The sequence below is a fragment of the Pseudopipra pipra genome, chromosome 2 (assembly GCF_036250125.1).
Source record: "Pseudopipra pipra isolate bDixPip1 chromosome 2, bDixPip1.hap1, whole genome shotgun sequence".
In the NCBI taxonomy this organism is placed as follows: domain Eukaryota; kingdom Metazoa; phylum Chordata; class Aves; order Passeriformes; family Pipridae; genus Pseudopipra; species Pseudopipra pipra.
Genome location: NC_087550.1, coordinates 114,365,871 through 114,436,512, shown reverse-complemented (window position 1 = coordinate 114,436,512; position 70,642 = coordinate 114,365,871). Strand labels below are relative to the sequence as shown.

General features: G+C 43.8%; 3 protein-coding genes across 8 annotated transcripts in view; 2 read left to right on the top strand and 1 right to left on the bottom strand.

The window, feature by feature from the left end:
* PDE9A (phosphodiesterase 9A) overlaps positions 1-21,979 on the top strand; it is a 50,725-nt gene extending 28,746 nt beyond the window's left edge. For 3 of the 5 annotated variants that reach the window (XM_064647009.1, XM_064647011.1, XM_064647010.1), the window contains 12 exons: positions 293-377; positions 4,688-4,769; positions 7,051-7,125; positions 10,143-10,229; positions 13,353-13,457; positions 14,499-14,581; positions 15,469-15,625; positions 16,783-16,896; positions 17,526-17,630; positions 19,186-19,314; positions 19,520-19,615; positions 21,053-21,979. In XM_064647009.1, the coding sequence (XP_064503079.1) occupies positions 293-377; positions 4,688-4,769; positions 7,051-7,125; positions 10,143-10,229; positions 13,353-13,457; positions 14,499-14,581; positions 15,469-15,625; positions 16,783-16,896; positions 17,526-17,630; positions 19,186-19,314; positions 19,520-19,615; positions 21,053-21,103 (1,169 nt within the window). In that variant the 3' untranslated portion in view covers positions 21,104-21,979. Of the gene's footprint in view, positions 185-292; positions 378-4,687; positions 4,770-7,050; positions 7,126-10,142; positions 10,230-13,352; positions 13,458-14,498; positions 14,582-15,468; positions 15,626-16,782; positions 16,897-17,525; positions 17,631-19,185; positions 19,315-19,519; positions 19,616-21,052 lie in introns of those variants that run through there. The other 2 variants (XM_064647012.1, XM_064647013.1) reach the window with 2 other exon arrangements.
* Positions 21,980-39,090: 17,111 nt separating this feature from the next.
* Positions 39,091-59,759, bottom strand: WDR4 (WD repeat domain 4). The gene is made up of 11 exons (XM_064646999.1): positions 59,551-59,759; positions 58,199-58,258; positions 57,165-57,311; positions 54,741-54,897; positions 54,043-54,155; positions 51,299-51,359; positions 49,913-50,011; positions 44,678-44,742; positions 43,038-43,221; positions 42,093-42,162; positions 39,091-40,217 (listed from the first exon to the last, which is right to left on the bottom strand). The coding sequence occupies exons 1-11, from the start codon at positions 59,721-59,723 to the stop codon at positions 40,036-40,038; spliced, it is 1,311 nt and encodes a 436-aa protein (XP_064503069.1). The 5' UTR covers positions 59,724-59,759; the 3' UTR covers positions 39,091-40,035.
* On the top strand, positions 59,756-69,416 carry NDUFV3 (NADH:ubiquinone oxidoreductase subunit V3). 2 transcript variants are annotated; one of them, XM_064647000.1, is made up of 5 exons: positions 59,756-59,890; positions 60,003-60,072; positions 62,139-62,268; positions 63,993-64,864; positions 69,130-69,416. In XM_064647000.1, exons 1-5 carry the CDS (start codon positions 59,840-59,842, stop codon positions 69,294-69,296), a joined length of 1,290 nt encoding a protein of 429 aa, XP_064503070.1. In that variant the 5' UTR covers positions 59,756-59,839; the 3' UTR covers positions 69,297-69,416. The 2 variants fall into 2 exon arrangements, with proteins under 2 accessions (XP_064503070.1, XP_064503071.1); XM_064647001.1 differs by lacking the exon at positions 62,139-62,268 and having other exon boundaries at positions 63,914-64,864.
* Positions 69,417-70,642: the final 1,226 nt, after the last annotated feature.

Here is a 70,642-nt window from a genome sequence, read left to right as displayed (position 1 = left end):
AGAGAAGTGAAGGCACCAGAACAGCCGACCGCTGCTAACAATCCTGGAAAAGCTGAGACGTTGTAGCCATTCTGTGAATTAAAAATACTGTGGCTATTAACTAAATTGGCAGCAGAGAATTCCTGTGGGTTTCCAAGATATATCGCTTTGGCAGCACCTGCATGTGTGAGAACCAAGGCAGTCTGTAAGGGCTTGCTGGCTCACTGGATAACCCCACTGTTTAAAGCTCTTTGAAAAGAGATCCCGCGACTTTTGCCATGGTAACACCCCTGTTGTTTTCCTTTGTTGACAGTGGAAGGCCTGAAAGTGGTGGAGATTGAGAAATGCAAGCGCGACATTAAAAAGATGAGGGAGGAAATGGCAGCAAGAAGCAGCAGGTAAGTTCTGCTTTGGGCTTGACCACAGAAATAAGGATCTGGTTTCAAACCCGAATGCAACGTTTCCGCAGAATTGAGTTACCTTCTGGGCTTAGAAGTAAAAGAGCGAGGAAACTGATAATCATTAAGGACAGTGGCTTTAATTTAACATTTGAAGATCCATAGCCATTCATCAGTTAAATTAGCTTGGGCCATGGGAATAGAGAGAAAGGTTTTGCAACAGTTATTTTTCACCATACAGAGTGGGAATTCTTCATCCAGATTTACTGGGAGAGAGGGAATGGGAAAAGAACTTCTGTTCAGTGCAGCGTTTGGTTGAGAACCAGCTAACACTCCAATACGTTCTGGGAAAATACCAAATAAATATGTAGCAGCTCTTCTAATTATGATCTCATGCTATTATAAATCATCCATTTCAAATTCAACAAGAAATTGGGAATTTGCTTTCTTATTCAGGGGCTCACTGTGATTGGGAAGCTTGGTTTCGCTGTAATTAAAACACCAGCAGAAAAAAATTGCATTTTGTACAGTACGTGTTCTCTGCTGGAAAGTGCCCCCCTGTGTCACTGAAATATCCCATTAGGACAAACAAATCATCACTGTGAGATTAGGAGTACTTCTGGGAAGGTTGTGAGGAGGGGTACACCATGTTCCTCAAAATGTGGCTGAGGAGGATTTTTCTCAGCAAATGTAAATATGCTGTCTTGACAGCCTCTCTTATTTTCTTCATCTGGGGTCAAACTCTCTGACCTTTAATCAAAACTGTTTCCTATTGAGGGCAGTGGGAGACTCACTAAAAGATTCAGACTTTATAATCACTCGCTTTTATAAATGTTGTTATCCAGACATGTCAGGAGGCACAACAATAATACATTCCCATTAAGTCTGAGGCCAAATTCAGCTGTCATATTAGCATAAACGCAGAGTAACATTATTAACCTCAGGTCTGCCCCGGATTTATACCAGTAGGGCGGATTGCAGCTCGCCCTGTGACTTGCACCATCCCTTGTTGAGGTGTGTGAGGAAATCTCGTCAGAAAACTCAGAGCTCGGGTTGGCAGCAGACGCGAAACACATGTGCTGATTTGTGCTGGCAGTGATGGGAATAATGCATGTGTCCACTTGTCTTTCCTTCAGCTGTTGTAGGGAGCTGGGAGAGCTGCACTTAGGAGCACAGTGATGCACAGGTGGATAGAAAATTAAGACCAAAACCAGAAGTAATGGCAACTTTGTGTTCGCTGAGTTGCCACCACACACTTCGGGAAGTACGAGACTGTCTCAGCAGCCATGATTCATTCGTTTTTCAGGTCTTGTCACCTTGCAGTCTGTGTTTTGTAGTATAAACAGTAATCTGTTACCAAGAAAAGGCAGAATGGGGAGTGCTACGTGTTCCCAGTGCAGCTGGCTCCAGCTGGGGTGTGGTCTTCACCGAGGGCTCATAGTGAGATATGACAAAAGCCAGACCAGCATGGGGCGTGAGGCTGGGAAGCTGTGGTAAAAATGGGTGTGGAGCTCATCAGCAGGTATTTCTGGGCACAGACACCCACACTGGCTTGCTCTGAGCTCACACTGCACAGCTGGTTTTGCTGAAGCAGGAGCCCAGCTCGCTCGGCTCTGAGTCACTCTGTGTCACATCATTATGGCAGCTGCCTGTCACAGCTCCTCTTGGTTACCTGGAGCTGGGTCTTCCTCCTCCCAGCTGCACAGAAGCTTCTCCTCCTTGCCCAGAATTCTGTCCAGGATTACCTGTGCCCTAAGGGTTTGAGTCTCCAGGCAGCAGCAGGATGGGAATGAGCTGTGGATCCCTATTCCCAAGCTACCTTAACTCCACAGGAGCCATGCCACTGGCCTAAAGTGACACCAGCCTAGGGATGCTTCACATCAGAGAAAGCTGAGCAAGCTCTCTCCCCTTGGCATGAGATAAGTAGGGGAACAGAGGCGTCCCAGGGCAAGTGGAAATATATTTGCTCCTATTTAGACCTGTCATCCCCTGTGCAGTGTCATTTACTAGATAACGCACTGCAGCTGCAATCAGGGATCACATCCAAATTTAATTAATGTTCATCAATATGTGTGAGTGCATCTATTCCTTCAGTGACATCAGGGTGGACCCAGCTGTATTCCTGTATGTTTACCTGTTCTTATATTTGCTGTTACCAAATGACAGAGTAAGGTTGAACAGCCGGGTTTATAAAAGTCATCGTGCACAGTGAGTTGTGCATCTCTCCTCTTCGGAAGAGCAGAGCAGCCCCGTTTGCATCCCCTCAAATTGCTTTCTTTCTGCTTGTCTGCCTTTTGCACTCTCCACTGGCAGATGCTAATAGCATTATAGTGTCATTTAAAATCATGATCATTTGCAGATACAGTTTTACATTTGTAAAGGTCTGATGCATCCTGGCTCTGGTGTGTTCCCCAGTGTGCTGGGATGAAGGCTCCAATATCTCACTACAGCTGGGAATTAGAGATATTTGGCTGACCCTCAGCTAACCCTGGTAGTCAGCTCCAATTAGGGCAAGGAATGCCCCAATTTCAATATTTTTATCCAACTAATACCCCACACAGTGGAGTTTTGAGGAAACAGCTTTAGAAACGATTAAGACAGCTTTTCACCAACTGAGAATCTCCTTAAACAGGGCAGGAAAAGGCAGCTGGTTGAAGTCAGCTGACCACCATGAACTGTAAGATGACACAACTTTCACAGAATTCAGACACTGCCACCAGAAATTACAGCAGACATCAATGTTAAGAAGAGAAAAGACACATGGACCAACTCCCAACAGAGGAGAGAAGCACTAAAAAGAGGTGCAATACAGAATATATGAAATAGTCATAAAAGGGACAAATAAAGTTAGCGGAATGCTTTGCTTGGCTTCTTTTGGGGGGTTTCTTTTTGCTTCCTTTGGCAGGAGGCTTGAAAAATGAGAAAGGATAATCCAAATGTTAGAACTACGGGGATAGATCTCTGGAACTGTCTGAGGCTGGGTTGGATGTGGCCCTGAGCAACCTGATCTAGTAAATGGCATCCCCGCCCATGGCAGGGAATTTGGAAGTAGATGATCTTTAAGGTCCCTTCCAACCCAAACCATTCCATGATTCTATAAATGCAAAAGGCAAGCAGATTGGCCTCACAGGAGAGTTAATAAAGCCCATGTGAACAAATACCTGGGAAACACATGTTATGTTAAAGTATTGTGGCTGTAAGGAGAGAAACTGCTCTCCTACTGCAGCGCAGCACCTCAATGTTCTTGAAGGCTCTAAGGATGTTGGGCGTCTCCCACCACCAGTTACAGAATCACGGAATCATTTAGGTTGGAAAAGACCCCCAAGATCATCAAGTCCAACCTTTGACCAATCACCACCTTGTCAACTAGACCAGAGCACTGAGTGCCACACCCAGTCGTTCCTTGAACACCTCCAAGGATGGGGACTCCATTACCTCCCTGGGCAACCTCTTCCAATGCTTGACAATCCTTTTGATGAAAAAATTCTTCCTGATGCCCAACCTGAACCACCCCTGTTGCAGCTTGAGGCCATTTCCTCCTGTGGCTTGTTACCTGTGAGAAGAGCCCGACTCCCACCTGGCTACAACCTCCTTTCAGGGAGTTGTAGAGTGATGAGGTCTCCCCTGATCCTCTGCTCAGCTTGGCTTTTCAATATGCAGAGGAAGGAAGAAAAGCTAACTGACAGTGGGTGCTGGTGTTAATAACCAGGCAAGTGTTAATTACCTGTAATTTCTGGCAGTGACTCCTTTCCTCCAGGACTGGGGAGCCAAGCAGGCGTGTCTGCCAAGTCTGTGCCTCATTGCTGTTGTCCCACATGAAGGGCAGCAGGCAAGATGGTCATTCCATCAAAATGGATGGTGTTACCCAAGCTTTTACAAGTCCTGGAGCTGGGTTGCAATAAGGCTCAGTGGGTGCCTGCACTAGTAAATAAGCACAGGTGAGCCAGTGTCCATACCCAGCATGGTCCCTGGCAGGGCTCTGCCAGCCTTGGAGAAGGATGCCTGCCATGGACAGCACTGAAAGTTACTTGGTTTAAATAGAAGTGATTGAGTATCCATGGATACACAGACCCTCCTCCCTTGAATGCAAATAGATGGAGAGGGGACAACAGAGGTGTTGCACAAGGGAAGAAAATTCTAAAGAGGATCACACTTTTAAAGCATTTGAGCAGCACCACATTAGAAAGGGAGAGGTTGGGGAGTGGGGTAATTCTCCGAGATGCCTACTGAGAGACTAGAGTACTTCCAGCATTTTTCAAGGCACTGTGTTTCTGTTCCCAAAATGAGAAGAGATGAATATTTCATTTCAGGACTAACTGTCCCTGCAAGTACAGCTTTTTGGATGAAAACAAGAGACCGGCTCCCCGAAGGGATGTACCATCCTACCCAAAGGTACCACTCACTGCTTCCTCTTCCCAAAATCCTACTACATGGTTGCCATCCTGACAAGCTCTGCTTTTCAGTGCATAACTCCCTAGCCATTATCTCCTAGTTACTCTAAATCCAAAGCCTGATCCAAAACCCCTGTGAGCTGTTGTTGCCTGCAGTGACTTAAAGTTCAATCCTCAGTAGTCTTTAATACTTGAAGGCTCATTAGTGTTTGAAATGTTAATGAACATTTTGCATTCGTCAACATTTAACGCTCCTTTGTCTGGTTTATATTTGTTTATTCTCCACGCTCATAGCAACAATCAAAAATACCCTACAATGTTGTGCTCTAATTGAAAGTAGTGCTCCTTCCTGTTCTCTCCTAATGGATTATTTTTTAATTTAAAAAGTAATTTATGGGGATGCTTCACCCAGGGAAACAAAGAGAAAATGCGACATTGGATTCTCTCCGGAATGATTCATTGTCCCTGTGAAAATGAGTTAGTGTATTTGCTGGAGAAAACAGTAACACTGGAAGAAAAATGTCTCCTGGGCAAGTACAAGTACAAATCCAGAGTGATGAATGAGGCTGAAACCATGAAGAACACAGGATTTTTGGTCCTAGCACCAGCAGCCTTTGCCCCCAGGAGTTATTAAAAGCTGCCAGGTTGTGTCTGCTCAGTGCCCAGGTCACAGCTTGACAAAACACCAGCTCACACGTGTCCAAATCATAGTTGAACCATGGGCTTGCACACATCAAAGCTGGCTCAGCCACTCTGAAATCCTCGTGTGATGCAGGTGTGTGACATGGACATGAATCCTTGCATATTTGCCTTCAGAGCCTTACAGAGCAACGAGCTGTAAATTCTGCTGTTTATTCTGCTCTGCCTGGCAAAAGTGACCTCCGGGTCTCTGAAGCAAAGACTATGGGACTTATATTTCTTTTAATTAACTTTTGCCCGAGAGGCTTGTGCTCCTGACACTAACACACGATTTCACAAAACATATCAGTTCTAAATCAGATTTTTTTATTCCCCTGGATAAGTATATATATCAGGTCAAACCTTGATGTACTGCTCTGATATTAGGATCTTGAACTGATAACAGGTGCTAGGAAGAGTTGCACTATTGACTGCAGAGTAAACTGTTAGTTTGTATTTTTGTATTACCCCTAGACCAAAACTCACGGGAATTTTGGGTTTAGAAGTTTGGGTTCTGTTTGGAGAGATTTGCAAAATTTGTCATCAGTTGTCAGGTGCTGGATTTGTCCCGTGCCAGTGAGTCTGGGGAGCAGTGAGTACACTGAAGGGAGATGTCACTATGACACTGTTACATCTTGTACACAGCAACAAATCTGTACTGCTAATTTGCAGTTTTCTTGCAGAACGTCACAATGGATGCACATTATATAGGCAAAAGCAAGACTTGCCTTCTCAAGAAGGAAAACTGATCTTCAGAGTTGTTCCTCCTAGGATTAAGCACCAAAAAATTTGTTGGCTCAGAAAACGTCATTCACCCTCTCGGGACAATAATCCCAGACTAGGGGCAGCCATGGTAAATGGCACAATCAAAGCCACAAGGTTTTTGAGTCCCAGAACGACTCTGATGAATGGAGTCTTGGAAAGATGAATTGTAGAGCCCTGATCTCCCCATGTCTTTTAACCCTCCATGTTCCTTGTTTTCGTTTTGTATGCAATTGTAACTGGTGAATGAGCTTGACTTTGTTTTAAGCTTCTGAGCGTAATGATAAAAAATCACTCGAATCTTTCAGGCTGACAACCAATTTGAAACTGTGGGCGTTCTCGAAAAAACACTCAAAACAAGAGCATAAATCATCTGAAAATAAATATATCATACCCACCAGCTAATTTAACACTGTAAGCAGAGACACTTCACACCATCCAGCCATAACTGGATGCAGGCAGCAGAACCAGACGTGCTCTGCAGGCAGCAGAACCAGTGCAGACAGGGATGGATCTGTGTCTTTTATATTACCATGCTGGATTTACTCACTTCCCTGTCCATAACACCTCTCTGCTCTCCTCCCTTTTTTCCCAAACCCTGTACCTCTCTGCTCTAGAAGGATCTCCATCCATCAGGCATGGACATCCTGGCGTGGCCATGAGCAGCTGGTGGGAAGGGTGGGGAGGTTTGGATGGGAAGAGGGGAGACAGTTGGGAGACATCCTTGGGAAATATGGGCTAAACCCCTCGTAAAAGGAACTCCATGAGTCCCAGAGACATTCCAAGAGCAGGTCCCATGCCAGTGACACCCCTACTTATGCCAAGTGCCTTTTTGTCTGCAGTACATGCTGTCCCAAGAGACCATCGAAGCACTTCGGAAACCAACCTTTGACGTCTGGCTGTGGGAGCCCAACGAGGTAGGGATGCCACGTTAGCTGGCTTAGCTAACTTTCTGGGAATCAACAAGGCCAGAAGAGAGACAGTCTGCAGTGCTTTCCCCCTTTTCTGCTGCCTACTCTCTATACTTCTTTTATTTTCATGTCACACAAACTATGTACAGTAGTTTTTCCTAACAGATGCCAGGCAGATTATACTGATTATCATATCCTGATTCCTCTTTATTTTTAATTTAGTCCCTTCCTAGTGATGTCCCACAACTGATGCACTATTATTACTGACACATGAGTTCCCTCATACCATTTCATCTGAACAAATCAATCCCTAGCGAAGTGTGTGCTTAAGCACATCATCAATAACTCCACTCAAATCAATAAGGCAGCAGGCAGAGGTTCACGCATTGATTCACACCCCTTCAGCCAAGGGCTGTGAATCACACTGAAGTGTGTTCTGAAGAGGTTGCAAAGCTGTCTGCACAGCCAATTAGTATTTTCTTTTTGCTTCATTTTCTTCTTTTTGTTACCGCTACTGGTATTATTCATGGTCCATCACTTGTGTTGCAGAACGTTCTGTGCAAACCTCTGTAGACACATGAAGGAGAAGGATACTAAGAAGGGACAGCTTATAATACAATGTAAATTTGGGTTCAGCAAATACAATCAAATCTCCCTCAGGAAAAACTCAGTGCTGGGTTTTTCCTGAGGGAAGGCTTGGGTAGTTCCAGCAGCAATCCCAGCACCAGTCTCCTCAATCACCTTCTCAACTGGATGTTGTGCATACAAGAGTCACTCTGGCTCAGCACCTGTAGTCCGACATGACAAGGAAAAAAACACCCATACTGCATCCACAGGAATATCATAGTCCCTTCAGGATATTTCCTCTGTCTGGTAGAACAAGAGAAGGACTCTCTGGTGGCTTGAGGTCCATCTCCCATTTGCAGAGGCTGGCAGAGCTTCCCTCGTGTGGTCAGAGGTGCTCTGCAGCCCCTGCCCCCTCTCCAGCCCCTTTTCTCTGTACCAAGGCCATCCATCTGCCTTCCCCCCAGCTTTTAAACTCCTGTCAGGTCGTTGCAGCAAGAAGGAATTACACTCTGACAGGTGGACCATAACACTGTTGGCTTATTGTCCTGACTATTAAGAAAGAATAAGGGGAAACAAAAACCATTATCCATGGATTCTTGAGTGCTAAGGGATAATATTTTAGCACAGTAACTCATTCAGAGTACTAGGAAACACTATATGGAGGCATGAAGGAGGCTAACAAGAGGGCATGGGGATTAGGCATGCCCTGCAAGGAGGAGTGCTGCTCAAAAATAAGACTCCACACAAGCTCTGCTGAGCTGGGGACCATATGGGTTTATCTCACCCTTTTAGCTCTGGTTTGTATTTACAGAGAATATTTCAATTCTGTTAATATTTCAATTGCTTGTTTAGCAATGAGCATTTGCCTACGTGTGGGACAGGCAGGTCATAAACCATAATCATCTGTAAGCAAATGAATAATGTGCTCTGCAGCATCTCAGTAAACAGAGCTATGCAGCAAAACCCTGTGTTCTCTTTCTCAAATGCCCTCTCACTTTCAAGCCTTAAAAAAGTCCCTTATTCAAGCTTTTGCTGCTCATCATAAAGCTAAAAATGAAAACTGAGATTCTCACGTGTTCAGGGGCAAGAGCTTTGGGACTTAGAGTCACCTTGTCACTCACCCAAAGCTCTCTTGGCAACAGCTGGGGGGATATAGGTGTTTCTGAGGATAATTCAGCCCTTCTGGATCAAGTTTATTGTCTCAGAAAGTCTTTTATGAAACTATTGCAAAACATATATTCTACCTAGGAATAGGACAAGAGGATCTTCAGCAAAATGCTGTCCATGTGATCTGAGCAAAATTCAGTTCGTGACACTGTCCCTCAGGTCTTGCAGGAAAGTCTCTTCCTGTTTGGATGACTCAAAGTCATCCCACTTGTAACCTCATGAATTATGTTTATTCCCTGGATAAATATAAAGTTTCATTAGATTAAATCATTTTTCTGGTGAGTTTTTAAGAGCCCAAATAACGGGAAACTAACTCAAAAAATATCTCCAAGGCTGTATTTGTGACATTATATTCATCATGTTGGAAACTCCTGGATGGCTTTACAGCCTAAGAACCGCATTTTCTAATACAATGGCTACATTTCATCCCCTGCAGATTTAGCCTTTGGAAATGGAAATGCAGATACACAAGCTCCTGAATTCCTGGAAGCCTGTTCGTTTCTGACTGGTGGCTGCTGTTAAATGCTCAAACACTTGGGATTGTCAATATCTTTTTTTCCAATACGTTCAAGCCCAGATGATTAAACAGGAATGGTGGTGCTAAATTGCCTGCGTCCCCTTTTCTCCTGCAGAACAGATGTTGTCTCAAAAGAGCTGCCTGCCTGTGCATTTCAACTACTGGGATTCCTAGTTACAGACTAGGGGGAATGGTCACAAAACTGCTGCAATTTTATAGGGTTATAACGGGAGATCTTTCGTTAAATAAGAGATCTGAGCTAAGATAGTGGAATTAGGACAAGAAGTCATAAAGAAAGATGGTATTGTCACATGCCTAGAATAAATGTTTCTTTAAGGATCTCTTATTTTCTGCTGTCATTTTTCTATCTAGCTGGGGCTTGATCCATTTCTGTACAGCCAAAGCCTTTGGAGTCAGTGGAAAAGCTCCCACTGATTTCACTGAGCTTTAGAGCATATCCCAGCTGAGTTAGAAAAATGGCAACGCTTTTTCCTGAGCGGGAATTGCTAAATTACTGAAGAGTGCTGGTGTGATTCAAAGCCCTGCACAAAATCTACCAAGTCAACAGCAATATGCCTGCTTCAAAAAGCTTTCAGGCCCTCTCTGTCTCCCCTCTTGCTCTGTCTTTCATCATGAAACCTTTGAACATCCTTCTTTCATCGTAACGAGAGGGCTCTGCAATTATTCGATGCTGGCAAGGAGGAAATTCACTTTGCAGTGTATCATAAAGGGATATTTACCAAGGCCATAACCTGTCTGTTCCTGGCTGCAGATGCTGAGCTGTTTGGAACACATGTACCACGACCTCGGGCTGGTAAAAGACTTCAACATCAATCCTATCACGTTAAAGAGGTGGTTGGTAAGTATTTTGAATTATATATGCAATTTTTCATGTTCAAAAATCAATAAATGAGACATTTGGCCATGGAATTACCTTCACTCACACGAGTAATTCCACTGATAGCAGTCAGTCTACACAAATTCTTAACATTTAAGTACTTCAGAAAATGTTTGCATTCTTGTGGTCACAGATGACTTTTTTTTTTTTAAATTGTTTTGCATTTGTTTGCTGAGTTTTTATTTACTGACAGCAACTAATTCCTGCTGAATGCTCTTGGTACCTCCTGTAAATGGAAGCAAGACAAGTGTCATCAGATACGGGCAAAAAAAGCCAATAATCATTAGATGTACTAAATCACAGGGAGTAAAAGAGCAGGCCAGGAAGGAAAGGAATTGCTGAGAAGCTAAATAACTTCCTTTGCTTCAGCCTTTAATGTTGAGAATGTTGCAGAGACGCAAGATGTCATAAAGATGAGATCATACCAAAAGTGAGATGTCTAAGGAAGAAACACTGGAATATTTAAAAATCAATAAGTTTTCAGGTACAAGGAAGAGCATAAGAAAGCATTTGCTAAAAAGATGAACAATATATTGTTTTTCTTAGAAAATAAAAATCACGTTCCTATAGAACTGTAGAACAGGAAATATTTTATCCGTTAATCCATTGTTTAAAAAGGATCCAGGGATAGCCTGAAGAATTATATCTACTGAAACTTACCCCTCTGTCTGACAAATTGATTGAGATAATAATTAAAAACATCACGGTGGGAAGTTCATTACACAGATGTTTCATACCAGTCCTGTAGTGAAGACCTACATCTCGTTAATCTCTTCTAATTACCCGGAGAGTTTGCACAGAATAGAGGGCACTGTTTTACATGATGGATGTAGACTCCCAGAAAGGCCTGAAGAAATTCCACAAATTCAGAGAGTGGCTAGAAAACACAAAGGAAACACTGGGTTCATCATATGTTGAAGCACAGCAGGAGCAGGAAGCACCAGTGGCTCTCACTGCTTGGTGTCCTGCTGCAGAGTGAAGCCAACCAGCCACAAGGCTGAGCAGGGTCTGGAATAAGGGATAAAATATCACCATAGAAGGCATAAGGCTCACCTGACATTTATGCCTAGCACTGGGGAAGCCTTTTTAGAGAAAAAGTATGACTACCTCAGAGGAGACACACAAAAAAAATGATCAAGAGGTAGGAAATCTCTCCCCAGAGAAGGACAAATGGAAAGCTCGGTGTTGTTGGTCTTAGAAAGCAGCTCAACAGAAGGGGTGGGATGAAACCAAATACAAACAAGGCTGGCACAGAGTAGATAAAACAGAAAATCTCCTCCTCCTGTTTCACAGCCTGAAAACATGGGAAACAAGGTGATATGTCAACACACATCAACACGCCACCCACGCGCATTACTGCAGGCAGCTCCCTTTAGCTTGTGTCTCCAAGTAATTTGTTACCACCAGCATTTAAGACAGCTTCTTTCTGAACAACAAGGGGGGTTTATTGTGTATTTTCTACAAAGGTAGGACGGGATGAGGTTCCCTTTCTTAAACACTAGCTTTGCAGAAAGAAAGATGATTAAAAAAAGCCCCAAGGACTCTTCTTCCAACTATGATACTTCCCCAGGCACACTATGGGCATCAATGCCTTGATTTTAGGCAACAGCATCAGTGTGAACTTAAGTGGGTTGGAAAAAGCCACCTTGTGCCTACACTTGCTTTCTTGCTCTCACATCCACTGGCTACAGAAATGTGCCAGAAAGAGGAGGAAAGGATGACTAATACAGCCCAGTCACTCCATCCCTTCAGTGCTCTGAGTCAGGAGTCCCCTGGGATGCCCTGGGCTCCAGTGCTGGATGTGTACATTACACCCATGCAGTGTTGTGCAGTGCCTGAGCACAGCCAGGGTGTCCATATGGAGGCTGTGAGATATTGCCCACCACCTGTGAGCCTGGCTGCCAACCATCCTGTGCCATTAGTTATTCATATTAAAATAAATTTCTAAAAACCTTGCTGCAGGATAATCTGAACAGCATTTGCAACGAAGCCCCCAAATATTAAATAAGCAGTGAAAACACACAGTTTTCTTGATCTAATCCAGAGCTTTGAGGCTTGCTAGAAGGCAGATCCCAGGTTAAAGGGTTTGATGCTGGTGGGGCATGAGGACTCTTGAAGTAAATTCAGTATTAACTGGAGAAGGGTCAGGAATTCTGCCCATGACATTAAGTCAGGCTCAGTACCTGCATAAGGGCTCTCTAGGGTCCAGGCTACAGAGGATTCAGCAGCAGGGTCCAGCAGTCCTGCCAGTGCTTGTCTTTTTTGTGTGGAACAGGATACCAAAGGCTATCCAGAGCATTGGAATAGTGACTGTGCCATGTGTTAACCCAGCTGTGCCAGCTTCACTCAGCCAGCCTGGCTGACAGTAGCGAGGACAGAGGGAAAGACAGGCTTCACCTTGCCTGTGGAATGAGGGCACAGAGCCAGGATCTGTAGAAAGTTAAACCACACAACAATCAGCCCTATGAGCCCATAAAAGCTAAATCTCTCCTGTGCTGCCTGGCTTAGGAAATCCACACAGGTGTAGGGGTGCTACAGTGAGTGCATTCACATCTTTGCCAAGCAACACGTCCTCAAAGTGCCACCTCTGAGCATTTGCAGATGAAGTAACAACCCCATTTCAGCCTTCAGGATTTCAGAGCTGCAATTTGCACTCAGCAAAAGAGGGGAATGGGGATGTGCTCTGAGTTCTTCACACTCCCCAAAGTTGCCATTTAACCACTGCAGGGTTTGAAATACAAATTCAGCACGAGAGCACAGAGTCCTGTCTGAGAACTGAGATGCCATTACAGCTGTGCTGGGATGTTTACCCATTGCTGGATGGTATGAGAGAGAATTTGCTGTGAGCTTTACCTGCTGAATAATTCTGGAAACACAGAAATCTCTCCCCCTCCCCCCAAGGAAGGCAGAGTGTGTCAGAGGGACACACTGCTAGGACAGTGTCTGCTAGGACAGTGCTGTCACTCTGTCCTAGCAGAAAAGACTACTGGGCTCCACAGGGCTCCTCTAGGGATATACAGTGATTCCAGGGTGGCTGGGAAACAGCTCTCCTGTCCCTGACTGCTTCGTTCCCTCTCTCTGCAGCTGTGTATTCATGACAATTACAGAAACAACCCCTTCCACAATTTCCGGCACTGCTTCTGCGTGACCCAGATGATGTACAGCATGATCTCGCTCTGCAGACTCCAGGTATGACCCCACCTCAAAAGCATCACCCCATTTCCATTGTGGGGCCCACTCATCCATCCCATTCCAGACCCCAAGCACCTACACAGCTTTCTGAGACTGCTGGGAAGCTAAGTTCACCTCCTGGATATCCCCAATTTGTACACTGAAGCTCTTTTGACTCTCTGATAGCATGAAACATCCAGGAATCAGATCCCAAAGCCTAATGAATTATGGCCTGTGGGTATGGTCTTCATCTGGGACACAGAATGTTCTCCACATGTGTGCTTGCACCTGGATGAGCTCCTGCAAATCATTCCTGGCATGCACTGTATGCAGAATTCACATTCAGCCCGTACTTTGTCCCAGACTATAGGCATCAATTAATTTCATTGTCTGGATAACCTACGTTCATATATTAATTTAATAAAATAAAATAATAAAATTTAAAAAATTAAAAAATAAACTAATAAAATTTAATATAATAAAAGCAGTACAAAACTGCTTTTATTCAGTTATATTCCCCCTTTTCTTCTCCGCAGTTAAACACCTCAGTTACTGGGTTAAATCTGTTTTCTTGCCAGTAGGAATATGAAGAAAATCTTGCTTTAGTGGAAGTTCATCCTATTCAGAAGCTGCGGGAACACAACATTTAATTTTTCTCACTCTTCTCCTGACTTTAATTAATGCAGAACACAATGGCAACTGAGCCACCCTCCAGCCCTCCCTTAACTAATCAGGGTGCTCAAATAACTTGTAAGAGACTGTTCTAATATCTCAGTGCTTTCATATGATCTCTGCAGTAACAGCAAGTTTCAAGAAAATTGCCTCCTCTGAGCTGCTTTTATTTAATGCAACAAAGGCAAATCTGAGTCATTTTTACTGGAAGGGAAGACAGAATTCTCTTTCTTGGCTGAAGTAAATTCATCTATGGAAAAATACTTCTCTTTGCTCACATTTGCATTTCTCTAAAGAGTAAATAAAGGGGATTTTATACTTCTTTTCATTTATTATGATAGGGGAAGTAGAAATCATAGTATTACATTAATGTTTCGTACTTCACAGGAGAAATTTTCCCAGATTGACATTTTGATTCTCATGACTGCAGCAGTATGCCATGACTTGGACCATCCAGGCTATAACAACACGTAAGTCTGTCTCTTGCTTTCTCTCCCCTTAAAATTTATTGGGAAGGTAATACCAGTTGGCATTTTTTGGCAGATCAGGTTTTCCCTTCTCACAGCTTCAGCTGGCCGTGACCTTTCCCCAAGGCCCTCCTGTTCACTCACACGTGGGCCAAGGCAGAGCTTCGTGCAGCAAGCTCGGGTCTGGGTTGGGGTTGCCAGCTGCCCTTGGCTCTGTAAGGAAAATGATTTTTCAGATTTCTTCCAGCACTTTCCCCCTTGTTTTCCTGAGAAAACAAATGAAAAAAATACTTTACAGATGTTTAGAGAGATATAAATCATTATAACGGAATAATGACACTAAAACGCAAAGGGGAATTTAACTTACGCGTTATTTCATGATTATAAATCATGAAGTCATATTATTCTATTTATTATCATGTGAGGAAATTATTGTTGTCGCCACACACACACACTTTTGTGTGCGTGTATGTGTGTGTGAAAAAGAGAGGGAGAATCTAATTTATTTGTAACGACTCATTAAATAAAGGCAGAACCCAATTCTGACTGGGATCAGTGGGAATCTCTCAATTTGATATTAGTGGGGGTTGAATGGAGCCCAGACAGCTCCTTCTGGATTTTTTTTCCATGTCATTTTAAACTACAGAGATTTGGTAAAATTTAAAGAAGAAAAAAAAAAAAAACCACAACCCTGTGGGGGAATTAGTGCCTGAGATGATATTAAAGTAATATCTATTTTCTCTAAAAATCTGATTTAGCACCAACAGTCAAAAAACCAAACTGCAGCTAGTTGAATAAGCATTGAAAAGGATGTAAATAAAAGAAAGCAGCGTGGTTTAGAGCAGCTGGTGTGTGTCTGCAGGAGTCCTCACTGTTTCTCTCCACGTCAGCTACCAGATAAACGCGCGGACCGAGCTCGCCGTGCGCTACAACGACATCTCCCCGCTGGAGAACCACCACTGTGCCGTGGCTTTCCAGATCTTTTCCCAGCCAGAATACAACATTTTCTCCAATGTCGACCAGGACCAATTCAAACAGATAAGACAGGTAGGAATTCTGCTCCCGTCTGCGCTGTGCAAACTGTCCCTGAAGGTGCAAACGCGCACCGACTTCCCCGCGAGTGAATCGCTCTCCCCACGGGGTAGGACGGAAAAAAGCCCCTCACACTGGAAGGATCCAAGAGGGGTTCTTGGAAAATTTCTGCAGCAGCGCTCCCTGGGATGTCTTGCTGAGAAATAATGAGTACATCCTGACTATTAAAGCCTATGACATTTTGGGGGGAGATATTTATATTATTGAAGGAGCCAATTAGCTCTGGCTGGGGAATGATTAAGCTGTCATGGTAGAAGTTTATGCTTCAAGGGAACATTTTATTGATGGCTACAAAGTGGGCAAAGCAGAGCACTTGTACTGTTGGAAGAGGGTCTGGTGGACTGGGAGTCATCACAGTTAGCTCTGAGACAGTGAACAATGCTACAATTCCCATTACGGCTTGAAGGGCCAAAATTCGGTCTTAATTTCCACATTACACCTTCCTTACACACCAAATGGAAAAGCAGACTAATATAAGGGCTTGGATACTGGTCTGGTTGGAGTTACTGATTCTGCCAGGGCATGGGAAGCAGGCTTGGGCCCAGATCAATCTGTACGAAACTCCACAGCTTTAAATTAACCACATGTTTTCACACCATAAACTCTGCCTAGCAGGGGGATGCAGAGCTCCTAACACATTGACTGCATCTGAGTATTTCAAAGCCCATAGTGCAAAGAGGATGACCACAGACAACATCCACATCTCATGATTTTTATCTCTTATTCGGACCACTAAGAGTCAGCAGCAAAACCCACAGTGCCTTCCAAGGAGCCAAAAATGGATCTTGGCAATCAGAGTGTGGCTTTTAACATCCTGTTGTACAGTTTGCTTTTCTACAATTAGTCAATCAGAAAGGAAAAACCTCAATGTGTCTCTGGAATATCACAGCAGTGTTACAGATCAATCCAACCATCATTTTCATACACCATAAACTCTTTATAACCCTCTTCTAAGTTTTCTTGACGGTTTCAAGTCAGAAATTTCCCCTTTCATTATGAACAATGTAATGTATCTGAGGCATTCCGTGTGTAAGAAAGACCCTGCTTAGCTCTGGAATAGTAGACTTTGTAAAGAATGTCAAGTTAATATGTGAACATGTTTTCTTTGCTAGGGGATAATTACATTAATCCTGGCTACAGACATGGCGAGACACGCAGAAATACTGGACTCTTTCAAGGAAAAAATGGAAAATTTTGATTACTCAAACGAAGAACACATGACCTGTGTAAGGAAGTTTTGTGGATTGTTATTTTTCCGTGTATAAGTGTGAAAGCTTTTAGATTAATATTTGTTTGTTTAAAAACCAAGATTCAATATATAATATCAAAAAAAAAGAATCCTTCCTACATTCTCTGCCCCACCAGAGAAATAATTACAATTTGGAAGTGCTCTACATAAAACAGATTATTCTGGCTTTAGAAATCCTGCAGTCCCATCAGGTCCATTACTGTGGGATAAAAAATATCCACAAGAGCACAAATTCTAGACTCCTTTACTTCCCAATCCCGTTGTCTTTGACTTCTGGGGAAATCTCTCCCCAGCTGCCTCTGAGTGCTACACAAAAAGCTTAATGGTCATTTGTGCCTCAATATCTTCAGGCAGCAGATAAGTGCACATCCCCCTGTGACACATCCCAGTGCTACAGGCAGGGAAACCAAGCCAGAGGGGGGAAAAGTGATTTACACAGAGTAGCTGAGAGAGGGGAAAAGAGCCCAGATCATTTAAGACCTCCGATTTAATCCTGAAACTGTCCTTTCTGGTTGAAAGCATTGCCTCCCACTGCCTTGTAAGCTGTGGATAGGGGCAAAAGGGCAGGCATCAAGATTGCAGTATTAAAGTATTATCCTCTTCCAGCTGAAGATGGTGCTGATAAAATGCTGTGATATCTCCAACGAAGTCCGCCCAATGGAAGTAGCGGAGCCCTGGGTGGATTGTTTACTAGAGGAGTATTTTATGCAGGTAAGAAGGAGGGAGAGATGCAATTGCACAGTTTTCTGCTTTTCCTGATGCCCAACCTCAGCTACAGGTGCTCCCTTGTCTGACAGCCCAGTCCAGCTCTAGCTCTGAACAACCTGGACTAGTGGAAGGTGTCCCTGCCCATGGCAGGGGGTTGGAATGAGGTGATCCTTAAGGTCCTTTACAACCCAAACCATTCTATGGTTCCATGGAAGGGCTTCTATTATAGAAAGTCAGAGAAGGAAACCAGAAAGAGAACCTGCTCAGAGGCCAAGTGGAGGCAACTGATTGCAAATTTCAGAAGAAAGACAAAAGCAACCCAGAAATCCTAATGCCAGCAGGCTGAAGCTTGTCCTCTGTAAAGCAGCTGCCTCTCATGGTTTTTTGACAAATATATTATTTTTGAGCCAAAAGGACAAGAGTAGTGGCAAGACAAAGTTGTCAAGTAAATTATATCAAATATCACACAGTAACTAGTTTATTTTCACTACATGTGAACATCCCCCTAAAGAGGAAACAGAAGACTTGTCGAGGCATGGAGAGTCAGACTTAAAGCTTCACAAACATTGCTCCTCACTGGATTCCCAGCTGAACACAGTTTCTGGTGTCTTACAAAAGGATCCCTGGGTGAGCAGCCCTGGGCTGCCTCTGGCACATGGGCTCCTGAGGAGCATGTCCGAGCTGCAGTGGGATCCCAGCCCACACACAGCTGCAGTGCTCTGGGGAGCAGATGCCACCGCTTTCCTGGGTGTTTTGTCTGTACTTTGGTCGGCTGCATGACAAGGAGGGCTTCTCACAAGAGACAGACATTTCGGGTGGTGTGTCAGAAACATTTCTAGCTCACTGCATGTCCAGTTTTTCACTCAAAATTACAGTATTTCCATGCCTTACTGTTTTGGCCACCCAGCAAAGGCACCATGTGCTGAATGATGCAATAACTGGGAGATAAAATCTGCTACAGAGTGTCCTTCTTGCACACACAGTCCATGACCTCCTTGCACATAAACCCACTTAGAAATAGTGAGTTATGTGGTTAAGTAGGTAGCTTGGCAAACCCTTTGCACTCAGTGGAACTACTCTGCATTGACCTGGCTAGCCAGAACTACTTCTAATCATTAGTAAAGAAGGAGATGTAATTTCTGGTTGAATAGCTGAAAATAATCACTCTCTGGAGAATTATGAGGAAATTACAGACCTATTCCTTCTCTTTCAGAGCAACGAGAGCCATTACCACCTTTCTGGATGCTCTGAAATATTTCATCTCACAAATTCAGTGGGCTTGCAAAGGGAATTAGATGCCCTGTAAGCCTAGAGGTGAACACTTTCATGCTAGTGCTGAGCAGAAGTAACTGAGCAGAGTTGTCTTTATCCAGATGTTGCTCTCAACAAAGCAGATACATTGGCCTGAGGGAAGCACGTTGCTATTCTGTGCTACCTTCAAACACCTCTGTGATCTGTGTCTGAAAGCTACTGCTCTTTAGCTTGTGATCAGCAGTACTTTATTCTCCTCACAGGCTTCTAGCCAAGATTTTTATTTTTAATTTCGGATTCGTTCCAGAGCGACCGAGAAAAATCCGAGGGGCTTCCAGTGGCGCCGTTCATGGACCGCGACAAAGTGACCAAGCCCACGGCACAGATCGGCTTCCTGAAGTTCATCCTCATCCCCATGTTTGAAACAGTAACAAAGGTAAGACACCCAGGGCCAGAAGCAGAAGGGGGGGAATGCAGAACTCCAGCGTTTTCTCCATCAGGTGTTCACATAGCCAGGGAAATGCGGATGCACCGTTCACACCCTGCCTTCCTCCCTGTTTTTAGCATGTACAGTGAAAGGATGTAGGAAGTTCATGAATACAACAGGAAATGTTGATGTTCTTTCTCTTGTTTTCACCCAGCTATTCCCAGAAGTGGAGGAGGTGATGCTCCAGCCCCTGTGGGAATCCAGGGACCACTACGAGGGATTAAAACAGATAGATGATGCTATGAAAGAGGTAAACTCTACATATCTCTCTGATATAGTAAATATTATGACTGAATATGCCAAACGTTGTAATTAAACTGCAGCTTAACTCCCAAACAGCAGGAATGCTTATGGCATAATCATTATCATGAGAATCACATCCAGTACACCTGGCTGGGGAGAGGTGTGTGCTACAAACAGTAAGAACATGTCCTTGCAGAGTCCACCAGGTACCACACGAGTGTGGCCAAGGGAAGGGAGCCGCTTGCAGGAGACAAAACCCAGGGATAACTGCCTGAGGGGAGCACGTTAGCAGACACCTCCTCCTGAAGGGATCTGCCTTCCACTGGGAAGGAGTTAGGCTGGCCTAGACTGCAGCAAAATGTCCTGGGGCTGGGCAGTTCAAGGCATTGCACCACCAATGCGTGAGTTTATTTTCTGGCAAGGAACTTCCAGTCACGTGTCTGCCATCAAGGGTGTGCTTGAAATTTTATGAGGAATTACTCTGTCATGCACAGCACCCAGGAGGATTAAACACACAACCAGTGAGGCCATTTTAAGGCTCAGTGGGGACCTCCATTTACAGAGCATTTCTCATTTTGACGTGTAGGGCACAGGGGAGGGACACTTCTCCCTGCTGAGGTCTACGACAAAACCTCCCCAAGTGGAATCACAGAGTAGGGGTTTTATGGCATGAAAACATTTATGTAGGCAGGATGCTATCAGCCACTCTGTCATTAAAATAAATTGAGAAGTGCCCTGGAGCACAAGTTGTGCTGATATTGTTTGTTATGTGGGAAATTAAGGTTCATTCACTTGATCATCCATGAGTGGAATAGCAGCTTTCTGGTGTAGGTCTCATCCCCTCCCAAGTGCTTTGGAGGAAAAACCCCTCAGGAGCACAGATACTAAGGCTGGTTAATCAAAGAGCACATGCTTTGAGGGCACTGAGTTTTAAAGAAGAACAAAGTCTTTCAGACATACTTCAGTTTGGAGAGGAGCATTTCTCAAATGAGGGAAAAAGAACTCAAATATGACTGTCAGACGGTCTGAGTCTCATTCATCTTTCAATTTGAGCTGAGATTTTTACTTCTGGTTTACAGAAGCCGTCAAAACAGCGTTTTTATACAAACTGATGGAGTTTAATTGCACTATATTGGTACAAAAGGTCTTAGGAAAATAGGAGCTGCTTGAATTCAGAAATACCCCGAAACAAGAGGATCTAATGAATAATCTGCGAGCCTAGTGCAGTAGATGACGAGAAAGACTGAGTTCTGTTTACTCAGGACATGCATCCAAGAGATGTTTGGATGAAACAGTGCCTGTGATGTTCCAAGCTGCCGGCTATTGCTTCCCAAGAAATGTGGCACATGCCTTGTGGGGAGCTGGGCGTGTGACTCACAGCAGCAGAGGAAAGCGGGACTGTGTGAGTCAGGGGCACTAATCCTGCTCTGCTCTTCGTTTTCAGCTGCAGAAACAGAAAAGTGAAAGTTTGACAGCCGGCAGCACTGAAAAGTGAGACGAGAAAAGCCCCTGAACAAAACACAAGCCCCGAGGTTGCTCCGGTTTTGAGAAATGCTGTATTTGCCAAACAGACGTGGCGGCTGCGTCAAAATCCAGCTGGGACCGTGCATGAGGAGAAGCGGCAGGGATGGATGTCCTGCCTGCCTGGGCACCTCATCTACAGCCTGCAGCCTCCTTGCACAGGCGCTGCCGCCGTCGGATGCCGAGGGTTCCCCACGCTCCAACATTCCCAGCAGGATTCCCCCTGCGGACAGTGCACAGGCTGCAGCACGGCTCAAACCTCCGGCAGAGCTGCCTTTCTGGTGACCAAACTGTCAGCCACAGTGTGTAGAGACAAATCAGAGCTTAGCTAAGGAGCTTTTCCTGGAAAGTGTTCCACTGGCATCCAAAAACAGCAGAAGAAGTTGTTTTAGTGAAGATACTCCCTCTATGTGTACAGCAGTATGCTAATTACAGCACAGCTTAACAGATGCTTATATACTGACAAGGGTCCTGGCATACATTTTTGTTTGCCCAGTAGGCCCTAATTACACATTTCTCTGCATTATTCCCTGAATTTTATAGTGTTCACAGTGCATTCAGAAGCCCAGCATAGTGGATGCAATTTTCTTTTTTTTTTTTTCTACACTAGAAGAAATCAGAAGAAACCTTAGTGAGTTTGCAGGGTTGCTTTGTGGCCTGGTACAGCTGGACACCATGGGATCCTTCAGCATGAGCAAAGAAGGAGCACAAAGCTGAAACCACGGTGCAAACACATTTTTATCCTTGTTGATGCAAAAAAGCAACAAAAAAAACCCCTTCAAAGATGTACAGATTTTTTTTTTTTTTACTTTTAAACTGATCTGCTAAATAATATATTCTTCTACAGAAATGGGTGTTGTACTTGTTTTCTTTTGCATATGCATGCACGTGAGAGCTGTTTGTGTTTCCTAAAGACAAATGCTTTCATAATGAATACGAGGTAATGGGCTGTACAGGAGAGGGGAGGGATGGTTCTCCTTCGGAGGAGAGGCTTTAGAATTATTTTTGAGGTACATATGCATCATAAGTGCAACACCAAAAGAGCTCCAGTTCCACTGATGGCTTTGTAAATGTTGGGAGCCAAGCTCTGCCCAGTGTTGCAGTTGTGTGAATGGACAGCCAGAAACACTGTGACTGACACCTGTGCACCGCAGGTTTCCCTTGTTTGGTCTCTTTTGTTTTGCAAAAATCTGTATTATTTTGGCAGCTCTTCAGTCTCTCAGGGAGATACAAATAACTGTGAAACTTCCATCTCTCTGTCCTGTTCCTTCCTGCAAGTTTCCAGAGATCCAGGAGAGACTCTCAACTAGTTCTCTCTGCTGTTGCCTTCTCATTTAAGCAGCTTTTTCTTTGTGGTTTTGGGCTTTCTGCTACAAACTGGGAAAGGGTCTGGTCCCTGGGTTTGAACAGATCCCAAGATCCAAGCACATGGTCCAGTTGGTCAGCTCCAACTTACACAGATATCTTCATGAATGGATGAACTAAACCCTAGTTTTGATTAACCTCAAACTTTTGATGCTTGAAAGTTGAATCAGAATTATGTGGTTTGGGTCCTTTGTCTTTACTAAATCTTTTAATCCAAAGTACATTGTGACCCAGATTGTTCTGCTGTGGAATTTTTCACTTCTTTTTGACAAGTAAATTGAATTTACCATCTCCATTCAAGCGGATTTCTGTCACAAATCAGCTCCCAGAGCAGATGAGCAGTGCAGGAGCTACAAACAATTGCTTAGGCTGTGCCAAGTCCTGCACTGAGCTACTCACATTAGATGAGAAAACCTGCTGTAAGAACTTCACCGAAACTTCTTAAGAGTTAGATCCTTATAGGAAGTTTTGTTTCAGTTGGAAGGATTTTCTCTAACCACAAGCCCTAATCCAGCAAGTATTTATCCATGTACTTAACTCCCACCAGCCTAGTCATGGACCCTGGCATGCAGGAGGTACTTGCACAGTCCAGGCTTCTTAGCTCCCTCTAAATGAAGTGCATGGATCTCTGGGAATTTATGGCCCCTGGGGCCCGTTTTGGCTCCATCACTTTTAGAAGCAACCTGAAAACTGTTTACTTGAGAGGGATGATCAGAGGACGTTGATGAAATCCTGCTGGCTCTCTTGGAGCTGCGTCAGAAGTGTGGGAGAAGGGAATGCAACCCATCCTCATGATGCTGCAATGTGCTGTGAGGCTTATTCAAAGAACAGGCAACACCCAGGCTGCTATTAGGCAGCTGCAAGAAAAACCCACATGCAATCACAACCAGCTAATGGTATAAATGGGAATACCGCAGCATTTTTTAATCTCATTTGCTTTTGTAATATTAGATTTCTAGGAGACAGTCCTCCCAACACATGTTTAACCAAGGGTAATGCAAGGCATTCTCTCATAATTCTACGTTTTTATACTTTTCCCATAATATTTAACGTTGTGATTCATATGCAAATTAAAGGATTTGAGCATCTTGGCAATCAGCCCATTAAAATGTCACACATTTTCAAGGTGACATTTTAAAATTAGACTTAGCATGAAAATGAAGTTTTCTGAGGCAGGCAGACAGATGTCTCAAGTGTGATTTAATCCTTTTCTCTCCCTAGTGCAATGAATAAGAGTGAATATTATACCCCAATGCTGTTTCAGTTTACAGTAGGTGTCTTACAAGGAACCTTCTGTGACCTGTTGCATACAACCCTCAGCACCATGACAGTGGTATGTGCACCCCAGCTTTACATTGCTACTCCTAGCCTTGTGATTCACACTATTTAGCTTGGAAAACAAGGGATTTTATCTTTTTTTTTCCCTTTTTTTTCCCCTTTTTTTTTCTTTTAAACTGTGAGATCCCGCAGCCCTGTGAGATCCCTTCATTTTTTAGTATGGCTTTGATAATCAGATCAAACTGAGGGTATAGTGTAGCTGCATGTCTTGGGAAGGGAAACAGCTCTTTTAAAATTGTGAATACCACCCCCCCCCAGCAGCCAATATGCAATGAAAATTTAGTGTGTGTTAATACATGGGTTGTGTAATGCCACAAAAGGAACTGTACATGGAAATTGTTCCTCTCAGTGCTGCCTCTGAGCAGCAGCAACAGCACCTGCTCCATATGGGAGCGAAGCAGAGAGCTGGTGAGGAGTATGAGCCCATCAGGAGGAGCACTGTCAAGCACTGTTCAATTTTCCTGTTTGGACAGTGGGTTTTACAGCAAACTGCCCCTTCTCCCTGAAAACACCTGAAGGACAAGCCTTACCTTTCGTGCCTGGCCTGTGCTATCAGGACCATACACACTGCTTTTTATTCTCCTGTCACACTGTGAAGGTTTCTGTGAGAGGGCAGACACAGTGGGGCAAATCACCTACCCCACTAATGCAAAATCTCCCCAGATTTACCTGTTTCCCACACTATCATCTCCTGGATTTACCTGTGGCTGTAAAACACAGCAACATGCCTGTTAGGGACAAGCAGCACTCGAGCCCCAGCCCGCAGGAAGGATTTATGTGAAAGCACAGCCTCGTGTAGGGCCATCCAGCTGCTGCTCTGGCTCCCAGTGCAAAAAAAAAGAAAAAATATATATCCAAGAGATTGTTCTGGAATCAGGCACATCCCAGCTCTGGGCTGTGGTCCAAAGGACACCAGGCAGGTCCTGCCCTCCTGAGCCACCCTTCTGTATGTGCAATCCTCTGCCACGCACACCCTTGTGAATGAGATTGTTCAGCACCAGCAAAGCGAAGCAAAGACTTTCTGAAGTGTGTTTGAAACAGCTTGGATGCCCATTTTCTAGGCAACATGGCAGAGCAGCAGGCAATCTTTCCTTTCTGTCAGCTCTCCAGGGCAGTGCTGAGGCAGAGGTGTCCTTTGTACTCTGAAAAACTGGAGTGTTGGAGTCCTTGGTCTGTGTGTGGGTGCTGTGATAGTGCAAGAAACGAGTAAGTCTTAATAATAAACCTAGATCTGCCACTGGCTTCAAATACCCTTGCAAGCCAACACATCTTCTCTCTCTTTCCAAACAGAGACCCACATCTGTAGAGCACCTGTGATTTTCAGATGCAAAAAACAACAGTTACCATTATCAGAAAATAGAAGCTTCTGGCCAAAACCACTTATTAGTCATCTTCATAAATTAAGAAGCTGTAATCATCAAGTCAGACATCGTGTTGTAGTCAATCTGGCTCTTTGCTAGTGGGAAGTCAAACTCACACACTCAAAAAAAAGCTTTCTGACTCTTTTGGCTCGTAATCAGGAGTTACAGGTGTACTCAGGCACAAGCACACTCACAGAATTGCTATCTGTACACATTTTTGCAATGCTCTTGGCTCTGTTGCAAGACAAACTTAGAACCAGGAGGGTTTGGAAAGTGTAAACCAGTCTCCTCATAGCCAACTTTTGCTATAATGTCTCTGAGGAAAAAAATCTCTGTTTTCCAAACTGTGTGGAAGCAGAGTTACTGCCTGGCTGAGAGACTCAGCAGATCCTCTGCCCTCAAGCTCCAAATTGACAGGGACTTGGAGCATCTCTGTGTCATTTTATACTGAGAGAGCTTGTTCTCAGCCCACTGATGGTGCTCTGGGCTCAGGACAGCTGGGACACACTCCAGGCTGAAAAATGCCACAAGGAAATCAACACAAAAATGTATAAATCCTCCTCAGATTTGTGTGCCCAAGCCATGCTTTCTAGCTTTTTTTTTTTTAACAGCTCCTCTGGTTAACCCCTGGAAGCCAATTTGTTCCACGGTGCTTGTGCTACCACTTCAGGGCTGACCAAAAGTTACAGCATGTTTGTAAGGGCATTGACCAACTGCATCTTAAACAATAACATGCTCAGGGAATCGACCACCTCTCTAGGAAGGCCTAAAGATTTCCTTTTTGATAAGCAAATTTCCCCATTTAAAAAAAAAAAAAGAAGAAAAAAAATCAATATAAACTTGAAATCTTGAAATTTTATTTTCTCTACTGAAAAAGCCTCAGCTAAATGAAATGATCATTCAGAGCAATGCTTATGTATTTGAGCTATTATTTTCCTTCCAAAAAACCCCCCCATTTTTAATTTCAGGCAGAATTATCCTTAAGACAAATAAACCTGTAACACCCCTATTAGAAGTGTTTTCTGTCACTTTTTCTTGTCTAGCTTTGAAACGACCTGCTCCATTTGACTTCAGCCCACAGGTAACACCTTGGCAGCTCATGGCCATGGCTGGGATCCCTCCTCAGCTGCCCTCGGACCCTGTGGAGGATGGTGGGCAGCAAACACAGGGACAAGGGATGGGGAGTTGTGCAGGCAGTGGGTGAGTGACTTGTGCCTGAGAGGAGGCCAGCACACCCCAGAAAGTGAGGCAGAGCGTGGGGCAGGCACTGGAGTGCCCAGGAGTTTGTTGCCTCCTTTCCCAGTGGTAGATGTCCCACCACCACTTCCCAGTGACAGCCAGGGCAGCTGGACTCACTCGGTGCCTCCAGGCCTGGCCAGCAGGGTCTGGCTGCAGGGAGGTAATTTCTTATCTCAGGGAAGAGATGATGAAATATGTTCCTAAAGGTTATAGGATAACAAGCCTAAAACACCGTGTACTTCAGAAAGTTCACTGGGGAGGTGTGTGTGTCATAAATGACAATTTCGTTCCTTCCAGGCTGGAATTTTTTTTTGCCCTCACTCAAGACCTTGATCCTCCTGGTCATGCTGCCTGCTGTGTGTGTGTGTGTTGCCAAGGGCAGATCTCCAGGAGCAGTGACTTGTCCCAGCTCCTTTGCTTGAAGAGGACACACCACCCATTTTAGGGGTGATGAGCCAACGCTGCATCATCCTGAGCCGGTGGAGGCTGAACATGCCTTGCCAGAGAGCTTCAGCAGTGAGTTTTGTGTCCATCTGGAAGGCAGCCTGCATCCAGGGAGATCCTAGTTTGCAGTGGACAAAAAAGTACAGGAACCTCCCCTTTATTTACAGCCTTTAATTTTATCCTACCAGGTGTTTCGTTTATTCGCCCTGTATGGTGGTTTATTCACTGACCTGTGCTTCAGGTTGCAATTTCCACCCATGCAGGAAGCCTCAGGTGCTGCCCTACTGCTGCACAGTGCTAAGCACCTTCATAAAAGGCATTGCTATGCCTACAACTTTATTTATTTATTTATTTAACCTTTTTGATTAAGGAGAGAATTGTAAAGACCTAGTGGCACCCGAAGTTTTTGAGTTGCACTGGATTAGAGACATTCATATGGCCTCACTTATGTGTTCTACAGATTCAAGGCTCAACAGCCATCTTTTGAATGAAAATGCATAAAACTAAATTGAAAAGGTTACAAGCTGTCTAATATTAAAAGCTCGTACCAATTAGTATGGTACAGCTCTTTCTTTCAAACATGAGCTACCCAGGCTGACTCAAGAGTGTTTACTTTTTTCAAAACTGAGATTAAGTCCATTATTTCCAGTGCAACAACCTTATAACACCTCTGAATTTATCTCTAGGACGAAGGTCTTTTCTCATCCCAGTTGTTAACAATTAACTAGGGAGACAATAATCATCTTGAAAGACACACTGTACATGGAGGGGGATTCGATTGCGTGACTTACAAGAGGAACTCAAAGTTTGCAGAGTGAGAATGGTGTTTGCAGACTGTAAAAGTGCATAACAACCCTTGGGACATTCTTTCAAACAAGAACTGAATCCTGGGCTGTGCTGCATGGAAGGATTTGCTCTCCATACACTGGGGTCAAAATCAAAGCCTGTTTCCCAGATAAGGTTTTCATGGGTTTTTTTGAGCCCTGCCTTCTTCAGAGCTTAGCAAAAGTTAGTCTCACCACCACAGGTTATGTCAGAATTCGCCCTCTGAATGTGCATTTACACAGTCCAAATCTTTCTGAAGCTGCAGGCTGGTGCCTCCAACTAGTTCCTTGGAAAATCAGCTTCTCTGTAAACACACCAAGTAATCCAGAGCAGACAAAAGTACCTGGATTAGCCCTGGGTGTGTGTGAACATGCTGCCCTTGCTCCATCATCCCAACTGGTGCTGCACTTTTACTGCCAGGTGACTGGCAGCATAGCCATGAATTAGCTCCTGCAGCAGGGAGGCAGCTGTAGCAAAAGGAAGAGCAAGCCTGGCACCCCAAAATTCTTATCCCATGGGTCCATCTTCACCTCCAGCCTTCCTAGAGGGGAAGGGGTCCCAGGTTGGAGACTGCACATCTGCTCTGCCAGTGCTGCTAAGACCAGGCACCAAGTGACAGGACAAGGGGGAGTGGCTTAAAACTGGAAGAGAGTAGGTTTAGATTAGGTATCATGAAGAAATTCTTTGCTGTGAAGGTGATGAGGCACTGGAACAGGTTTCCCATAGAAGTTGTTGCTGTCCCATCCCTAGAAGTGTTCAAGGCCAGTTTGGATGGGGTTCTGAGCAACCTGGTCTACTGGAAGGTGTCCCTGCCCGTGGCAGAAGGGTTGGAATGAGACGATCTTTAATGTTGCTTCCAACCCAAACCATTCAGTGGTTCTGTAACAGGCTCAGGAAGGGCAGTGGAGTCCCTGCTGAGGATCTCATGGAGTCCATGCAAGGTGCACTTCCCAGGGCAGCAGAGGTAGGAGCTGGCACTGCAGAGTCAGAGGGAGACAGGACACCAACACTCCTTACCTGTGCTCTGAGTGTAAAGAATAAAACTGAGGACTCTGCTGGTCCTAACTGAGGAATAAAGTTCCAGGTACTACTACCAACTACCAAAATAAGAAGCACTGTCCACCTGGACATGAGTTAAATGTCTCCATGCTGTTGCTGTCTCTCGAGTTGCAGTACAGCATCATCAAAGTAGGCCTGGTAGTTACATTTGCACACAAATTTGCGTGCCGGGCTCATTAGACAAAATTCCAGTTCCACGTTCCCGGATGCAGGAGCAGCAGCTGCTCAGGCCTAGCAGGGTATGTACCATTCCATGCTCCATGATGGCTGCAGTGTTTGCATCAGGCATGATTATACCTTCTTCTGCCAAAATATGGGTTCATTAGCTTGCATCAGCTCCATCCATTTCCCACATTGCCCAAAGCTGAAACCTTTTATCTTCTCTGGTTTCTTGGTTTTTTTTTCAGAGTAGTATTAGCTACTCTACTCCATTAAGAGCCCCTTTTTAGCCTACCTAAATGTATTCTTATGTAGGGAAAAGCAGCATAATAACAGGGACACATATGGAGCCTGACATTTCTTTTCATGCTGGTACTTACTGTTCAAAAAGTCCTAGAAGAATATCAACGATGTCTGTCTTTTCACAGGTGAAGGGGACTAATCATTTGAAAGGACTCTCCATCTTTGAGCCAAAAAGGCAGTTTCATTATCCTTTTGCAAAACACACTGAAATCCCTCACATGACACCCACATCAGTCTCCTCACTCCCAGCTGCACAACCATTGTGCTGAAGAATTGCCAAGGGAGGATCAAAGAAGAAAATTATGCGAAATTTTCAGATTTTCTTTTTATCCGCAAGGAGTTAGCAGGGTGGGGAGGATAATAGCACTATTCTCAGTGATTACATGGTGCTGGCAATAAACCTTGTAACTATCATATGTATGTAAAAGCTACTGATGACTTCTAATGCCTCTGCCAGGAATATGATTCCATAAGCAATGTGCATCAGCCTTCCAGCTCTGAGTGGTCCCACAGGCGTAGCCACCAGAAAGACAAGCAAGCCCCTAAAACCACAACAGTTGAAGATGGAGCCAACACTTACCCTCTCAACACTAAGACTACCATGCTTTTTTTTTTTTTTTTTTGAGTATTCTCTCCCTCCATATCAAGGAGAGATTTACCAGCTGGCAATTTTGCAGTAATCACAGTCCTAGCGAGGATGCGAATCATCCCAAATAGGTTTGGCTCAGTTGCAACCTTGCCCTCAAACCTCAGACTGTATCTTTCAAATCTAATCACTGCTCCTTCAGTCTAGCTCTAATCTCCTATAGTGGTTATCCACGTGGGTACATAAACCTGGGACATTTCACTGGAAGCCTCTCAGTTTAAAACTAACCCAGCTTTGTCCAGGGACAGCCATGTTCCACCAGGAAACAGACGTCTGTAAAAATTAAATGGAAATGTGTTAGAGCAATGTCATTAATGCTCTTTTTACTACTAATCCCACATATTACTTTCTGCTGGAAGAAGATTTCATACCATGGTAGCTCCAAATTGCTGGGCAGTCTGCAAATGTTAAGCAAAGCACAGTTTGTGCCTCAAGGAGTTGAGCACATAATCTGAAATGGGACATAAATGAATTCAAATGGTCACTGCGCACCCTAAAATGGGTCAGTAGTTGATGGAAGAGCTCTGATGATGCTGAATGTTCTGCAGAGACAGCAAACCCCTCCTCCCACTCTCATTCCTCATGTAGGTCCTACTCATTAACCTCTGTGTGAACACAGAGCCGGTGCCGCCTTTGGTCACCAGGATGATCTGAGAGAGAAGCCAGGAAAATCACAGGGATGCAGAACCCAATCAGTAAAACACTAATTACATTTCTCCAAAATGAAGTTGCCAGTGAAAACCCATTTGGATTTTTTTTTTTGTTTAGCTGATGTTTCTTGCTTGGCTTGTGGCAGTGATGGCCATGGCATGTGCATTCTGCTGCAGTTCAGGAAAGATTTGCTGATTGCACAAATCCTACCCATGGCAGTGTGTGCAGGGGCTGATGCAGCTCCTTCACACCCAGACAGAAGCCTGATGAGTAACTCTGCAGAGGTGATCTGTTTGCTTCTCAGGGGTGCATGGCTGAAAATTCAAATCCAGACAGATTTTCCCTTCCACGCCTCGATTTTACTGGGCCTCGTGCTACCCCTGCTTGTTCAGTTTATTTGATTAATTTCAATCAGGATAATTTAGATATGATTTCCTCATGAATTATGTCATTTTATTGAACGTGGATGAGCCAAGTTGGGAACACCATGCTCACCTTATCTAAGTGCAAAGAACCCATTAAAATCACAGGCACAAAGCAAAGCACACTGGGGCAAACCCAGGCTGCCTCTGCCCTCCCAGGAGAGGCTTTTCCTTTAAATGGAGCTGTTCCTGACTCACCACAGGCATGTGAGCTGGAAATCAGTGTCTGCTGCCTGGGGAATAGGGCAGACATATCATTGCAGGGTCACACACACACTTTGCCACCTCTCGGGTGAGTAAGAGCTGAGTAAAGTAGTGGTGGTGCAGCCGTGTCTATTCCAAGAAGAGCTGGCTTTCCTCCTGCCAGGGACAAAAATGAGTAGTCAGTGCTCACTAGGACTAAATTCCCTTTGGTTTGAGGCCTTGAAGGACCTCACTTAGTCAAAGCAGACTGGGCTGGGTCTATGGGTTACATTGTGTGTGGAGAGGAACTTGTTCTGTCCTGGCAGGGAGCCCACCCAGAGTAAACTGGGTGTGGGCAGTGGCTGTGCAGGTTCTGATAGCCAGGTGCTGTGAACTGGGTGGACCAGCCCAGGTTGGCACTGCCAGTAAAGCCTGGGTGCAGGCTGGCTTTCCTGGCATCTACTTCTGCAAATTCTTCCACAGCTTAGAGGTGGCCAGGGTGGGATCAGCTCCCAGCCTCAGTGACACGATCTGCCCACCTGCCTCCTGCTCAGGAGCAGGAAAAGATCATAGAACAGTTTGAGTTAGAAGGGACCTTAAAAATAATTTAAAAAAAAAACCCTGCCATGGGCAGGGACACCTTCCACTAGACTAGGTTGCTCCAAGCCCCGTCCAACCTGGCCTTGGACACTTCCAGGGATGGGACAGCCACAGCTTCTCTGGGCAACCTGTGCCAGGGCCTCACCACTCTCACAGGGAAGAATTCCTTCCTAACACCTAATCCAACCCTACCCTCTTTCACTTCAAACCCACTACCCCTTGCCCTATCACTACGTGCCCTTATAAAAAGTCTTGTAAAAATATGGCAAAAGTGAGCTGGAGACACAGCCACACCTCCTTCTGTCTGTGCCCTCGTGGTGGCCAGGTACAGCCAGCTCCCCCAGCCTGTCAGCACAGCTCTGTGTGTTTGCCCCTGCCAGGCTCACTCCCACAGACCTGCTGTTTCAGTGGGAAGCTGATCAGCCAGGGCAGTGGGTGGGCAGCCCTCTCACTGCCACCACATTCCCCAGGGAGGCAGCAAGGACTGAATGTCCGAGGGGTGAAATACCTTCTCATCCCTAACTTCTCCACTCTCAGGAATAAAGTGTCAGCCACAATTGCAATGTTACTCACTGCTTACGGGGGAGTGAAATTCCCCAATATTTTTTTCATCTCTTACAACTTTGATGTAATTTTTATGTAAAAAAATGGGTTATTTTGTTGAAAAATATGCTGGTTTTGACTAGGCTGATAGCAATAGGCTTTGCACATGTTAATTGTCTTCAGGCCAGTAAGATGAGCTGGGTTCTTGACGAGAATTACAAAAAGAGCCAAGATCATAGAATGATTTGGGTTGGAAGGGACCTTAAAGATCATGTCATCCCAACCCCTCTGCCATGGGAAGGGACACCTTCCACTAGACCAGATCGCTCAGAGCCCCTTCCATCCTGGTCTTGAGCACTTCCAGGGATGGGGTATCCACAGGTTCTCTGGGCAGTCTGTTCCTGTGCCTCACTACCCCCACAGTAAAGAATTTCTTCCAAATATCTAACCATGCATAGAGGGCCTGGCTATGCCTGTGAGAGAAAGAGGTGGCATCTCTCACAAAGAGATGAAGGATGAGTGTGGGAACTGGGGAGGCAACTGCACCTTCCAGAGAGCCCTAACAGGAGAGTGACTTCTCTGGTTCTTGTTGAAGGTTGGGTGCAGTTATGCCAGTGACATGTGCGAAGAGAGCCTGACACTTGTCACTTCTGTCAGCACAGTGACACAAGATGTCAGAAGCCAGACCACAGCAGGAGCAGTAGGCACTGTGTCAAAGCACGAGTGACATGCACTGAGGGGAATCAGGCAGAGAAGACACATCAGTCCAGAGGGAGGGCTGGAAATGGCTGTGATGGCTCACACACCTGATGGATCAGCCCTGCATCCCTCAGCAGGCACACGAGCCTCCCTCCCACACCCGGCAGGTGAGGAGAGCAGCTCTCTCTGGCCAGGTCTTCCCAGAAAGGGGTGCAGCAAGAGGCCCAGACACAGACTGCACCCCCAAACCTTGCCATCTCTGTGGGGAGAGCCGGGTGCCAGGGCAGGGTGGCACCAGGCAGGCAAGGAGCAGGACAGGGCATTGCCTACGTGGTGCCAGCGAAGCCCCACGTGAGGCCACAGGACAAGAATTGAACTGGGAACCTCCTAAGAACTACAGCTGTTGTTGATTCATACATGGACTTCCCCTTTGCTGTTTAGATAAGGCTGCTTGGTTTCCCAGCAAGCATAAACAAAAGCAGACAGAGTGAAAAAACTCTTGCTTTTTGATTTATTCAACCCATTTCCAGTGTCTTCCTAACAATACCACTGCTTTTTTAGAGTAAATGAAAATGCAGCAGCAGCTTTTCCATGCTGGTGCCTGACACATCCAAATGGAGCTGCTACACCTGACCACCTGAGTGCTGTGACTGTTCAGGGGACTCTAAAGCTGCCAAGGTGAAACAAAAGGATTTTCCTCTTTTTTTTTTTTTTTTTTTTTCTTTTTAGTGTAGATTGTGCCTGGTTTGGGTTACAAAACCAAATCGAAACAAAGAGTGGCTGAAACTTCCTCCTGGCTGCACCATGGAGAGTAAAGAAGGGACAGAACCTGATTTGATATGACTACTTTTGACAAAAAATTTGAAATCTTACATAGATGGCTTTATGCTGAGCAGAGGATCACTGGGGTTTTTTGTTCAAAATTGGCCGTGGGGGTTTTGTTTGGTTGCTTTTGGCTTTTGGAGAGATTTTTCTTTTGTTTTAATAAAGGCAGTGGCAAGGGAGGGAAAAGGCTTAAAATTCAATCTTATGACATAATGACCAGCGTCCCTTTGTCTCTGCATGAAAACAAGCAGATAGAAACTGCTTTCCTCTCTAAAGAAACTCTCTTAAGAGATTTCAGGAAAACTGAGTAGTACTGCTTGATTAGTATTGTTCTTCCTAGAAGTTGCCTGACAAGAAACAGTTCTGCCTTGTTTACAAAACAGAATTCCTTGGTAAAGTATTCCAGGAATCTTAAAGACAGTGACTAATTAATACAATCATTATTTCCTTGAAGATGAAGCTTTCACTTTCTGGTGGCTGCTTTATTTGCTGAATACTGTTTGCCTTAGATGAGATGATGAGCTATTGCTTTAGGTAAACCAAAATGTGCATAGATAATAACATGAATCCTTCCATAGATGAGGAAATAGGGAAAAAACCATCAGAGTAATGTTTCTTTTCATTTAATATAACTGGTGTGTCACACCCTGCCTTTCTTGAACTTTGAAATATTAGAAAGCAGTGAAATACTGCAGCTATAAAGGGGAAAAGCCAATGGAGAAATCCAAGACAGCCAGCACTGCAGAAAACTAACTAGAATTTACATGGGATGCTGCCATCTTGACATGCTGATGAAAAAACACAGTAACAGAGTTCTTATTTAAAAGCACAAAGCCCTGGTGGGAGGCAGCACAGCTGTAAAGGCGGTGAATCAAGCTCCACGCCTGAAAACCTGCACAGATGGGATGCCAAAATGGATGCTTTAATTGTGTGTGTTTCATAACTGCCTTCCTCCAGCAGCCACTTCAGAGAGGATTAACAGCAACAGCTACTTGTATACACTGTACTCTCTTTAACACGAAGCATGTTCTGCTCCCTGGCCACTGTGCAGGATTTAGGTTGTCCCCTTCTCCCACAGAGGTCAACAGAGGTGAGGGCCAAGTGCAGTATTGTTCTCTTCTCATGAACAAGTGAAGTTTAAGCCAAAGGATGACAGCAAGATACAACACAGGGCGAGGATCTCCTTATTTTGTGTTAGGAAGCAGTTTGGGTGTCCTACGAATGGTTGGGTTTTTTCTGTTTGGTGTGGGGTTTCTTACATATATACTTTCATACTTATATAAATATATATGATTAGGTCTGACAGCCCAAAAATCAAAATTTCCATTCCAGATAGGACTATTAAATTTTTATTATCCCTATGGGCAACATGCAGAAGTACTATATGCTGCTTGAAGGTGTAAATGTGATAGATCTGAGACAGGTGAGCAAGTGTACAAACCTTCTCCATTGAGAGCTTGAGTCTTGCTGTTTACAGAAGCAGAGGGGGCTCCTTGGCTGTGTTCATGTCCTATTTGCTTCTACCTGTATTTGCTTGGTGCTGATTCTCTGGAGCTAATAATATTAGCTGTAATGTGCTGTTCAAATTAAGAGATGAATCAAACAACCAACTGTACCTAACTCCCATATCCAATGGGCACTGACTCACCAAACTTACCAAAAGCTGTTGAAACTCAAGGCTGTACTGATTAGGAAACGAGGGGCAGCCACTCCTGGATGTTCAGGTTGTGCACATCAGAACATCCACCTCATGCCTATGCAAATTATTTCTACTAATAGTAAAGGGAAGGGGGGGGAGAAAAGAAGGACATTGCTGATGCTGTGAGCTGTCTCAAACACAAAGCATCAGGTCACACAACACATTCTTCATCCATGTTCATGGTTACTCACAGCTGTGGTCCAGCCTTCAAGGCACCCACAGCCAGGGTAGCTCAATTTGGAGATGAGCTCTGATGGATTTTAGCTGCTCATCCCCATGGGACATGGTGGCCTGGCATCACAGGCTTGCCAAATGTGGTGCACTACATGGGACTTGCACTTGGTCCCTACCTGCAGGGACCTATCTTGCAGGTCCCTACCTGCATCTCCTTGCTGCCCCTGGCTTATCCCTCAGCAGTTCCTTTGACTTCCAGAGTCATGCCAGTCCACAAGAGATTTCTTTCCACACAGTTCCTGCTCTGACCTTAACCTGTCTGAGGGAGGGAGATGTGCAGGTGACTGGGTAAAAAAAGTGCTGATGTGGGTTATCAAGCAATGACCACTTCAGGAGTGGAATAGACTTTACTTCAAGTCCTTGCAGGATTTTCCAGAACCCTGGTATTTGGAAGTGGATGATAACCTGTGCAAATACATTGGGAAGCAACATTCAGTCCTCCAGCCCTTCTTCTTTCCAGCCTCTGCATCTACAACTATTGACAAACAATGTCCAACCTGTTTGTTCCCCATTTATGAACCACCACACTCCAGGTCATCCTGCTCTCATTCACACCACATCTCCAGGACAGATGGCAGCAGGAACAATCAGCAAGACTTAAGACTGTAGGGCTTTTCACACTTCATACAAAACAGTTCAGCAAAGAAAGCTGAAGCAGATTTTGGAGTGTATTGAAATTGGCAGCAAGTTTTTATTAGCCTGAAGATAAAGAAACTACATTGTATTGGCTTTTTTTTTTTTTTTCAAAGACAGGAACATTTTTGTTTACAGATTTGTTTTGTTTATACAATAAATTGGCTTTCAAAGTTTTGTTAAAAATATAAGGAATGTTCTAAAGCATTACTACTGGGCTGCATTTGGTTAGAATTCCTTCCTGTTATGACAGATAAAAGGTCACACTGTTTAACAATGTGTTCCTGAAGGGGTTTTGGTGAAATCCCAGTAATGGGAGTAGGAAGCTTATGTTTTGGTTTAAAATGCTGAGGCAAAGAAACACGTTATTGTTTCAACTTTTTCCCTACCTGCATCTTTAAAAGCTCCTGGGATTGTCAGTGCTCAGGACAGAAGCAGGGGAGTTGCACAACCACCACAAAAAATTCTAGTGCAGTGTGGGGTGAACTCCCATGGCCTACAAATATCCCTTGCAATGGTTTGAGAGCTTCCAGTTCTGCTATAAAACTACACCCTCCTTGACCCATCCCCTTTTTGCCAGGCACAGATACAGGCTTTGGTTCAAGTTCAGAAAATAAACACAAGCAAGTGACATCAGGTTTAACCACTAGAAAGAAATAGTTCAAATACCAGGGAGAGGAGTGTTGTCTCCCTCTGCAGCAGTGGTATTCACTCCCTTTTAATGATCTGCGGGTGTTTTCCAACCAAGGCACATTGGAAAATGTCTAAAAGAAGGATATATACCTTCCAGCAAGTTTCCTTTCTCTGATCACTTTTCATGGATCTCTTCAAAGCAATCCACAGACACACAGATGGTCTCAGCACTGAAGCTCAGGACCTGTTGTGTGCAGAACAGGAAACATGAAATGAAATAGGAAAGGCGAGGAAAACTTGCAGGAAAAAAGAACAAAAAGGCCTGAACCATCTGCCAGATATCACATCTCATGTCACTCCCACGCACCACGATCTGTCATGAGTTCAAGCACTGGAAGAAATTTTGGTTCTCTTCTAGGACAGCAGGCAGGGTAAGGATCACTGTCAAGGTCTACCCTGTGCTGAGAAAGTGGCTGGGGAAAAATATCCCTCAGGGATAGATAGGAATTGCCATGTCAGTCTCTGATCCTTTAGAAGTGTAACAATATTGATGTTCACGCTGAAACCCCACAAAGGATCTGTCACCAACCCACTGAAAACAGTTACCTGTGTTGTCCTCAGAAGATTTTCCTCCTCTATGAGTAAATGGTTTTGTTTATGCACATGGACTCCTAACACTCAACATCAAAGCTGCTAAACACAAGGCAGGACTGGGCAAAAACCTCTGGTGAGCAGGAATGTCACAGAGAAGAGGTGACTTGCCGTGTCAGCCCTGCATGCTCACAGCTTCCAGCATCCCTGGAAGTGTGTCCATGCCCTGGAAGTGTTCAAGGCCAGGTTGGACAGGGCTTTGAATAACCTGGTCTAGTGGGAGGTTCCCTGCCCAAGGCAGGGTGTTGGAACTGGATGATCTTTAAGGTCCCTTCCAACCCAAACCACTCCGTGATCCCCGCATCTATCCCATGCTCAGGTTGTATCAGCAGGCTTCATGAGGGGTAAAAATTCATTCCTTTATCACAGCTAGCAAAAAATCCAGTCAGAACCTTTTCCTCCTGTCCTGTCTGGTTCACAGGCAGCGTGAATACTGGCCTATTTCTGGTATGATTGTACTGAACCTGCACAACAGCAAACTCTTCTCCCAAACAATCACGAAGTTTCCTTAATTGACTCCCCAGCTGCTTTCCCTAGAGCTGCTCTCAAATAAGATAGATAAATAAAAGAACTCATAAAGCTTTAACAGCCACCATCATACAGCAGGTGTTCCAGTCTCCAAGCCACCGTTCCTAACCAGTATCAAGTACTTCAGATGGCAATTTCTCATCCCTTCTTGAGGACCAAGAAAAATACTCGTCACCAGTGTTGTACTCCCATAGTTACTGTTCCAGATACAATCCTAAAGGTTTTCACCTCATACCATCCTGGATTTACAGGGTTTTTAATCCTAGCTTTTCATCATCATGGGATTTTGGCAAACTACCAGCATTATCCAGAGCACTCAACTGCTTTTGAGATTCCCAAACAAGATGCTTCAGATCCCTGATACGTGGATATTGGACAGAGGGGTTGAATTGCTACACTAGATCACGATCTTTATGGACATGCATTCTTATGTAACTGCATGTAATAGAAACTACTTCACATTTTACTCTTGCCAGGGCAGCTCCTGCCAGAATTGTGACTTTTAACCAGAACAGACAATACCGCTCTTGACGCTGCAATTTCTGTCCAAAGAGACCTTTGCCAAGGCAGAATGCTCTTATCTTAAAAGGAGTTACAAAAAGAAATCAAACCTCAGAGGTGAAGGACTGGCTCTGTACTAATGCACCTGACATGCTTTAAGGGGCACTTCCAAACAGAAGGAATATGAAAATCCATGTGACATCCAACAGCACGAAGACTTGTGGCCTCTGGGACACACAGTGAGGACAAGACTGGATTTGAGCAGACATAAACAGCAAGTTCTGCTTCACACCTGACAACCTAAAACAAGCTACATCTCAAAATGTCTCAAACATTAGTATAGCTGGAATTTGAGTGCAAAAATTTTTAGTGTCCAGATACTCCAGAGGGGACAGCTACATAAAGAGACCTACAGAACTATTCACAGTTCATAGGTTCATTCTGAATGCTTTTAATGGATTGTACAGATTTCTACACCTGGTTTTGTAAAGTACATTTTATTCCATACAGGACATGATACCATCTGGTAGATGAACACATCTTCTGCCCCATGATGAAGCAACAAGTGATCCCCTAAGCCTCTGGCTGATAACTTTTCAAAAAGATGTATTTCTTGGCTAATTGCAACATGGAAGAGTTCTTGCTGAAGAAAGCAGGATGCACTCCAGGTTTTGCTCACAGGCCTCTCAAATGATTTTCACAGACACAGCAGGATCATATTGCAATAGAAGGGTCTTCCAATAACACAAAAGTTGACTGACACATTTTACTTTTACTTTGTAGATATAAAATCAACTTTTGCACTTCTTCCTATAGAAATATTTCACAAGTAAGAAGCTATGGATTAGAAACTAGGTAGAATCCCAACCATATAGACTGAAGGGAAGACAAAGGGAAATTCTCAGCTAAAACTTCTCATATACAGCAAGAATTTTGCTACATTCCCTTTCCCATAGCCAGGTACACTAAGTTAGATACATTAACTAAGAAAACTTTTAGAAAGTTTAAAAAAACCCAAAACCAAACCAAAAGAAAATCACATCAGGTGTGTTTCCACCTGAAGAAGAAAGCCTGAACACAGTAGGCAAAAAGAAGATCCTGTTTTAAGGAAAATACCATCTCCAATATTCATATATCATGCATCAGAGATTCCCAGGACTGAACCACTAACACTGTGTGCTGCTAAAGCTTAGGCATATTGTAAATGCATTATGTGCTGCAAGCAGGATGTTGTCACATCAGCCTACCTGAAAACCTGAATAAAAGTTTAAACCAGTCTTCTTCCAGAATACATTTTACATATAAAAACAGTCTGCAGTTGGATCACCACCTTTCATCAAGGCAAAAGGTACAAGTTAACAACAGTCATAGCGACGACTCTTCAGCCTTCATCTTTTTTTTTGTCTGTCCATTGGAACCACATTGTAGATTCTGCCTTTTCTTTTTCTGCTGCTGTAACCTTTCCTCCTTCCTCTGTAGATATTCATCCATGTTATCAAATGAAGCCTTGTAGAGGTGTCTGTAGTAGCTTCCTGCACCAACAAAACCTGCAATTGGGCAAAGCAAGAACACAAGTGTTAATTCCCTTAGCAGTCTCATCAATTACTTCCTGTACTGTAACTATGGATAGTGGCATTTCAACTCATTTACTGTGGTCCTATCCACTTTATCAGCTTTCCAGTACCTATAGGGGCCTTACAGGAATGTTGGAGAAGGACTTTCCACAAGAGCATGTAGTAATAGGACAAGGGGGAATGGCCTTAAGCTGAAGATTTAGATTAGATGTTGGGAAGAAATTCCTCCCTGTGAGGGTGGTGAGACACCGGAACAGGTTGCCCAGAGAAGCTGTGGCTGCCCCATCCCTGGGAGTGTCCAAGGCCAGGTTGGACAGGGCTTGGAGGAACCTGGGATAGTGGAAGGTGTCCCTGCCCATGGCAGGGGGTTGGAATGGGATGATCTTTAAGGTCCCTTCCAACCCAAACCATTCTGTGATTCTGTGATACTTCCAGACTGACTGATGTGTCTTAAATCCTACAGAATCCTCAGGCAGGTTAAATAAGGACAATATGCAGGCATTAAGACTGGATTTAAGCAATGTAAGACTGGATTTAAACAATGTAATGATCACTTTTTTTAGGAGATGTAACTACCTTTGAATCACTAATTATGCACTGGAATAAGTGCTCATCAAGTGAGCCTCCCCTTACTAATTAACAATAATGAACCCTGTCATCTGAGCCGTCCTCCCTCTCCCAGCTGCAGACGCAGCCGGGTACCTCCTATCAGAGTCATTTGTTCCACGGGCTAATTATGCTCAGAACCTCTTCCCCTGCCTGCTCTTTTTCCTTCTCCGTGCTCATTTTCACTCAGACCTCATACTCCTAATTATCTGCCTGGCTGTGAACTATTAAGCCTGCAACATCTACATGCAAACACCTCCCTTCTAGAGGAGTACCTGACTTAGATTTCAAAGACTGTACCAACTTAATTACCACTTAATGACCAACTTAATGACAGCTACATGCTAAATCAACACTAGATATTAAGGAGACTTTACACCAGACTGCACATTCCTGCAACTCTTCCATCTTTACATATGGCCACTGTGAACAGATCAAAAGACTGGGGGGAACTGTAACACTTTCTTTAAGGAAGGTTCCCAGTCTCCCAGCGAAGTACAGGAGAGAAATTTCAATTAATAAAGTCTCAATACATAATTGAGACTTTAGTATATACCACAACCTTTCTCTACCCTGCACCACCACTGCCATTATTTCAGCTTCTAAATAAAGCTGGGTGTTCTTTAAACACAAAAAAATCCTGGAAACATTGGATGCTTCTGAACTAGTAAATGGGGCATTATTTTTTTTTTCTGCCAGAGACTGGAAGTTGGGCAGAAATTAAGAACAAAATGAGCCATCCCTGGTATTAATCAATGTCATCTGTGATATCATCCAGGGTCACACCTTCTAGCCACAGCAGGCTCCACATACTCTGCCTTGCCAAGGTGGATCTGAATGGCCCATTTTTACAGTAAAGCTGCTCCTCCCATGGTTATTCCATTCTAACTGGCTCCACTGTACCTCTGATAAAAGTGTCACACCCAGGCAAGAGACAGGACAAACAACAGTACTTGACATGACAGCAGGAAGACAGACTCCAGCAGCTCTGTCACAGGGTGTTGAGACACATCCCTGTGATAAGGTGTCTACGGAAAACACTTATAATCCTGCAATTCAGCTCTAAATCCCTACATCATTTTGTGATAACAGTAACCTGAACACACTTCATGATCTACATTCACTTCCCAGTGATGAAACTGAGAAAACATCTGAACTGACCTCAACTCTAGTCTTGTTCCTAAATCTTGTTCTTTAGCTTCAAAAATTGCATTCCCTGGGCCTTCAGGCCAAATTTCTCACCTTCAAACACCATCCAGTTGTCTTGAATATATTTTGACATCTTCTGCAATCCTTTGTCATCAGTTACAGCCTGGGAATAGAAGGAATGCTGCATGATATTCTGGGATTATTAAACGATTTAATGTTTCACAGCAGAGTGAAAAATGCAACAGCTCTCAGAAGAGTCCAGTGACACAGAGCAAGTGTAAGCCTTTTGTGATCTCTTTGGGGCTCCTTTTTCCCAGGACTGGCATTGAAACCCAGACTGAAATCTCGTGTTCTGCTGGGAAAGCTTTGGGGCTCAAATGAAAAGAAAATGGATGCCCACCTACTAATCTGTGAGGAAAAGGAGCATCACAAGAACACGTAAGGTCAAAGACCATATTGAAAAGTTTCATTTAAAACCACTTCACAACTAGACCATAATTAGCTGCGGACTCACAAGCATAACAAATGAGTTTCCAGTTGTTTAATAGGCTGTTATCAGAGAACCTGATAGCACATCCCTCCAAATTTATTCCCTGTTCTCAGCGGAGAAAAAAAAAACAATAATTCCCTTAATACTCCTAGAATGCCTTGTCCTTCAAAGGATCCCTCAGAGGCAGGCACAAGGAAGGCTGTGTGAAAAGCATTCCTGAGCAAACCAGAAGGGATTTGGTTGTTCCATTTTTTTTTCTTATCTAACCCAGGAAACAGTTTAAAATACTGAGTGCAATGGTTGACAACCACTCTGCTTGATCCTGCTGTTCCAGATGTCAGTTTTGCTGGAGGATACATTGGTATTCATAACAAGCTCCTGACACCTTTGAGTTAAACATAGGTGAGAAACAGAATGAGATGTGCATATCTATGGCTTTTATCCTTCTCAGGACATAGAGAAAAGTGCCTTTCAGCTTTCATGAACTCCATTTTCATTGTGGCCTCAAGACAACACAAAACATTTAGGATGTTAGATTAGCAAGGTACCTTCCACTGTCCATCACATGCTCTGTACAACTGAAGAGGAGCTTCCTTGTCTTCCTGCAAAATCCACAGATCTCCCATTTCCCCAAATGCAATGTCCCAACCTTTATGCTGCAAAGGGATTTGCTGCTTGTAAACGAGCTGCTGGGCAGTGGCATCGAGCTGAAAGATGTAGACTGTGGGAATACTTTTGAGAGGGAAAACTTAATTAGCATCATTGCAAAATCCACCTACATCCATCACTTGTACAGCAAACTACGGACACCCACTCTAATTCCAAGCAGAGCCAAAGCAAAGTCATTAGGAACTGCAAAAAAAAAAAAATACTCTAGCACTTCAAGTGCAGTTTGATTACATGATCTGAGTCAGAAGCTGTAAATACCCAACATGTCAAATGGCTTTTCAAGTGTTACCTGAAAAAAAAGCAGTCAGTGCTGACTTCTCTTTAAAAGAAAAGGTAGTAAAGGGAATTTCATAAGGATTACTAAAGATTTATATAAGCAATGTTGTATCATGGCACACTGACCTACAGGGCTTGAAGGAATATGTAGCTGAACACCAGCCAAAATAAACCAGGAAAGGAATTACATGCCAGGGAGGGGAGGAAGGAATGAAAGGGACAGGACATCTTGACACAGCTGAAGAACAGGACTCTGCCATTGTTCTCTTTTCCACCTCTCCCATCAGCACTCTCTCCTCTAACCACCACAGTCTCCACATGCAGAGATTCCTGACCTCCCTTGGAGAGGCAGGACACTTGAGCTCCCTCCTGAGTGACCCACCAGGTCCCCATGACAGCCCTGTTTAAAACCACTGGGCTGTGGAGCTGAAAATAAAAGCCTGATGCAGAGCACAGTGTGGCCCCTGGGCTAAGGAACAGGGCTTCCCCTTCCAGGGCCAGTGTGGATGTCCATGCAGAAGGTGTAATGGGAAGCAGCTAAGGCTCCTTCCTTACTTTGGCAAAAGTCCACTGAGGGGACAAACTGCCTCTTTCACTGTACAGGCAGCTCTGGCAGTCTCTCCCTTTCCTGTTGGCAAGCTTTTGTCAGGAAGAACAGCTTCCTTAGCAGACTTAAGGTGATGTGGAAAGAGGGCTTTTCCATCCCCACAGGACATTGCCCCACCAGATGCATCTGTAAGGCTCCCCAGTGCTCAGGCCCATCAGCTCCTGAGCACCCTCTCCTCACACAGACACACACATTTGAACCCAAAAGTCAAGGTGGCCTCTCCACAGTTTTAAACAGAACGGCTGAACCCATTTACAGGTAACAGAAGTTTGGCTGCTCCATTGCCACAGCACCCTGAACAAAATGAGACCCAAACCACAGGGTCAGGCACAGCAATTTGGGGAGAACAGGGCTCTGGTACATCCAAGCCTCGAGTTTCCTCCTGTGAGGGAAAAGCATCACAAAATCTGCCAAACTGAACCAAGCAGGATAGCCCTTTCACTCACCTCTATGCTCAGACCAAGCAAACAAGGACTCAGAGGCTCCCTGTGAGGCCACAGGCATGCCTGGGACATTTGGAGATCCACAGTACCAAGTACTGCAGGCTGGGGGAATGCTGTGAGAGCCAGCAAGGAAAGCTGCTCTTGCCTTTGCAGGAGCTGTGAGGATTTGGGGCATTATTCCATTTATTCTTACCTGTCACATAGAATGGCAACATAACCACCTTGACAGCAGTAGGTTATTCTTGACACGGTGTATTTCTATTAGGAATAGAAAAAGAAACATCCTTGTAAGTTAAGACCATTCATGGGCAGAAAATTCACATTCCATTTCACGTCTCAGCCTTTAAAGTTTAGCAGATGTCTTAATTTACAGCAAGTTAAGCAACATAATTACCTTCAAAGTGCAGTTCAATTTATTTTTGTACCAGTGTTTGCTGGTTTATAAAGTTTTCCCTTCCATGCTCTCCAGAGATCCAGTGTAAAGGTTTGAGTGAACCACTCTTAGCAGATAAACTAACACATGAAGGAAAAGTACACCACCTTCAAATATTCTCTCCTGCAGTGCTGTCAAATGACAAATGCTGATGGCAAAAACATTGACATTGAGCCTGCTCTGCCAGAATATCACACCAGCAGCTTAGATATTACAAACACAGGCTATTAGCTGCTGTTATGTTTGTTAAAAAACAGAGACAGTGATGCATAGCTAATATCTCTAATATCCCTGCTGTGCTGTTTTCAACCTGTGCTGGGTGAAGCCACACTGCTCCACAGAAAATGTGTTCTGAAGAACAAGAAACGACTGCCTGAGGCCATTTTCTTCATTAAAAAAAACCCAAAACCAACACAACAACAACAAAAAAACCCACATCACACTCCTAATTTAGAAGCTATATAGTTTTGTCTGGGAAAGAAGCAGAGAAATACCTTTGCTGCACAAACCATACTACTTGAAATGTATAACAACTGATTTGTGGCTCCTTGAGTGGGAAGTAAGAACTTGAGAGGAGCAGAGAACCTGCAAGATGATGTCCTGGGGTGCCTTTTTCAGAAGTATCTGTTATATAACATGAAAGACAAAACTGCAACAGCAGAAGGCAGGTTCTCAAGAATATTTTATAAGCAGTGACAACACCAGCACTTCTGATGACTAAAACCTTACTTCTGGAGCAGCAGTGAGTTATTTCCTTTAGGGCAGGGAAAATACATCTTCTTGACACTGCTGGCAGGATTCTCATGCATCCTCAAGTCTTCTTTCCTTTTATCCTCACCTCTTTCCCTAACACAACACTGGTCACTAGACAGAACCTCTGGTTCATTAAGTGAAGCTGAATTTGGGAGTAACCACAGGATTTTAGTCTTGGAGCTAACAGCTGTATAGGCATTGTCAGGGTGTTTGTTTTGGAATTTTGCAATCAATGTAAGGAAGCAAAGCAAGCTGTACAGCTTCCAAATATTCAAGTCTGGAGGTTTAACAGCAGAAGACAACTATTTTGTCAACAGTGCATGATGCAACTACTAAAAGATAAACCAACTGTGGGAAGGAAGGTTAATTAATGGTATAAATACAGCTGAAAACCAGGGTTCCACGGTGCATCTCCAGCAAATGAGAAGAAAAGATCCACTGTGTGAAAGAATCTCATGGGAGGGAAGAAAGAACAGCAGGCATAGACTTTTCACTCACATGCTCAATTGCCTGTTTGTACAGAAGAGGAGCACTTTATAAAAACCATTATCAAAAGGACTGATATGTTTCAGGGCTCCTGGGAACAGATGGGACTAATCTCTTGCTACTCTGGAGAAACACAAAGTTGTTAGTCCACATTTAGCATCAGGACCCAGGACCCCAGTTTCACACAGACATAAAAAATGCTTATGGTTCCCAATACCTGGTAGGATGAGTGGGCTGAATCAGAAAGGTTCTCTGTAGCTAATAAGTCTAAATGTACTTTCTGCAGTACAGAGCCATTTACACCACAGCTCTGGAGCAGAACTGAGAGCTCCTATTTATTGTAAACCACCAGTGGGTTCTTCAGACACTTGAGGGAAGAAGCCAAGAGATACATATATTAACAAAGCTGAAACCTGTGATATTTATTTCTAATAATAAAGCTCTGCCTTTCTACCTGTTGCCTGACAAACATGCAGGAAAGTGCCCACCTACACAGCCAAGTGCTTTGTTAGAGAGACAAAGGGTTCTGTGAACCTCAATTAGGCAGCAGCTTTCCCCCACCCTCACTGGGGGAAGGAGGAGGAGGATGATTTTTGCTTTGAACCAAGTTTTATTCACAGCTGGAAAGAGGCAAAAAAATGTAACTTCTTTCCAAGCTCTTTCCTTCCCATGTGTGGGCAAGTTAACAATCAGCAAAGGAAATGCAAGACCTACAGTAGTATCTTGGTCAAGGACAAGCCCACGAAATCAGTTAAGGAAGAGCTAAAGGAACAGTCTGTGATAAACAGATGTTCACTTGATACTCTCTGAACTAATCAGGGTTTATGCAACACTGTTATCAGCCTGGCAACATGTTAAAATTATATTTTGATGTCATCTGGGAGAAGAGGTGACCCTATAAGAAATTACTGTACTGGTGCACTGGGGTAGAGTTGTGCAATTCACATTCTGGACTTTAAACAAGCTTCTGCTGTCAAGAGGATCAGATGAGGTGAAAGCTCTGAAGCAGGAAAAATATTTGTATAGCACTATGGAATTAGAGAATTACTCCCATTCTAGTGGGAAAATGAACTGAGGATCTGCAACCCATCAGCTGAAACCAATGCTACACTGCTCAAAACACTCCTACATTCCCAAAACAGACACATATTCATCATCTGCCAAGCAAAATAAGCCCACATTTTTGTGCTCACATGACCCATCATTACTGATGATTCCACTCTCATTGTGCTTCAAGCTGTGTCACAAGCTTCAGAGCATCCACAGTGTTTATTAATGGTAAAAATGAATTATAACACTAAAGAAAAGAAAAAGCACTTCTATCCCCACCTGATCTTTGGTTGCAGACTCATTTGCAGACAATGTGCTAATTACAACCTGTAAAGTGCAGACTCAAGAGATTGTTTCCTTAAATTCAGACTGTTAAATGTCTCACTAGGTTGTGAAGATGATCTGTGATACACCTGGATGCACAGCATGACTAAATACTGTCACCAGACGTCACCTCTGGCATTTCTAGCACTATGATGCCATCAAAACACAAGTCTCCTCTTCCTCTAAAACACCTGTAAGGGTGAGCAGTCAGCAGGATTTCACAGATTCAAGAAACAGGACAGCCTGGGGCTTCCAAAACCACCATCAGGAGACACATGGAAGTGGATGGAACAAGTGCAAAACACCACAGGAATGGGGTTTATTAAATGATTGCTGTTTATATTTATTAGCTCACGGTTTGTGGGCTTTCCCTTTCTGTCTTTGCTTACTCACACCGAGGTAAAGAAGCTAAACAGAGACTCCTCAAACAAAGGGCACCCCAGATTTCTCCTGAGACATCAGCATAAAGAGTATCCTATGGAAGGGACTTTATCAGGTGTGTTAGGAGACAAGGCAAGTATTATTAAACTGCAGTCAAGAGCCTTCAAAAACATTCTGAAAGAGTCAAAAAATATTTTTAAATCAATTCCTGCCTGCAGTAACTAAGTTTTTTGAAATTTGTTAGTTTATCTGATGCTACATTTATAGTCCATTACATAGCCTAATATTATTTTGATAAAATTGTAAGCAGTGAAGTTAAGATTCAGTGTGAGACCAAGCACTGTTAATTTACATGTAAGCCATCCTGCTAAATGCTAAGCCAGACTAAGCAACAAGGAGCATTTTTAAAATTAATCATTGGATTCCCCACTTCACAGCTAGTTGCTTACTAGTCCTCAGTGATCCTATAAACCTAGAAGGCAAAATATTTTAAAATAAAACCATTATTCCCTCCAAAAGAAGTGCCTTGCAATATTGCTGCAGACATGGATTGCATGGCTACCAAACCACATTGTTTCAACAAAGCACTCTTATTAGCTGCTCCCTGAGGCACTTATTTCCAGAAGGTTGTACATGGTAATTCTGTAGGTTTGCCTCACACTCAGTTCTCCCTTCCTCACTCAAATCCTGCTGCACCCAGACTATCAGTGGATACCAACTAGATGGGCTCATCACCTCATTTTGTAACCCCTGTTTTTTACTTGTGAAAAAACCCAGCAACAGCTTCTTCAAATATTTCAAGCACCAACATCAAGTTGGAATGAGCCAGAGGCCTTGTGAATGTGCATGACAGGTACCTGGCTGAGGTGTGCTTTAAAATACACTTTCAAGCTCAGGAGCAGGTTGAATTGTCCATATAGATACCACCCAGAATCCCTGCTAACAGGAACTCTGGGCCAAAATCAAAAGATTTCCAATATCTGAGCCTTGAAAGCTGTGATCCAAGTGGCTCCCAACTGTGTGGAGAGGCCAAGCACAACATACTTTGACTACTGAAACCACAACATAACACGAGGGAGGGAAGACAGAGCTTGTCAATTCAATTTCAGCTTGGACATGGATTCCACAGTGGATCTGTCTCAAAAGCCATGCATGGATACAGGCTTCCCATTACCTAACACCTGGGAAACAGCTGTGGTCTTCAGAGAAAGAAGTGTTTTTAGACATTCCCACGACAAACACACCCAGCAGGATGGGTGGTAACTCTTAAACAACCCAACAGGTTAGCAGCTGGTTTAGCACCATCCACACAGCAGGGACAGGGACTGGTGCTGTTTCACTGCTAACAGGTCTTATGACACACCACAGCACAAGAAAAAAGAAAACCAGAGATCAAACACAACCAGAACGACTGCTCACATCAGAGTAACACCTCAGATCACAGCAGCACCCCAAACTGTGTGTGTGACACCACTCAAGTACAGGCTGGAAGCTCAGGAGAGCTCCTGGGGTGTTCAGTTTTCATGTAAGACTCAGATTTTAATTTTGGACACTATCCAGCTGCAGAACAACCTAAAGGAACAAGCCCAGTTTTGACTCCACAGGGCAGTACTGCAGGTCACTGGTTACAAATATTACAAAGCTGCTTTTTTGCTCAGAAAAATTGCAACTTTAACACTTCACTTGAAATTTTAAGCATTTTAAAAAATGGGTGAATGTTTAGATCTTTCCAAGATATTGCCTGGCTAACATAGCACCTGTGTTTTTGGAAAAAAATTCAAGTGAAGGCTTTGTCCACCATGCAGAACTTGTATTTGGGAAGAATTACAAGCAGCTTCTTCTGGTCACTGCTTGGTACTTTTTATAAATGCACACAAGACACAGGAACGGATTTCAGGGACTTTCCTCCTTTCCCAAAATCCCAGGCTACTGTAACAGTTTTTAGGTCTCACATAAGTTCTAAACTCACTGACTGAAGGGAGACACTTTTAACAAAATTACCTGGTCAGTTTTGGCTGCCTCAGGCCCACAGATGCTGCTTAGCTGACAGCAGTGCACTTCTTCTCCACTTTTATACTCCCAGAGTCTCAGAGTTGAGTCCTGAACAGATGGAAGTGGACACAAGGCTATTACTAACAGCACCTCAGGCAAAGAAAAGCCACTCATGGCCTTCAGCTAAACCTTATTTCCCTGAAGAGCTCCCCACAGAAGCTGCTAAATAGTCACTTAGTTAAGACCTCAAATTGCAGATAAAGCATTTTAATTAACATAATTTTCCCCTCCATTCTAAATTATTCAATCATGCTAATTTTAATTCCCCTTTTGAAGTGGAAATTGGGTAGCTGGAGAAGTGCATTTCAAGTCTGTCTCCAATAGCACAGTAACACATGTGCTCAGCATTCTAATGGCAATTCTTTCAGGCTGCCCTTCTCTGCCCCCTGCTCTTGTTATCATCCAAATTCTCATTTGATTTAGTAACCTCCAGGAGAGAAGCTAAACACCTCTCTGGAAAAACAGAGTCATCAAAGGGCATTTGCTAACAATGAAATACAGTCGTGCACAGCACTAACACTAGAGCTGCTTAAATAATTAGAGGGACAAGAGCCTCAGGGAAGCAAATGCTAAGAATTATTATGATCTTCACATCTTCACAGAACACACTGTTTGTTTCCTATGCAGTTCTGGTAGTCTGGGAAACAAAAAATACCGTTTCCCTTCTTTTAGACCAACACCATCTACTTGCTCTGTGCAGGTCTGGCATGGCAGCAGGATGCCATCAATTTAGGAAAAGGGCTGGGGAGGGAAAGGAGGGAAAACTCCCTTCTTCAGTCCTCACCCAAGCACTGTGCAGCACTGCACTGCAACCTCTGCACAACATGCTCTGGATGAGGACATACTGACAAGAACATAATTCAGAGCGAGTCTCACAGGGGAAAGCACATGGGAGGGTGTAGAGAGGACAATTTCCTCATCTTAAACCTCAGAAAAATAATAATCTGTGATTCTAAATCGTTCATTCTCAAGACACTCATCATCATGGCAGGCTGGCACAAAACCCATTTGATTCAAAGTTCTTCAATGGCCCAATGCTTGAAGTCTGTCTGTGCTCCAAAGCAAGCATTCATGTTGAAGAAATACTCAGGACATTGATTTTGCCATCCCAGAGATGGTTTTTACTATAAGCACAGTAAAAGGCTCTTATATGTTCTACCAATAGAGTGGCTGAATACTGAACAGAAAGCCAAGAAAAGGAGGGAAGGAGAGAAGGCTGTGCTGTAAACTAGGAAAGATTATTCCAAATATCCCAAGGTACTTGGCCAAACCACTAGTCTAAAGTTTAAAAAAAAGAAAACAAAACACTGTTTTCAAAGAAATTGCAATACATACCCCAGAGGCTGACAACAGCAGATCAGGACAGTTGGGTATTACAAATATTTTGCTTACAAACCTAAGGGGAAAGCAGTCAAAAGTTGAACTTTCTTGCACGACACTGTGGTCTTTAAACACAGACAGTAAGAAAAACCACCAATTTTAAAAAGAACCTTAAAATAAACAAACAGACTTTCCACATCAAGATAATGAGGAGGAAGAACAAAACAGGTCTATGGTACTTAGTATATATGCACTACACAAACTACTGACTTTCTATTTAATAAAGAAATATATTTCCCCATCTGCACTCAGGGAATTCTACTGACTTCCTCCCTGCTGAGAACACTGTCATTTAGATCAAAAAATGCCAGTGGAGACAGATGTACTCAGGTAGCATGTTGCCCTTTCTCAGTTCATGATGCACATTAAAAACATTAACAGATTCTTTTAAAACACACCAGTGATGGTTTTAATACTGCTGTGTCTACCATGACTTGTCTTCAGTGAGTACTGAGGACCTGAACCTCTTGAGTTCATTATTATCTTAGAGCTCAGCAACCTAAAGCACAGTAACCTGAGCAGAACATGACCTGAGTAGAACAGTCTTGCTTTTGAAAACAAGCACAATTTTGAGGCCATGGAGTAAAAAAACAGAAGAGATTTGGTCACTGTAATACAAACTTTCATGTCAAAGCAGAAATGGCAGGTGCCTGCAGGCAAAATAGATCCAGCAAGAATCACTACGTGCCCCATGGAGAGGAAAAGATTCAGGACTGTGAAACAAGACAATCACAGCTGCTTTATGCAACCCTTTCTTATGCATTCCTAATTTAAATATTGATTTTTTAGATGTATTTCAATCATTTCACACTAAGTGCCTTTTCACTCTGCAACCACTGATGAACTCTGTGCAGACACAACAGCCCCCATTTAAAAGTGTCTTTCTGACCATCAAGTTCTACTCATAGAAAGTACAACTGTGTACACAGTAGGTGGAAACATCAGACATGGATCTGTAAATATGCTACAGACACCTGATCAAAGACTACTTGGATCGTTAACATTAGTTTTTTTCTTTTATACAATTCGACAAACTCAATTAAATTCTACAGCTTAATCTCCCAAATTATGTTATTAATATCAAACTCCCACTCCAAATTAATCTGTTTTAAATGCTCTATTCAAACACATTGGTGGGCCAGTTTAGATAGGTTGCTACCCATCACTCAAGCTTCCCAGTAACACACTTTGTTTAACTCCTGTTTTTGACAGAGTGAGTTGATTGCACCATGCTGCATCATCTTAGAATGTGAAGAATGTGAGTGGAAGGGTGTTGTTATCCTCAAATAACTCAGCAGCCAGACAAGCAGAATGACATGCCTTCTCCACCATGTGCAGGGGGAGGTATTCTCTGCTACCTGGTCAGTGTGGACTTCAAAATGTAGAAGTAGCCACACAAAAAAAAACAAAACCACTGCATGACCCACCTACCCTACTCAAAAACTCACAAAACCATGCAGAGCTGGAAGGCAAAGTCAAAAGCATTTGAAAATACCACAACTGATAGACATTTTAAGCAGCAAAATGTAAAAGAGAAAAGACTTAAAAGCTTATTTGCCTTTTCAGTCATGGGCAGGGACCCCTTCCTCTAGACCAGGTTGCTCAGAGCCCCATACAACTTAGCTTTGAACACTTCCAGGGATGGGGCATCCATAACCTCCCTGGGCAACCTATGCCAGGGCCTCACCACCCACTTTTTCCTAATATCTAAACTTACTCTTTCACTTTGAAGCCATTTCCCCTTGTCTTGTCACTCCAGGCTCTTATAAATAGTCTCCATCTTTCTTGTAGGCTCCCTTCCTTGAATATATTTCATGGGCTCATATTTCAGTCTCCAGCACACTACAGTCTACTGTCCAGGCAGGACCTCCAAGTCTGAGCTCTGCACTGAGATGCCATTAAATTAATTATCATATGCTTAGACCACAAAGACTTCCTAAGACTAAGGTAGGCTCCATCCTGAACTAACAAGCTCCAGGCTCTGGAGCCTCCTGTGGCCAGCAGGATTCTGCTCCTTTACTACAGGTGATTCTGCTCCTCTACTCTACTCTGGTGAGATCCCCAAGGAGTGCTGTGTCCAGCTCTGGAGTCCCCAGGTCCAAGAAAGATATGGAGCTGTTGGAAAAGGTCCAGAGGAGGCCACCAAAATGATCAATGGGCTGAAGCACCTCTGCTATGAAGACAGGCTGAGGGAATTGGGGGTTGTTCAGCCTGGAGAAGAGAAGGCTCTGGGGACACCTTACTCCAGCCTTCTAGCACCTAAACGGGGATTACAAAAAGGATGGGGACAGGTTTTTAGAAGGCCCTGCTGCAACAGGACAAGGGGTACTGGCTTTAAACTAAGAGCCTACATTCAGATTAGACACAAGAAAGGAATTTTTTTTACAATGAGGGTGGTGAAACACTGGAACAGGCTGCCCAGAGAGATGGTGGACGCCCCATCCCTGGAAACATTCCAGGCCAGGTTGGACAGGGCTCTGAGCAACCTGATCTAGTTGAAGATGTCCCTGCTTATTGCAGGGGGATTGGATTAGATCACTTTTAAAGGTGTCTTCCAACCCAGACCATTCAATGAGTCTATCTCAGACCAGGGTCTTGTTTAATATGATTTGAGGAGACAATTTCATACACTGAGGGTGGCTGAGGTGGATGTGCAGGGAAGAGCTGCACACAAGGACTTTTGCCCACAATGAACTCACTCTCTGTGTCCCATACAGTAGGATACAATACTGTAAGGAGCCTTTGTCAAGCTGACTCTGATCTTCTCATCTCTGTCTGCAGAGAGGATGTACTGGTCATCAGGACTCAGAGCCTGTTGGTAAAGGGAGAGTTTTAGTGCCCAGTAGTTCAAGGCTTGTAATTCTCCTTAACTAGGAAAACAGAAAAGCAGTAAACTATCTGTATCTGCTCACTCCAAAAGGCAGCTGAAAACACTAAGTCCCTCTTTTCCCCTGACAATATAGGCATAAATCTTTATGACAGTAATTTTCTCCCTCACTAAGACAAGTGATGTTGGTTTCCAAGTCCAGTAAAAGCCACTGTACAGGTGGAAATCCCACTGACACTAAAAAGAAACTTATCACATTGAAACAGCTCAACTGACATGACAGACTGGGTGAATTCCCATATATATTCCATCACCAAATCTTTTTCAACATTCCCAGAACAGATAACCCTTTTGATAAGCTTCTTTCCTTGCCAAACTTTGATGACACAAAGTCAAGTGAGAAGTAATCCAGTCCACACACATTATATTAAAAAAAATCCCTCATAAATCTGGGACAAAAAAACCAATCCCTCATAAATCTGGGACAAAAGCAACAATCCCTCATAAATCTGGGACAAACACAAGCAGGAATGCAGATTTGTACAGTAGATACACAATGCACACACTCACCACATCCAACAGCAGAGACACATGACCCAGCTCAAGTTTTCCATCTGCCTGAGGTTCTGTTATTGAGTAAGAATAAACATCACCAGACTTGTCTGCAACGAAAATCTTATCCTCTGCAGCTGTAATAACCAGGGCTGTGCATCTCCTGTTCACAAACCTGAAAGAAAAATGGCACACCTTGAACAGCTCTGGAGGACAGATTCAGCAAGTCTGAAAGTAAAACACACCGAGAGACTGCACAAAAAAACCCCTCTCAAATGCAACATTCTCGAAATGGCAGTAATGAGAATAACATTATGGGGCCAAAATAGCTCTTTTGAGAACTAGTGAATGTCTGAACTATGTAATAGCAAACACCTGGGGGGGAGAAAAAAAAAAGGAGATCATTAAAAGCTGCATGACTGCATTTTGCTTTGGTACCTACTCAACTGAGCACTTGGCCTAGGCAGCATGCCAAGATTCTAAAGAAGGCCAGTGATCTTTCTTGCACTCTCCATAACAAAAATACAAGTTAAACATGCAGAAAAGACAAGGTAGGATTTGTCCTTTGGAGTAACACGTTTAAAAACTGGGTAGAAACTACTTTTCCAGTCCCCACTTTGTGCTGTGAAAAGAAGCCCTTCCTCACAGCCTGAGTCAGAGAGACACAGTCTCAGGGCACCTTGTCCAGGCAAAGCCCTGAACTTGAACTCTGACTTTCCCTCATCATCTGCCAGCATCCTACAGTTCCAGTTGCCAGTGTAGCAGGTAACAGTTTTCTTACAACTACTCAGGTAAATGTAAGGACTATATATGCCAGAAAACTTATGTCCTGTTTGTTAACACAGGCCTGGGGACACCAAGGATCATGTGGAATGGACATTTATATTCACCCACTCTGAAATTCAGTGGCCATCTGGAAGCAAAAAACCAATATACTACACTTCAGGTAGGAAGACAGAAATTCTAATCGTTTTTAGGGGCTGTTTAAAGGAACAGCACAACAATAGGAATTGTATAGGACAAGAATGCCTACTAACACACTGCAGGCCAGGCAACACAGTTCCAAAACAGGTTACCTTGCCAACAAGAATAAGTCTTGCTCCAAATTCATTGTTCTACTCGGGATCTTAAGCACAAAGATTCAAAAGTTCCCCTTTGTCTGAAATGAGCTGACTACAAAAGGCAGCACCACACGAAACTTATACAGCTTGCCACAAAACACAGATATAATTAAAGAGCTCAATTTTGGCATTCCTTTATCCATGCAGACAGTCTTTAGTCTGTTTCCCAGTTTCCTAATAGGAGGTAATGACGTCCCCAAAAAAATCCAGCTGTGGTCCTAGTTGACCTTTTAGCAGAAACTAAAACACCAAACAATTATCCAAGGGCACGTTACAGGCAAGACACACAAGGCAGGGCAGCAGGGAAGGCAGAACACAGAATGAACAGTTTTGCCATTTCTGGCTTTGTCACAGAATCACAGAATATCCTGAGCTGGATGGGACCCACAAGGATCATCGAAGTCCTACCCCTGACCCTGCACTTTGAGCTCTGTCAGCCTTGGTGCTGTGACCACTACCCTGGGGAGCCTGTTCCAGTGCCCAGCTACCCTCTAGGGGAAGAATCTTTTCCTAATATCCAACCTAAACCTCCTTGACACAGCTTCATGCCGTGATTACTTCCTCACTCCAACACTGTTTAACCCACCAAAGGTCCATCCTGTACCCTACATACACAGCCAAGCTACAGACATTCCATTTTGGTTTGCAACTGGAACCTCACATTTGTCAGAGACCACCAAAAGCAGAGTTGTCACAAGCTCAGCTACTTTCTCAGAAAGCCCTTCCTGGTCCTTTTTTTTCTTTTGTACAGACAATTGTCACAAGCAGCAGCAGAAAACTTGTAACTGGAGGACCTCTGGTGGACAGCTGCGGGCTGTTTCCTCAAGAGGAATGTACAGAAGGAAAACAGCTGCAGCACCTCTAAAGAAGTGCTTTAAAAAAAAGTCACAAACTCCCCAAAACATCTTCTCCTCCAAATCAAAACAGACAATGCACTCACTGAACTGCTCAGCATCACTATTACAGACCCCAATCTTAAGTGTTCACTAGGAGTGGGTAAAGTTTCAGTTCTTAAAGACATAAATAACTGTCTTTTGGAATAAGAAAAGAGATTATTCTTCCTTGGCCAATGATATAAATATCTGCAGTCTCACTCTTGGTGTGGTGCAGACCATGCATCATTTCTTAACAAATATCTCTGAAGTCCCAAAAACATTAAATTCTTTTGAGCAAGGGAAAACAAACAAAAAAACCCAAACAACAACAACAACAACAAAAAGCTTAGTGATAACAAATATCAACATACCAAGTACTCCTATTTCAGAACTCTGAATCAATCAGCCATAACTCCAAAGTGATATGCAACATCCTGCTGCCTTACCTGACGCTAACACATTCCCAGGAAGGCTTTGTCTGGAACAGGATCAGACGTTTGTTGTCATCTGTCAAGGCAAAATAATCCCCTGATGGGGAGAAGGCAAAAGCCAGGATGTCATCAGTTCCTTTATCTGTTGCTTTTCCATCCTGCCTAATAGAGAGAAGGGGAATAGTTCACAACAAGAGACACTAAAGTCCTTGAGAAGGTTGTTCTTACACCACCACGAAGGCTCGTGAAGAACAAGCAAAACCCTAAAAAGTTTTATTTATGCTTAAGAGGTTCAGCCAATTTGAACATTAATACAAAGAAAAAAGCCAAGGAAAAGAAAACTGATATAAAGTCTAAGCCTTGCCTGAATACTTGCTTTAACAAACAAACAAATCACACTAGAGTTTGTGCTTTCAGAGCTTGATTCAAAGTTAGGTGAAATCAGTAAAACTGGCTACAGGTAAAACAATGTCCACTGGTTGAATTTAAACTAAGAAAAATACTTTTTTCAGTTTTGAACTCTCATGACTTAGAGAATGGACCTGAAGGAGAAGTTATGTAATTGGTTTGTGGGGTCTTTTTTTTGTCTTAGATGATATAATAAAAAATGCAGCATTTTTACATAAATGTCTTGAATGAGAACAATCACTGAGATTCATTTACTACAGAATCACAGAATGGTTTGGGTTGGAAGGGACCTTAAAGATTATCTCATTCCAACTCCCCTGCCATTTGGACAGGGAAACTCTTCATTAGACCAGGTTGCTCAGAGCCCCATCCAGCCTGGCCTTGAACACTTCCAGGGATGGGGCATCCACAGCTTCCCTGTACTACTGGTGTTTCTCTAAAAAAGAAAAAGGAGTACAGTGACACCTCTGGAATGAAACAAAGAAAAACATACACACAAACCCATCAGGGTTAGCAAAACCAACCCATCACCTGGCTCAAGGAGTCATCCTGTGATTCTTTTATTGCCTTCGCTGCCACACCACCTCAGGAGGAGATGCCCCCTCCAGGAACACAGAGACTGCCAGAGCAGATTTCCTCACCCTTTATCTCCCAAGGTCTTCTCCGCGCTGACACAATCGTACACGAAGAGACTCTCACCACTGCAAAATAAAAACCAGACTAAACCCACCGGGACTAGAACAACCATGAGCTTAACTACGAAGGGTGGCAACTCTTTTGGAACATGCTCTTATTTCATGGTTACTTGCACAGCTGACCCCCATCTTGAGGGACAACCTCTGCCCAAGGGGGCTCCCAGAGTGCTGCAGATGTGGCCAAAGCTTAAAACCTTGGATTGCACACAGATGCCAAAAAAGAAATCGTCATCTGCTGGCAAAGTAACCCTGTATTTTACATATATTTCACTTGTGTCAGACTTGACGTATCTGTCAGCAGCATTCACCCAGTCACAGAATCATAGAATTGTCAGGTTTGGAAGGGACCTCTGGAGATCATCCAGTCCAAGGCAGGGTCACCTGGAGCAGGTGACACAGGAACTCCTCCAGGTGGGTTTGGAATGTCTCCAGAGAGGGAGACTCCACGTCCTCCCTGCGTTGCTGGCCCAGTGCTCTGCCACCCTCAAGGTACAGAAGTTCATCCTCATGTTGAGGTGGAACTTCTTGTGTTTTATTTTATGGCCGTTGCTCCTTGTCCTGTCATTGGGCACCACAGAAAAGAGCCTGGTACCATCCTCCGACACCCACCTTGGAGGTATTTATGTGCATCTTACTCACAGACATCAAATACACAGTTATTTTATATGTGACTCTTGTGGATGGTCCCTTGCAGGGCCAGGAGCTGGACTGGATGATCCTTGTGGGTGCCTTCCAACTCAGCATATTCTGTGAGATATATGTATATATACACACATACATATCAACATACTCTCTATATAATTGTGTATTATATATATATTATATACATTTATAGTTTTAAATAAAAGCTATATGTTACATACGTTATATGTGTGTGTATATATTATATAACTGCATATTATTATATGATCTGCTGCATATGTTGTATACATTTATCACTATATACATAATCTATGTTATATGCATACATGTATATGTTATATATATGTATATGTGTACACGTATATAAATGTGCACATTTATGTGTGTATATATATATATGTATGTACGTAACACATATATAATCAATATGTTACGTACAGTCGTTCACACAGCAGTGACCGGCACCTGGTGGAGGAAAACCGTGAAAGTATAAAAGGTTTAAAAGCCAGGTCTCTGTAGCAGAAAACGCCGACAAGAAGCGCGGAAAAGCCACAAAAAGCAGCGCGGGCAGCGGCTCTGGGGCTCTCCCCTCACCTCCCACCGCAGGGCACACGCGCGGCCGGACAGGCCCCGCCGCAAACCCGTCCAGCACTGACCCGGGCTCCCCACACCGCGCCGCCAGCAGCCGCCCCCCGCCGCTGGCCACCATCACGGCCCCGCGGAGCGCCAGGGCCGGGCGGGCCGCGGGGCTGCGACCTCCGCCGGTGCCTCCATCGACGCCTCCATCGCCGGTGGCTCCTTCTCCCTCTCCTCCCTCAGCGCCCGCCATGCGCCCGCGCCGCCGCGCATGCCTTGACGTCACCGCGCCGCGCACCGACGTCACCCCGCGCCGGCCCCGCCCACCGCCGGGGGGGGGGCGGAGCCGCCGTGAGGGGCCCGGGCAAGATGGCGGCGGCCGCGGCGCTGAGGGGCGGTGGGAGGGCGGCGACGCGCCAGGTACAGCGGGTCCTCAGCGCAGTTCCTTCCCCCCCCTCCCCCGAACCCAAATCCACTCAATTCGGGGCATTTCGTCCCGCTTTCTTAATTCTTCTTGTATTGCGGCCTGCAGGTGTTGCAGCTGGAGGCGCGCGGGCTCTGCACGAAGCCAAATAAACAAAGCGGGACGCCGTCAAAAAAGAGTAAGAGGGTTCTTTTGATTCCGAGTGGTATCGGGGTGTCAGTAAAAGGGATAGGTGAAGAGAGGTTGAGGATGGTCGCGTCTCGAGAGAGGTGGGTAAGCTGGGAAATCCAATGAGTGGAAGGTCATCGCCATGTAAACGAGGGTTTCTGATAAAATGTACAATATAGTAAAAGTAAATGTAAAAGTACAGTACAGTAAAAAGTAAAAAGTACAGTAGAAGTAAAGGTCTCGTAGGAACGTGGCTATGTGGGATGTATTTCTACTTATAGGCCATATATGTGTATTTTTTATAAATAATATAAATGCATATATATTTATATTTGTGATTTTGACAACTTCTTTCGTGTTTGCCTTCACCGTAATACTCAAGGCCAGGCTGGGTGGGGCAATGTCAAACTGTGTGACGTGTTCAAGGGGGAATGGCCTCAAACTGACAGAGAGGAGGTTTAGATTAGATATTTGGGAGAAATTATTTACTGTGAGGGTGGAGAGGCCCTGGCACAGGTTGCCCAGAGAAGCTGTGGCTGTCTCTGGATCCCTGGAAGCGTCCAAGGCCAGGTTGGAGCAACCTGGGATAGTGGAAGGTGTCCCTGCCCATGGCAGGGAGTTGGAACTGGATGACCTTTAAGGTCCTTTCCAACCCAAACCATTCTATAATTTTGTAATACATTAACTGCTGTGATGCCTGACCAGACTTAAGCAGAGATTTAATTACATTTGTCTTAATATAAAGAAGCTTTGCAAGCTGCCTGAAATTTGATGGAAAAGAATGTACCAAGTCACTCTTTTTAATGAGGTGCAGAATTTAGTTTTCGACTTTAGATGTTTGCCCTTGTCCTTTGAAGTGTTTGGATTATCTGGGTTAAAAGGCAGCAGGTTGAGAAGCTGCCACAGCCCTGATGTGTTAAATTTCGTTGTAATGCTTCCTGCCCCATAGGTTTTCCAAGCAGGGCAATGCCTGAACCTGGGTTTGAGTGCTGCACTGCACTCAAATTCAGGAGTTTTTGAGCCCCTTTTGTCCCTGGCCAAAGTCAAAACAGGAATACAAATTTCAGACAAGGGTATCTTGTACAAAATGCTGGTTTTAAGTGGAGATGCACTGTTTCAGTGAGGATTCCTGTCTCAAATTACAGATTCAGGGACTTTAACAGCAAAGCTTCATGGAGCCATAGGTAGGAGTGGCCAGGCTTGTTGGCTGCTGTTGAAAGGATCACTGAAAGAGTTGAATGCATCCTCTTCTGGCATCCTCTTAAAAGCAAATAAAAGCTTGGCTGTTCCATTAAGAAAGTCTTCACTGCATAGATTGAGATAACCTTAATTGAACAGCAAATTGTTTTTTATTAGAATTTATTTTTTTGCATTAAGTGTATTTAAGATGTACCTCAGTATCAGCTTCTGGATTCGCTGTCCTGCAGCTCCGATTTGTGTCAGGAGACTTTTTAGGCCTCCTCTTCCAGCTGCTTCCCCTGCAATTACTTCAGGTTAATTAAGATGGAAAGGATTCAGCTGCCTTTTCCAGGTTCTGGCTGGAACAGGATGTGCAAATTGTCCCTGCTTGGATAAAATGGTCAGGTTCACATACAGAGTCAATGAAGGGAAATAGACCTGTCATTTCTGCCTGTCACCTCTCCAAGTGAGAACGTGCTTTAAACACATTCTGGTGACAATGCTGATGTTAGAGGCATCAGGAAGAATGCATCTGGGAATGATATTCCTGTTGCTGAGTTGGATATGTTGTTCTTCTGGCAAAGTGGTGCAAATACAGACCAGCTGGTGCAAAGTTTGGAGTACATGTTTCAGCTTTTAATCATAAAGTCTGTGTTTTTCACATATCCAAGCTTAAGTGTTTAAAGTACTTTCACAGTAGCACCTACTGTTAATAGGCAAGTTGAGTGTCACCTGCCTTCTTGGTTTCTTAGGGTGTTTTAACATTAATAATTCTTCAGCTTTTGCTCAGCTTACCCTTGTCTGCCCTCCCTTTGGCCAGTCTTGTGTTAGTTTGGTCTCCCTGTTTGCTTCCTTGAAGAACTCTTCAATCCTGAGTGATGTTTCCTCACGTGTTAGTTCCTCCAGGCTGCTGTTTGGCTGGGTCAGGCTGTGCAGGGAGTCAGACCTCTTCCAAAGGTGGCTTCCCATCCTCCTGCTTCCCTCTGCTCTTCCTTCCTGCCCTGCACCTTCCAGCTGACAGAGAGAAGTATGTGCTTGCAATTATTCCAAATATTAACTGTAGAGTAAACTTCATTTGTATTTCATTATGATAAAGCCTCTTATTTCTTTCTTGAATACTTTGCTTTTAATTTCATGTGTTTGTCTTTTCTGTGGTGTTTTCATTTGGACATTGCTGAAGACTTGCTTCTATTCAGAACTATGTGGTAATAACTCCTTGAGTCACACAAGGTATTACTGTAAAATACTAGTGAGGGGAAAACTGCATGTGTTTTATGGTCTTACAAAGTAGATCCGAGTTTCCAAACTGTGCAGATAAATCTGCATAACGGGCTGGAAATCTGTTGGATTACTCTGCTGGTTGGAAGTGGTGCAATTCATAATGGAGTTGGCTTCACTACAGCCAATCTCAGCCATAGTGAACCTTCTCAGTGTGGTCCCAGTCCTCTGTACTCCTGTTTTCTATAACCACAACAGTATTTGCTGTTGCTCAGCCTGTTGAGGATGATATTGGCACAAGCATCCAAGGGGGATTGGGTACTCTTTTGGAAGGGCCCAAAAATTGCTCCTTTCTCTTCTCCTTGTCTGGAGAATTTAGCTTACTGCAAATATCCATGAGAGAGGAGAGAGAGAGAGAGAGAGGCAAACAGCCACAGCCAGGTGGGCGTCAGTCTCTTCTTCCAGGAACCAGCAGTAGGACAAGAAGGCATGGCCTTTAGCTGTGCCAGGGGAGGTTTAGGTTGAATATTAGGAAGAAATTTTTTACAGAGATGGTAATCACACATTGGAATGGGCTGCCCGGGGAGGGGGTGGATTCACCATCCCTGGAGGTTTTTAAGATGAGACTGGATGTGGCATCAGTGCCATGGGCTGGGAACCACGGTGGGGTTGGATCAAGGGTTGGACTTGACGATCTCAGAGGTCTTTTCCAACCCGGTTGATTCTATGATTCTATGAAACATGAAGCATCAGGAGATCTTCTAAGTCTTGTTTTACAAAGAGGTCTCAAATCAAAAATATGAAGTGAAGCCTGGAGGAGATTAAAGTCTCTTGGGGAAATAATGTTAAGCCATGGAGACACAATTCAGTTGGCAGGTCATGTGGGCAATGAACAATTAATATTGTCATGTATGTCCTCAGGTATCTCTTATTCCAGTACTTTGCCTTTTGGGAGTCCTCCCTCCCATCTGCTTCCAGGGTAACTATTGCCAGCAGCTGTTGCTGTGTCTCTTTACTGTGGTTTCTGCTTTGCTGCCTTGTTCACATACAAGTTTTGTCTCTGCAGCAGTGTATTTGAAGTGCTTGGCTAACCACCCATCTTAACACTCACCTGAGGTAGGGAGGTGTCTGCAAAACGCTTCAGTGATGCAGAGCTGAAGCACAGGGAAAACCAGCTCTTGGAGGGGTCTGGCAAAGGAAGGAACATAAGGATTTATCCCATGAGTTTCAGCCTTGCAGCAGCAAAAACTGTTAAGTGCTACTAGAACTCCAGCTTCTTTAACTTAGAATGTCTTAAACTTCCTGCTTCGCAGTGCCTGTATTTAGTATAACAGTTCCTTTCAGTTTATTTTTGTGCCAGATTGTCTTGGAAAGTTTGGGTTGTGTGACTGAGATCAGTGAGTAACAGCGGTGTGGGATATAATGATGATAATCCTCTTTATGCCGTTTCCCAGATGTAGTGGCACCACAGGGAAGCACCAAGCTGCTTGCCACCAAGGCACCAGGTGAATTTCCTAAAATGTTGTCTTCTAGCTCTCTCCTGCTGTCCACAGACAAAGATGAGAGCATATCTAGTACCAGCCTCGAGGAAGCTTCAAAACCTGCTGAAGACACGAGGAGGTTCATGTCAAGAAAAACTGTGGTTTCATTTCCTCAGCGAGGAGTTGTTTCCTCCCCTGAGGAGGAAAAGCTCACTGCACCTGCAACAGGAGGCTTGAGGAAAGAGTTAGTCGAGGAACAGACTTCGTCCTCATCCAGCTCAGAGTCAGATTCTAGCTCAGATTCTGAGGAAGAAAATGAGGATTCAGGAGTTGCTGTTAAAACTAAAGTTGAGTTTCCTAAGCGAGATCCCATCTTTTCTGAGAACATAGCAGTAAAGGCATCAATGCTAGCAAAAGAGAATTTGTTCCAGAAATCCCACAAAGAGTATGGACTTAAGAAGCTGTCACGCCAACCAGAAATAATTGTATCTCCTGTAAAGCAGGTCAAATTTTCTAAAAAATCAGTCAGCCAGGAAACATCAAAATCAAAAGCAAGAGACCCCAAAGTAAAATCCGCTCCAGAAGCAGCAGATTGGCAGAAGTTGGTCTTAAAACCAGCTGTGGTGAGAAGCCAAGACCTGACCGGTGTCGCTCATAAATCTGATTGTTTGGGGGAAAAGTCCATCGGAACCCAAGTAGCAGCAATTCAGCTGAAAACTTCAGCAGCTACACGGGAAGACAAAGAGCAAAAACTGGTATCCAGAGGAGAGAAGAAAAAGGTGAAGGAGGCACAGGAGTCAGAAGCAAAAGAAGTAACTGTGGAAGAGACTTCTGGAAGCACAGGGTTGGTGATGGGCACCACGGCAAAGGAGGAGACTATTCAGGAAGCAGGAGTCCAGGCTGGAGAAAGCAGCACAACAGAGGGTACAGCTTTAAATTGTTTGAACTGTATTGATTCATCTGGGCTAGGGTTTGACTTTTTTAAAGGGTTTCCACATCTTCTCTGATCTTTATGCTGAAGCTGACAGTGTGGCAGTGACTTTCTGGAAGATAAATTGTTGTTCATTGCTAATTGTTATAAGCTGTCAGTAATGCTCAGTTTCCAGCTATGTTGTGAAAGGAAGTGGTTTCATTTCTCTGTATTTATAGTTTCATAAACCAGTTACTTATAAAATGAAAACAAGATTGTTTCCACTGTGAGCAAAATCATGGGTTTTATATGACAAAATTTTTTTTCACTTTTATTTTTTCTCAGAAGTATTTGTCTCTTGACCTGAATTTGAGGCCATCTGAGTGTTGCTTAAACTCTGCTGTCTTTCTGGTTTTGTTTTGGGTTTTTTTGCATTAGGCTTTGGGGGTTTTTTTCAGTCTTTCAGTGTTTCAGATTCCAGTAGACTTCAGGAAATCATAGCATAATGCCAGAAACAGGTGTTGATTCTGAGACTGGAAGGTTGTAAGTAACTAGTGTGGAAGCAGTGAGTTAACTTTTGTAGTGAGTTGGGAGGAGACAGCAGTATGTTTTTAGGAAAGACCATCATGCATCATATAATCATCTCCTTAGCTTTGCTTCCCTACCTAATTTACCCTTCTTATTTACTGCCATCCTGTTAACCTACCTCATTTTGTGTTTTTCAGTAGCAGATGCCCCTCCTTCCTGATCTGTCACAGTCACCATTCCTGCCCTTCAACTTAGGCAGTATATAAATACCATTCTTAAACCCCCCCTTCTCGCTGCTACTTTGAATTGAAGAATTTGCCTACTTGGAATAAAAGCAGCATAATTGTAAAGCTGCTGTATATCATCCTTCAAGTGATATCCCTGAGGGAAAGGCCCTGGGGGTCCAGGGGAACAGCAAGTTGAACGAGAGCCAGGAATGTGCCCTCTCAGCAAAGGCCACCAAGGGTGACCTGGGTTGTGTTGGGACTGTGGCTGAGGGAGCTGCAGCCCCTTCTTGGTGAGGGGCACCTGGGGTGGTGTGTCCAGTCTGGGGCTCCCCAGCACAAGGGAGATGTGGAGCTGCTGGATGGAGTCCAGCAAAGTGCCACTGAAATGATGAAAGGACTGAAGTGTCTCTCCTGTGAGGAAGGGGGAGATCTGAGAGATCTGGGACTGTTCAGCCCAGAAAAGAGAAGGTCCAGACAGAATATCATCAATGTGTAAATACCTGAAGGGAGAGTGCAAAGAAGGCAGAGATAAAGCTGTTCAGTTTGTACACAGTGATGGGACAAGAGACAGTGGGTACAAACTGAAACAGGGTTTTGCCTGAACATCACTAAACACTTTCTTTTTACTGTGAGAGTGGTAGGACTCTGGGGCACAGGTTGCCCAGAGAGGTGAGAGACTCTCCATCCTTGGAGACACTCAAAAGCTGTCTGAATGTGGTCCTGGGCATCCTGCTCTAGGCTAAGCCTGCCTGAGAATTTGGGGTTGGACCAGATGACCTCCAGAGGTGTCTTCCAGTTTCAACCATTCTGTGACTGAAGTGTCTAACCAGGTTATGTGACAAATAATTGCTTTTGTACATCAGTTCCCAGGAGATAGTGCTGAGTAAAAGACCTGCCTTCTGTTTTGAGATGTTAGTTGGCTCTTAATTTGATTTCTTTGCTTACCTTCTTCCCTGATGGCAGGAAACAACTGGATGTGGCACTCAGTGCTCTGGTCCTGTTGACAAGGTGGTGATCAGTATAAAGTCGGACTTGATGATCTCAGAGGTCTTTTCCAACCAAAATGATTCTGTGATTCAAATAATAAAATGCAGCACTGTTTGCAAGTGATATTTTAATTTGCTTGTTCCTCCTTGCAGCCAGCAGCAGAAACTTTCTTTAAAAAAAAAAATTGGGAAGGGCTATTTGGATTTATCTACATATGATGCTTTTCTCCCCGTTCATCCACAGTGGAATTCTAGATTCTCAAGCATCTTTTTTTTTAATTCCACGTTGAAAGAAATACAAAGACACAAATAATGAGTTCAGTTAACTTCAAGTAAGGGAGGACTTGGTCTTAAAATGTGCTACTGATTAAAAGTGCAGGTTATGACACATCGCAGATCTATGAAACAGCCTCCTCTACTCTGATGCTGTAAATCCAGAGTAAGGTTAGGCCCACATGACAAACTTTTCCTGCAGATTTGTATCAACAGGGCAATAATCCCACTGTGCCTCAGACCCATCATCACCACTGCACCAGCAAAACCTTTTTGGGTAGGACTGGCTTTGCTAAAAAAGGCACTTTTGCTGTTGAGCTTTTCCTGCTTTGTGAAGGTGGTCAGGCTGTGGCAACGGGGAAGTTTCTGCTGGGTAGTGCCAGGGGAGTGTCTGCAGTGGCTGTAGGAGAGCTGGAGGTTGGTACAGGCAAGGTCTGTACTGCTGGTGGGATGTCTGTGGGTGCCAGAGGGGTCCCAGCTCAAATCCAGCTACACTGTGTTCAAAAACAGCACTGTTGTCTCCAGATATATCCAGTTCTCTCTTCCTTCTTTGAGAACAGCTTCTGCTTTTCCGTGTTTAATGTTCACAGCTCACAATACTGCCTGTAACTCGTGCTTCTGTCCCGTCCATGTGTTCGTTTGCTCATCTCCAAACTCTGCAGCAGGCACAGGGAAGGCATACAAGGAATTTTTCTCATTACAAACCTGGATGCTCAGGTGATGTCATCCCTTTGTAGAGCAGTCAGCAAAAACTGCTGACTTGAACTGCTGAGTAAGTAGCAAAGTAGTAGCGTGGTAACTCAGAAATGTGCCTGTGATTCATTTCGGAAGAACAGCCTGTGAAGTGCTTTGCTCTTTAAGAGACAAAGCAGAGAGGAAGACTGAAGTGCGGGGAGGATGAACTCGGGAATAAATTTTGCCTTTTAGGAGCTAAGTACAGTGTATTTGGGCAGGAAAAATGAGACTCCATCTGCTTTTCTTCCTGAGCATCTGCCTCTTGATTTGGAACAACTGTCTCTCGCAGGTTGAACGTACACTTGCCTACGCTTGCCTGTTCTTGGGGCTATTTGCAGCAAAGACTTCATCTGGCTTTTCTCTCTGCAGTGCTGTCTCCTGTGAGCTGGCTCAGTAGGAGCTGAGCAGCAGGCACAGGGATATTTCCTGTCACAGGCTTTGAAACCATGGCTTACTACGTTGGGATTTATAAGCGAGTCTTGCTAAATGTTATGGATTCTGCTCTTAATCTTATCACTTTACACTGCAATAATTATGTCATAAGCAAAGGGAAACCCTGGTGTTCAGTTGCTCAAGTTCTTGTATTTTTATTATGGATGGACACATTACAAAAAGAGCTTTATACAATCTAACCTAAGCCACCACATACAAATTTATTGGTGAAGCTTTTCACTAGATTGTGTGTCTTGCCTACTGTTAAAACTCTGGGTATATGAGAATAAATTATTGTTGGGAAGTAAAGTTTTATTTCTTGCAATTTCCTTGGTTGTAAAATCAGCCTACACCAGGAACCTTTTATGTAAATGATTCTGTTCCCATTTGCACAATAGTCTAAAAGCATAAGAATTAATGTTGGCTTTAACATGAAGTAAGGAGTTCTAAATAACTTTATTGGGTTATTCTTTTATGAAGAAGAGCTGATACAAAGTTTAGGAGAAAGGAAATTCACATCAAAGGCCCTTGATGTATCACTGTTTGGTATAACCACATTTGAAATTAAACTGTGGAGATCTTGCTAATTCCCTCACTTTTCCTCATGGAAAAAGTTCAATCTGTAGAGTAGCTCTAATGGCTTTATCTCGTGGTCTGGAGTGATGATAAATCATTTGTACTGCTCCTTGCCTCTCCTGGCTTGCTGAGAATGTCACCTACTGTTCTGGCTGGAGTGAAAACCAAGGCAACGATGGAAAAAGCCAGGAAATGCAGACATATGCCTTCAAAAGATAAATGAAATGTTCTGCCCTGTCCACCCCCAGCATTAGGTGGTAGTTTGGGTTTTAAGACCTTGCTGTATTAGATGCCTTGTACTGATTCCTGTTCCCCACTGCACATTAATGTGCTGCTTTAGGACCAGACAAGGAACCAGCAGAACTCAGTAAATTCTCCTTTTGTTGTAGTTGCTGACTGTTTTTTCTTTTAAAAGTTGGCTGGCTGAGGGATCTGGCAGTGTAAGAAGGCTGACTTGTGCTTAAGAACATTGTCCTCTGGTGTGGCATCCTTATAGTCACCAGTTACTGTTTGTTTTCACAGAGACCGCAGCACTTGGTGAGCCTGCTCCGGAGGAGATGGATAATTCCACCTACAAGAACCTTCAGCACCACGAGTATCACACTTACACCTTTGCTGATTATATTACTGTTCTCTCAAAGTTCAGGCAGCCTCAGCCATCTTCTGGAAGACCATCACCAAGGCACTGAAAGAACCACGTTTAAAGCAAATGCCCAGGCAGAATGATGAATTGTTCTATTTAGCACTGTTGCTTCATCTGTATAATATAAATCAGATAATAGATAATAAATAAATGCATAACAACTTGGGCTTTTGAGCAGTTCTGGTTCTTAGAGTCCCTCACTTGCTGACAGATACTCAAGGGAACGTGCCATGGTTTCCTTTGGTATTGTTATCACTGTAGTGCAGTGGGCTGTTCTCCTTGCACACAAACGTGTCCCCAGCTCTGAAGAGGTTATGTTTACTCTGGATTTGAAGTTAAAATCACTGGCTGGGAGCAGCACAAGAGGTATTTGTCTCCTGTGGCAAGAGTGAATGTTCTGTGTTAGCGGAGGAATGCAGGTTTATGTAATGTGATTGAAACATCTCAAAAACCTCCACTGTCGTAAAGGGAGAACAGAACGTACAACTTTATTTAATCATCTGTTGGGGGTTCCAACATCCAGGTTCTGCAGTAATTGAAATAATTTAAAATGTAAGAGAATCTCAGTGGGCAGATTCTGATGAACTATACTGCATTGATTAAACTCTGAGGAAAAAAAATGTATTTCTATGGATAAAAACACTTGAACGTTATTTTTAAATGTGATGAAAATAGCATTACAGTAAAATTAGCTCCTGGTACTAATTGCTGGGACTGTGTTTCAGTTTCCACTTATTTTTTCCCACACTGAAAGTTAAAATTGTTGTTCAGCCTCACTCTTGCTCTGCAGAAAATGTGAGAAATGAGGCATTTCTCAATATATGTTATCAGCAGTTCCAGTTGGTCTCAGTAAATTCTGTTTTTCCATCCTATTAGTAACAGTCTTCTGCCTTCTGGGAAAATCGCCTTGATGACCACCAGCTGTTGTGGGTTTAGTTCCATTTTGGCTTCTTGTTCATTCTGGGTTTTTTGGAGTTAATTAGTGTTTAAGCAGTTCTTGCAATAGCTCCAGCATTTCCCATCACCTGTCTGTATTCTTTCAAGCAACAGACTAGGCAAGATCAAAGGGTAAACAGAGTCAGCTTTAGGAGTCTATCTGGATATTGGATGTGAATCCCTGGGTGCAATTAGTAGAACAGATATTTTATACTCTAACATGGCAAAAATGTGGTAAGGAGGATCAAGAGGCCTACCTCAATCTGCTGTGTAGAACTTTAAGTCAGAAACCCCTGGCAAGCAATTTTATTATCCTGTAAAAACTCAAAAGCATGTTCCTGACTCCAACTGAAATTTAAAAATCAGCTCGTGTAAACCCACGTGCTGGGGAATAAAGAGCAGAAAGTCACTTGGAGACACCAGTGGTACCACGTACACTGTGCTTGTAAAAGGGAG

What these genes read in the sequence shown, in the direction of transcription:
- WDR4 (XM_064646999.1), bottom strand. Translation starts at nt 59,723, where the DNA reads ATGGCGGGCGCTGAGGGAGGAGAGGGAGAAGGAGCCACCGGCGATGGA. An exon ending in TGTCTCTGCTGTTGGATGTG is followed by an intron (nt 54,156 to 54,740) that starts GTGAGTGTGTGC and finishes CTTTACCAACAG; the next exon opens with GCTCTGAGTCCTGATGACCA. An exon ending in TACTGTATGGGACACAGAGA is followed by an intron (nt 51,360 to 54,042) that starts GTGAGTTCATTG and finishes CTTTCCCCTTAG; the next exon opens with GTTTGTAAGCAAAATATTTG.
- NDUFV3 (XM_064647000.1), top strand. Translation starts at nt 59,840, where the DNA reads ATGGCGGCGGCCGCGGCGCTGAGGGGCGGTGGGAGGGCGGCGACGCGC. An exon ending in CTTCCAGCTGACAGAGAGAA is followed by an intron (nt 62,269 to 63,992) that starts GTATGTGCTTGC and finishes GTTGTCTTCTAG; the next exon opens with CTCTCTCCTGCTGTCCACAG. An exon ending in AGAAAGCAGCACAACAGAGG is followed by an intron (nt 64,865 to 69,129) that starts GTACAGCTTTAA and finishes TTGTTTTCACAG; the next exon opens with AGACCGCAGCACTTGGTGAG.